The following is a 70,957-nucleotide window of genomic DNA, read 5'->3' as shown; positions in this document are numbered from 1 at the left end:
GGGATGAAGCATGAATATCGGGGTGGGTCTGCCCTTCTCCGCTAAATTTTTGGGAAACTTTCTCCCTGACAAAACTAGGTATGTTGCTTAGAAAACTCTAACTGTAATCAAGTTGACAATGAAGGTTAATCATCACACAGTTTTAAGTCATTCTTGGATTGTCATGTCCTCCCTTTGATTTTGCTGTCTTGGGAGCCCACTGGCTGTTATGAACTGAATGTGTCACCTTGACCTGTAGGGTCCCACCCTGACATTCAGACATCTAGGCACTGATATGTGATAGGCAGGACAGAGGCTGATTACCTCTGGTCATCACCTTCTCCTTACTGTTCAGGAGGCCAGAGCTGATGGCTTCTGGTAATTAACTCGTGCTGATAGAGGTAGTGGATTAGGAAAAGGAAGTTTAATCACTTGGGCTCTTTACTCTTTAATTCAGGGGGCTCTCACTGGCTTAGCAGAGGATCAGAGCTCATTAAGTCTTTGTGAGTGAGAGAGAAAGAAAAGGATAAAGAGTAAGTCATTCATACACACATATACACACTCCATCGGCCCAATCATCAGATTCATCAATTTCACAAATGCACATCCATACTTATGTACATACACATATATCTACATATATATCTATGTATATATATATATATATATATATATATATATATATATATATGCCTCAGGCTGGCTCAGTCTGAGTCCCTCAACCTGCAGGAGAAATCTGGGTCCCGATATTCAGGTGGGCAAGGAGTCGGTGAGTGACAACAGACAGGAACACAAGAGACAGTGTAGGATCTGAATGTAATTTCTCAAAGCGAGCATCAGATTTATATTACAGAAGAAAACAACGAAGTTAGGTGATACCTTAAGGTAAACAGATGCATAACGGCTCTTTAGACAAAACAGAGAAATGCATACATAAAAGTTAGCAGGAACCAGGCAGTGTAACATCTGAGACAAAGTCAGCCCTATCTAAGGTCAGCTTATTCTTAGAAGCCAGGTGTGAAGTCTTTATGCCCCAGGGCAAAGGCTTTCATACCCAAGCCATAGTTCCATTCTGATTTATTGTTTAACCGACCACCGACCAGCTCTTAGTAAATACCTAACTATGCTATTGCTCTGGGCTAGTGAAAATATGTGCTAGGGAGTTCTGCTCTTGCTAACCTTTTCATGAATTGTGCAATACTCTAGTGCTTCCTTAAACCACATCCCAGTATTCTTCCTAAACCATTGTAAATTCCTATATATGGGAGTGACTCAGCTTTATTCTAAATTGTTTGTGGGGGACCTCCATTACCAGAGGAGCCCACCAAACCTTCATCTATTAGGTAATGTAGTCTGCCATACATGACTATAATAAGAATTCTAAACTTACTTTGCTAAGCTTGCTCTGAAATGTCTAACTCTATATAAGAGATAGTAATGCTTTGTTGCGGCCCGCCCGCGGTCCACAAAAGGGAGGCCACAATGCTTGATTTCTTTCACTATATCTCTTTCAATACTGGAGGCAACTCGTCTGAATAAGTAACATTCTTACTAAATTCCAAGCCCAGGATCAGTTCAAGGACTGCCTAGGACATCGGGACATCGGGACATCGGGACATCGGGACATAGGTGAAAGGCCAGGAAACAAAGTTCAATCTAACTAGCTGTTTGTTAAATCATTCCTTGGGGGTACCTATAATAAAACAATACTGAAGGAAAGCACTCAAAACTCTCAGGGACAAATCTGAAACACATCTGAGTTATGGGATACCAAAGACTTCCAGGAGACCCATTTCCATGAAACTTTTTGCCTAAGGACTATGGCTAAGCTTTTAAGATTGTCACGCAAACTCCACTGGAGTAGGTATGTCGTATATACATAGTGACATACATACATACATATACATATATATATACACACACATATATACATATGTATATATGTATATATGTATGTGTGTGTGTATATATATATATAATATATATATATAGGTATGTGTGTGTATATATATATATATATACATATATACACACAAATACACAAACATGCAAGCATTGATGCATATTTGCATATTTGGTAGATGGAGCAGAGTCCCAACAGCCACAATTTATTTTTTTCTCAGCCTTCTTTTATTTTTTTTTAAGATTTGTTTTTTTTTGTTATGTAAATACAGTGTCCTTTTTGTTTGTTTGTTTGTTTGTTTGTTTGTTTTGGTTCCCGTTGTTTTGTTTTGTTTTGAGACAGGGTTTCTCTGTGTAGCCCTGGCTGTCCTGGAACTCACTTTGTAGACCAGACTGGCCTAGAACTCAGAAATCCACCTGCCTGTGCCTCCCAAGTGCTGGTATTAAAGGCATGCACTGCCACCACCACCTGGCCTTTTCTCAGCCTTCTTATATCTTCTTAGACAAAAGGTCTTAATAAAGTTACCTCACAGATAAAATGTTACACAAGAGGGATTTACAGAAAGATGTTGATCGTAAGTTTAGAGCAGTGTTACATACTTTAACCTCATTATACGTTCAAAGCCACAGTTTCACGTGGCCTTGCTTTATCATAGTGCAGCTCTGTGGCCTCATCCTTGGACCTGACCTACAGGAAATATTTTTCCTTGATCATAATTCTGTCCCAAGTCTATTTATTTTCTTAGTGCAATTTATGAAAGCTCATTATATTTCTTAGTATGCAGCCTTTACTTACTAGTCTATGAGGTGGGGGCACATTCTAGACTGATTCTACTTTTATTATATCTATGGGAAAACATCTCAAATCATCTCCTATATGCTTCCTAAAATCATTTTAAATAAATCAGAAATTTTATAAAATCATTAATTCATCTAAATAGCATTATAATATGAAAGTATGTCTTCATAGTGATCTACAGGAAATTTGCCCAATAGGGTGGGCTGATGATACCCAGGAATCATTAGGCCAGGAAATAGTGGCAGAAAAGGCTTATCAGCAGCAAGAAGCAATCCTGGAAGAAGTCTCTGGGGTCCATTCCTCACAGAGCACATTCATCACAGTTCTGTAAAATGGTGGGCCATCCTCTGAAAACTCACTTGCTTGCCATAACCTTTCCTACATGGCTGTGTCATTCACCCACCATGTTTATATATTGAAGCCTCAGTGCGGAAATGGGTCCACTGTGGAAGTGAGCAAGGTTCAACCAAGCCAGAGAGTAAAACATCACATGGACCAGTGTTCATATCAGATGGCATGTTGAGCCTGTTGCTTCCTATGTCCCTATGTGCAAAGGTTCATGGGAGCCCACAGTGACTGACAGTCAAGTCAAGTGGTCTTTGAATGACCCTTGCTTTGCTTGAGTCTTGGTCTTGGACTCCCTGTGTGAGAACTGTGGGAATTTCTGTTAAGCCTCGCTGTCTATGGTATCTACCTACTGTACCACAAGAACAATAGAATTAGAGTACTATGATTATTCTTCTAAAAAAATGCCCCCTGACACCTTTCTATGTCAACTAAGATGCAGGAGTAGCTCAGTGATAGAAGGCATGTTAGCATGTGCTAGCCCCTATTTAGCCTCTAGAACTAAAAAATAAAAACTCTGAAGGTTTTCATTTATTAAATGCATTTATTTATGTGTAGGGGGGGTGGAGGGATTATGTGTATATGTGTGTGAGTTTCCTTCAAGATATGGTCTAGAATTTCCTTCAGTGTGTTCCAGATTGTTGGTTAGTATTAAGGGACTATTTAAGATTTGCCTGTTAAGAAAAATCAGGCTACATAAAAATGGTCTGCAATAGTGTTGAAAACTTCTTGTAGGTAAAAACAAACAAACAAAAAAACAAAACACCCATGGAAGGAGTTAAAGAGACAAAATTTGGAAGTGTGACGAAAGGATGGACCATCTAATGATTGCAACCTCCAGAGATCCATCCCATGATCAGCTTCCAAACGCTGACACCATTGCATACAGTAGCAAGATTTTGCTGAAAGGACCCAGATATAGCTGTCTCTTGTGAGAATATGCCGGGGCCTAGCAAACACAGAAGTGGATGCTCACAGTCAGCTATTACAGTCAGCTATTACACAGTCAGGATCACAGGGCCCCCAATGGAGGAGCTAGAGAAAGCACCCAAGGAACTAAAGGGAACTGCAACCCTATAGGTGGAACAACAATATGAACTAACCAGTACCCCGGAGCTCTTATCTCTAGCTGCATATGTATCAAAAGATGACATAATAGGCCATCACTTGAAAGAGAGGCCTATTGGACTTGCAAACTTTATATGCCCCAGTACAGGGGAACGCCAGGGCCAAAAAGGGGGAGTGTGTGGGTAGGGGAGTGGGGATGGGTGGGTATGGGGGACTTTTGGTATAGCATTGGAAATGTAAATGAGCTAAATACCTAATAAAAAATGGAAAAAAAACCCAAAACACTACCTTCATTGCATCTGGGGAAAGATGATTATTCTACATATAAGCCTCATTTGGCTACCTTGTAGTAATAAGCCTTAGAGTAGATAGGTTGCTAACTCTCAGTAAAATCACACTGTGATGTTTGGACAGTGGCCTGCTGCCTCAGTATCATCCTGACAATGAGAAGAACCAGATCACTTAGCTAAAATGACCATCATAGGGCTTATGGAGGATGCCAATGATAGCCACAAGGAACAGAGTTCTGAGTATCCTGTCATGAGTCTTCATGAGCGGTAGGTACCATGCAGGTGGCTACTCAGGGCACACATACAAGATGCATGATGGAAATGGAATGCTGAGGACTTAGCCTGGAACATTCTGGGCAGTGCCCTTCCTCAGGATTTCCAGAGCCAATGTATGCTGCTCTACCTGGTGGTGCAGGGCTGGCTTGCCTCCATGGTCTCCTAGATGTTTGAACCCAAGCTTAAGGTCTATGTATGAATACTCCTCTATGCTGGCCCATTTGTGCAATAACATTCACGATTTCACTCTGGTAGCTTCTAGGAGGTCACTTGGTTTATCTTCTAACCTTCAGACCTGTATCACTCTCCAGTAAGGAGTACTCCCTGTGGTGATGTTATTCAAGGGCATCACAGGATTCTCCAGTCTGGCTCTGGATACTAAGATCTTGACCATATAAGATCAAGCACCACACCTTAATCTGTGCATAACTGGCATGCTGCCTATGGAGCTAGATGCTGCTGCTGCTACTGCAAAGATGCCCGATGTCCACAGAGATGTCTGATGACCTCAGTGGCTCAGCAGGTTCCCAACAAGTCTTTAGTGGCATGAATGAGCATGACCATCATGACCAACTCACTTTGGGTGTGACAATCACCCCCAAAGCTTGCCAGTCAATCACCCACTCCCTCTCCTCTCAAGGATCCTCCAGGATAATGCTGTTGTCTCCTCTGACCAATGCTTTCTAAGTTGAAGAGGTGATCCTTCTGGCATCTGAGACACAGCTCCTGCTGTTGAGTAGACAGACCTGGAGGATCTGGAATATCCATGTTTGCTTGTGTTTAAATTGTTTTTAGCCAACACATAAAATAGTGTACTGGTTACAGCTTCCCACACGATGCCATTGTACTGACAGTCACCTCCTCTTTTTCCTACCCTCTTCTTCTTCTCTTCTGATGGTTACCTTATTCATCCCACAGTCGCCCTCTGGTGTCCATGAATATGCGTGTATATACAGATCTGGATTCTGCAAATTAAAATATTTGTCATTGTTATAAAAGCACTCAAAACTCTCAGGGAAAAATCTGAAACACATCTGAGTTACGGGATACCAAAGAACTTCCAGGAGACCCATTTTTGGACTTTTTTTTTGCAGTTTGCTGACAGCTGTTTTCAGCACCAGGCTATGCATGTTGTGGCCAAGAGGAATCTGGCTCAAGTTAACTTTCTGAGTTGCAACACCTAAACCCCAGATTCAAGTTCAGACGTTCAGTCCATTATCATCAAGGGAGAAACATGGCAGCATTCAGGCAGCCATGGTGCAGGAGGAGCTAAGAGGTCCACATCTTCATCTGAAGGCTGCTAGCAGCATCTCATGTCCTCTCTTTAAAACCAGGGCCACCAATCAGTATTTAAGCATGGACAAGCTACCAGAAACCACATCTCAGGACAGAAATGACTACCCTCCTGCTGGATAGTTTTATGCCCAAGTGACACAAGTCAATGTCCTCTGGGAGAAAGAAACTCAATTAAGAACTTGTCTCCATATGATCAGGCTGTAGGCTCTCCTGTGAAACATTTTCTTAATGATTTGGGGAGAGGGCTCTGCTCCATTTTGAAGACCATCTCTGGACTGACGGTCCTGGTTTCCATTAGAAAACAGGCTGAGCAAACCATGGAGAACAAGCCAGGAAGCAATACAATTCAATGTCCTCTGCATCAGCTCCTGCTTCCAGGTTCCCATCCTGTTTGAGCTTCTTTCCTGGCTTCCTTTGATAATGACCAGTGATATGGAGGTGTAAGCCAAATAAACCCATTCCTCCCCAAGTTACTTTGGCCATGGGGTTTCATCAGAGCGATAGCAACCCTAACTAAGACACGGCCCTTCCTTCAGCCATCAGTTGCCAATAGTTTCTCTAGGATGGAGCCTCATCATTTCCTCTTCTTGTTAGTCTCTTGTATTTCACACTTTCTTCCTCTCTCTGTCTCTGTCTCTGTCTCTCTGTCTCTGTCTCTCTCTCTGTCTCTGTCTCTCTCTGTGTGTGTGTGTGTTTGTCATGCCAAGCACACATTTTACCACTATTTTCCAGTTCCATCTCTTAAATAATTTGTATCTTTGTCTCTACACACAATTTAACTTTATGTCTACCTTTGCCAATCTTGCTTCACACTCTTTTGTAAATGTTTCATTTCTCCTTGTTCAGCTTCACCATTTTCCAATGGAATCTGTAAGAAATTTGTCCAAGTCTTTCTGCTCTGGGTAGGGATGGAGCTTAGAGGTAGATGATTGACCAAGTATGTGTGAAATCTGGTGTCTCAGGTCTCTCACATATGAGCTGTAGATTGGCATGTATGTCATGAAGGTAGAAAAAGGGTAATTAGGGGAGGGGACAGATCTAAGGGAGTGTAACGGGGCACAATTCAATGTGTGAAAACTGCAAGAGCACTCCTTTATTTTTGGCATTAACTAAAAAGCATTAACAATAAAAGAAATATAAAATAAAGCCAGCCAGGCATGGTGGCACAGGCTTAGGGTGCCAACACTTGGGGGAGGGAATGTCCTTGGTGACACAGCCAATTCAAGCACAGCCATGGACACCTGAGACCCCATCTCACAACCAAAGAAACCAGTGGATAGAGTTTAGGGTTCACACAAACATTTTTTGCCCCATTGCACTGCAAGCGAGTTATTGTTTCTCTGACACAGTTTCTCAGTCTGAAGCCAGAGCTCGTGAACTTCACATCGACTGTAAAATGATGAACAGTGTCTAACAGGAAACAGCCATTGCTCGTGGAAGGGCAGAGACAGATGAGTTCGAAAAATTGTGCTTTCCTTCCCTAGGAAACGGAAACTCTCAAAGTTGGGGAAACATAAATGAAACTAAGGCTCCACCTTATTACTGGACTTGTGGTGCCACAAAAGCAGAGAATGGAGCTGAGTCTTTCTCAAGCCTTAGATCCTTTCAGTCAGAGTCTTGCTCCTGAATAAATTGGACCCTCTGGAGCAATCTCCTCTTTCAATACTCCAACGCTGTAGGATTGCTTTGTTAAATCCCTAGGCAAATTGTTTGCTCAAATTCCTTTGGCAAAGGGAAACAGATTCATATACAATTATGAATATTTTGGATGGCAGGAGTTGGTGAATGTATGTAACTCGGCCATAGCAGGCACTGGAGCATACACGTTTATTTTCTGACACGGCAGCCCCCTACCTGTAGCCTGACAATGAGATTCTCAGCTACACTTTCATTAACAGCCATGTGAGGAAAGGTGGGGTTTGGGTACTGCTCCCCAGATGAAATGCTTAACACCACAGAGAGCCCAGTGAGCTGGGCATTTCAGCCCCTGTCCATTCAAACCCATGGTCCCTGTGGGCAGTGGAAGTGAGAAAGAAGATAAAAAAAAAAATTAGTGTCAGAGAAACACTAAATCCCACAGAAGAGCCTCTGTCCACAGAGGAGCCTGATGAGAACTTTTGCCAAGTGGACACCAATGGTGAAAGTAAGCTACACCCCTAGACAGCAGGTATCAGTTTCAGAGATCCAATGACTCTATTTTCCTTTCACCATCAGCTTCCCCTCCCTCCCTTTTTTCTTTTCTTTATGATGAGAAAAAGGGAGGCAGGTTGGCATCAGGAACTGGCAGTTTACCTCTGAATCCAGTGATCCAGTGATGACAGTGAGGTCACTCATAGGTGATACACACACCCCCCTTCTGTTGACATGGCAACTGTCACACATTCCCAGAATCCATCTGGTTCATCTCCCACCTTTACCTGCTAGTCGTTGTGTCACAGCCCAAGTAAAAGGCAGACCCCTACTAACCTCTTCCCTTTTCACTCTCCATCTTCGTTTCCCCCTTTTGTCCTCCCCACCCACCCCCTAATAAACCTCTCCCATGGAAATGTACTGGTCTGGTGTGATCTGTCTGGACAAGCCTCGGTTCTAACACAACAGACCCAACCAGGGACAACACCATGTTCTATGGTTGTAATATGAACCACAAAAACCAACCCCTGGCTCTGCATAGCCTTGGATTCATTCATGGCCCCCAGCCACAGCTTTAACTGAGAATCTCACCATGACTCCAGGTGGCAGGGATAGCCCCTTCCAAAGGGCTACTACTCGCCACCCTCCTGTCTCGAGTACCATTTATCTTCTTTCTTTCTCATTGGACAATCACATACTTGAACCTTGTGGTGGCTCCTGTTGCAGGCTGGTCTCCTGGGTGGCAAGTTCTGGGTGACCTGCTCCATCCCTGTTGCCTGGCGTGGTAGAAAGTATGTGTTTATGTGTTTGTGCCGTGCAGCGGAGGGTAGGTCTGTGGGTGGCATGGGTATCTGTAGGTGTCTGTCTGTCTGTCTGTCTCCCTCCTCCTGGGCTGTACTGTCAGTTTTGATTTGATTTTAGTTTAGTTTAATGACTCCTAGGCATGTGATACCTTTAGCCACCAAGCTAGACATCAAGCTAAGATGAACAAAGCACTGCCATCTATCTGCTCTGCCCCAATTGAGATAAGAACACCAACAAGGCGTGAATGCCCATTTCCAGCTATGTGGAATGTGATACCAACTTCTGACCTCTCCAGACACCATACACACAACTGACACAGAGACATGTTGCAAGAAAAACACTCAAACACATGAAATAACAGAGATGAATCTAAATATATTTTAACCTTGTAGAACAAGACTTGATGATTCAATATCGCAGTAGGAGTACAATAGGTGTTAGTAAAATGAAGGGCTTACTAACTGTCCATGTAAGGTGCTCCAGTCAGCCTTAGCTACATCCAAGACCTTGACTTGTTTGTTTTTTTGTTTGTTATCAGAGAGTTTCTTTATTTACATTTCAAGTGTTATCCCCTTTCCTAGTTCCCACTCTGAAAATCCCCTCTCCCCTCTCCAACCCACCCACTCCTACTTCCTGGACCTGGCATTCCCCTATAATGGGGCATAGAACCTTCACAAGACTAAGGGCCTCTCTCCCATTGATGGCTGACTAGGCCATCCTCTCCTATGTATGCACCTAGAGCTCTGAGTCCCACTATGTGTTTTCTTTGGTTGGTGGTTTAGTTCCAGGGAGCTCTTGGGGTACTGGTTAGTTCATATTGTTGGTCCTCCTATAAGGCTACAAATCCCTTCAACTCCTTGGGTACTTTTTCTAGGGCTAATATCCAATATATATTTTATATATATATAAAGACGTTGGACTCCAGAAAACCAAATAATCCATTAAAAATGAGGTACAGAGATAAACAAAGAATTCTCAACTTAGGAATACCGAGTGGCTGAGAAGAACCTAAAAAATGTTCAATATCCTTAATCATCAGGGAAATGCAAATCACAACAACCCTGAGATTCCACCTCACACAAGTCAGAATGGCATAGATCAAAAACTCAGGTGACAGCAGAGGCTGGTGAGGATGTGGAGAAAGAGGAACACTCCTCCATTGCTGGTAGGATTGCAAGCTGGTACAACCACTCTGGAAATCAGTCTGGTGGTTCCTCAGAAAATTGGACATAGTACTACTGGAAGATCCAGCAATTCCTCTCCTGGGCATATAGCCAAAAGATGCTCCAACTTGTAATAAGGACACATGCTCCACAATGTTCATAGTAGCCTTTTAAAAATAATATCCAGAAGCTGGGAAGAACCCAGATGTCCCTCAACAGAGGAATGGATACAGAAAATGTGATACATTCACATGATGGAGTACTATGCAGCTATTAAAAACAATGAATTTATGAAATTCTTAGGCAAATGGATGGATCTGGGGGATACCATCCTGAGTGAGGTAATCCAATCACAAAGGAACACACATGATATTCACTCACTGATAAGTGGATATTAGTCCAGAAACTCAGAATATCCAAGATAGAATTTGCAAAATACATGAAACTCAAGAAGAAGGAAGACCCAAGTGTGGATATTTTGGTCCTTCTTAGAAGGTGGAACAAAATACCTATGGGAGGAGTTACAGAGACAAAGTTCAGATTAGAGACTGAAGAAATGACCATCCAGATACTGCCCCACCTGGGGATCCATCCCATAAACAACCACCAAACCCAGACACTATTGCAGAAGTCAAGAAGAGCTTTCTGATAGGAGCCTGATATAGCTGTCTCCTGAGAGGCTCTGACAGTGCCTTGCAAGTACAGAAGTGGATGCACACAGTTGTCCATTGGACAGAGCACAGGGTCCCCAATGAAGGAGCTAGAGAAAGTACCCAAGATCTTGTCTGAAACAAGTAAAGAAAATACAAAAGTGTTTGCTGAAGTTGTAACTTGGATTCCTATTCCTGAATCCAGTCCCACCAAAGACAATCAATGTCTATATAATCTGTTTATAGCTTAGTTCTACTTATTGCTCTCTGAGTTATTGCTGACCTTTCTGGTTACTATGACCCCTGACACTTTTCTATATCAACTAAGATGCAGGAGTAGCTCAGTGATAGAAGACATGTTAGCATGTGCTAGCCCCTATTTAGCCTCTAGAACTAAAAAATAAAACCTCTGAAGGCTTGTCCTTCCTGCTCACTCCCTTCATTTTCTCTCCTCTCAACTCTACAGCCTTGTCTTTCTCCTCAGCCTTGTTTTTGGATCTTAAATGCACTGAGCCAGGGAATCCTATGTTACCAAAATTATAAAAAGAGAGGGCACAAAGAAAGGGCGGGTGAGTCTTGTCTGCTTGGATTGCCCTTGGAGCCTCCCATAGAAACCCATAGAAACCCATCTTCCCAAAGAGTTAGGAGATGCAGCTTGCACCTTGTGAGCCAGCATCCTACTCTGCCTCCCCTGGCTCAGCTTCTCTCTCCAATTATCTTCCTCCCTGGAGAGGCTTCAACAGGTCCTCTTGCCTGTGCCTAGTGTCACCTGCTCTTTCTGAGTGTCAAGACAGCAGCAGCCACAGCTTTGCCCTGGGGATTTGAGTGAAGGTGTAAAGGTTAAGTTCAAAAGTCTAGAAGCCTTGTTCTTCAGTTCTGACAGGTGGAGTGGCAATCACAGAGGGGATAAAAGAGCTGAAGGAGATGTCTCATACTTCCTGGAGTGACATCAACCAATGAAACTGGGGTTCTCCAAAACTGAAATCGGGAACTAGAGGGGATGAAACAGTCCAATCCACCAAGGTCTGTCAAGACAAAAGCCGAGAGCAACCACAGGCACTGTAGCTCATTCCCCTCTAATCCAAGTGCTGAGAAGGACTTCTGGAGACAGCCACCACTCCACTGCTGTGGGTGTCTCAAGCTTTTGCCTTACTTCCTCTGGCCTGCAAGTGTCCACAGCACAGCTACCTCATCGTTGGCTTCAAGCAGCTGAGGGAACTTTTTCAGTAGAGCAGCTTAGGTAAGTGAGCCATCCTCCATGGCCGCCGCCTCTGTCTTAACATCTTTAAACCTCTCTGTCCCAGTGCCTACCAAGAATGCTATCTGCGGGCTGTGGGATGATGTGGGGCTGCCAGTACAACCCAGAGCTCTAAAGACAACCCTGGCTGCTTTGGTGCTTCTCTAGGAACTCGGGCTCCTTGGGACCTTCATAGCCTTCATCAGTGGCTGAGGAGGACTTAGATACTAGGGGAGTGTGGGATGAGAGAAAAATCCCTCCCTCGGTCTGCGTAGATTGGGCTACTTACAGATCCAGATAGAAGGATCTGAAATAATCCAAGAGGGTATATGCAGTAGGACTTACCGAGGCAAGGGATTTAGCAGGTCTCCAAGCCCCCCTGAAGCTGCTCCATCTTCTTGAAGACATGACCCCATGGAAAGGTAGGGGGAAATTGCCCTTAAACAATGAAGAACTCCACGCTGGAACTAAGTAGATCTAAGAACCTCAGACCCTGGAGGTTTTTCCCTAGAAAACAAGAGCATTGCTCTCCCAAGCACGAGGTAAAGCAGCATCCTAGCTGGAAATGCTCTACAGCTGTTTCTCAAGAGCTTTTCCCACTCTTGTGTCCTCATTCCGTGCCTTCCTACCAACTGGCATTGCTTGCAGAAGTAGGGTTGCCTGCCTGATTGTCATCTGTTTTCCACCAGTGATAAACACAGCAACAATTTTTATTTCAGTGCTCCGAATTTTCTCTCTATAAAGAATTTTGAAAGAATCTACTAATATTTAAAACCAACTCATTGCTTCTGGGATATCAGGGATTTTCATGTAGGTATTAAAATTTGGTGAGCCTCAGAGTCCATCTTAGTTATTAAAGACCATTATCTTGATAGATGCCCCCCGGGAGCATTTGAATCATAGAAATGTTTTTTTGTAGTTACGGGTGTTTTATTGAGAAAGACCAGTCCCCAGGCTATCCCAAGGACTCTCTATAAATGATTCCATTGAAGTTCTCCTGAGTTCCACATTTGCCAGTGAATATGCATCCTCCTTCAGCACATAATGTGAGTTGTGGATACTGTTCTCTTCCCATGTTGGGGAGTGAACCTGGGGTGCTGTCTTGGGACAGGACCTGATTAAGGTAGCGCTGGATGAGAAGGGCCAGGAGGGATTAAGTAGCAGAGACTGCTTTCAGTGCACAGAAGAGGGTGGGGCGGCACGTTTCATCTGGGCAGAAATGGAAGTGCTATTCATGTAACCTTACTTGAGTTTCAGTTTTGTTTTTGTCTGGCTTTCATGTCTCCTCCCTACTTATCTCCCCTACCTCCATACCTACCCAGCAAGGAGACTATAGCAGAAAGATCTTGCCCAGAATATCTTCCAGGTTGTTTTCTAACTCAACTCTGCAAGAGCTGAGATGACAGGTTTGCACCACCTCCTTGGCTCCCTGCTTGCTTTTGCAGTGATGGTGAACATGTCTCCAGGCAGTCCATCAGCAAAAATGGTCTCAACTCTGGAGCAGCCCTCCCATGGAAGAAGGAGGAGCCAAGCAACACTAACTAGCTATAATAAGGAAAAGAAATATAGGCAAGACATACATAGATCACTCTGTCTCTCTTTTGTCTCTCTATGTGTTTTGTGTCTCTGTCTGCCTGTGTCTCTTTGTCTCTGTCCTTCTCTGTCTCTGTCTCTGTCTCTGTCTCTGTCTCTGTCTCTGTCACTGTCTCTGTCTGTTTCTCTTTCTCTGTCTGTCTCTGTCCTTCTCTGTCTCTCTGTCTTTGTCTCTGTCTCACTGTCTCTCTGTCTCTCTGCTCTCCCCACCCACACCCTGCTTTCTTTGCACCAAGACTACAGAACTGTAAAGTTATGCACAAGTGCAAGTGATTGTCTTGGGCTAGCCTCACTGGAGTTCCCCTGCCCAAATCAAGTCTTCTGCCTCAGCCTCACTTCTCAATGTCTTGTGATCAGGTTCAAATGCTTTCTCCCTGGGTCCTCTTTGAATGAAGATCTCTCAAGAACGCAGCTTTGTCCTTGCTCTGCTCTCAGTTTCTAGGTAGCCCTGAGGGATGCTGGGTCTACTGCTGTTTGTTCCTGGGTTGCAGTCACGGTGTCCTCTCCTTATGGCACTAGACAGAAGCCTGTAGGCTTGCCCATGATACATCTGGTAGGGAAGAGTCTGATGTCATCCTCCAGAGAAGAATTTGCTTGTTCATTTCCAAATTCTTAGGTGTTTCATCTCCTCTGTATGACCGAGTAATTCTGATTTGAGAAGCTCGCTCTCCAAGCATAGAGCTGTTTATGCTTAGATGGTTTTAGCTATTTTACATACTACAGGCAGAAGGTCAGTACAACCTTCTGTTTTAGCCTAACTCTTCATTTCCAGAAATTCCAACCCTTTCATCCCATGGTTTTGCTCCTTTGGGGGTTCCATTTCATATTTTGTGGAGTCTGGCTCCATTCTGTCTACCTGTCATGGCCTCCCATATTCCTTTACTTCCCCTCATTCCTGCAGATCTTTATAGATGCCTGAAACATACTGTGTCTGAGACTAGGGACTCCATGAGGGACCTCTTGGGCTTACTGAAAATCTGATGTGATTAGCGTACTCAAGCCCCAGTCATTCTGAGGCATGTTAGTAGGACAGTTACAGTAAACATTTGAAAGTTGCATGGGTGACTCTCTCTTTAACACAGTAATACTACCTACAGGATTACACATCAGGTAAAAGTCTTTTTTTAAGCACACCGTTGTTTTAATAGAAACTGATTGTGAATGATGAGTGATCCCAGGGAAAAGCAAGACCAGGGATCTGTTTCCAGCACCCACCTGCAGGCTGATATCCAGTCCCAGGGAATCTGATGCTCTCTTCTGGCCTCTGTGAGCACCATGCTCACATGGTGACAGACATGCATGTAGGCAAAACACCCATATGCCTAAAATAAAATAAGAAAGATACTAAGCAAACAAAAACAAGTATAAGTAGTTGGCAAATATCAAATCATTTCAGGTCGCAGTCTGTAGTGAAATGTACTCTGATATTTCTTAAAAGGATAGCACCAAGGTTGAGAGACACAGAGACTGTAGCTGTCTGCCTCATGACCTTTGGCCTGTTGTAACAAAGTGCCACAGTCTTGGTGGGTTATTAAGAACAGATATTTGTTTCTCTCAGTGTAGGTATAGAGGTGCAAATCAAGATGGTTTGGAATCTAGGGACAATCCTCTTCTCTTTGAAGACCACTAACATCTCCCTGGGCTGGGATGCAGCACAGGATGAGCTTAGCTGTCTGGAGGTCCTTTGTCCAGACCCTGGGGCCAGTTAGATGACATTGTCTTAGTGACTTATAAACCTCGTAGCGTCCTCATCACCACCAGAGTAAAGAACTATATGACCTTTGAATAGAAACAGGCATTGGTTCGCATTCTTCCAATTTTAGATGAATATCTAAAATTATTAAAATTTTAGATATTATTAAAAGAAAAATAAAAGAAAAGAAAAATAAAAAGTAATAAATAAAATAATAATATTTTTTCTTCCAAACAAACAAAACCCAAAAACATAGGCAAGTGGATCATGTGCTTTCTTGTAATAAAAGCAATGGAATCTGAGTTCCATAACATTGACTATTAGGAAGAAGGTAAATCACTCACTGATCCAATGATGCTGAAATGCAGAACAATCAAAACGAATATAGCAAAACAGTGAGAGAAGTCACTACATATACAAGATACCGCAGTCTAAATGTCCATTCCTGGTTAGCCATTTCCTTGGCCTTCACACTCACCAGTCCCAGGGAACACACCCAGCCAGCACATTTTGCTGTTAGCTTCTCAGTACAGAATTTGTCCTCTCCTCTTCAGCCCAACTCTAATGTCTCTGTCTAATTTTAGGTGCGGATTTCAGCTCGGGAGCAGCAGGACTGCTGGAAAATGAACATCACCGTTGAAAGGACCCCTGTGCTGACTCTAAATGTAGGAGAGATCACACTTGGGATAGAAAGTAGGAAAAACATGGAGAATCACGACAGGGTAGAAGAGAACAGGAACATTTCAAAAGCTCTGTGTGCTCTGTTGAATTCTGGAGAGGGAACGGTCAAGGCTCACATTAAAAATCCAGACTACATTTTCAGGGAACATGGAATAGGTGAGGATTTGGAAACCTCTTTCAAGAACATTTTGCCATATTGGTCCCCAGACGCTGAGCAAGATCAATCCTACTTTTTCATCTGTGTAAAACCATCACAGTGTCCAGATCTCTCTGTTGGGAAGCCTGCCACCATTGCAACCAATTTGTACATGAGAAATGGGGCATCTTCAGTTGAAATGAACTTGGATGCTGCTCAGGAGTTCTTAGAAAAACTCAAGGTTGCAGGAGGAAGGTCACCTTCAGCAAGGCCTTCAGAAAGGCCAGGTGATGATACGCAAGAGGAAGTCCACGTGCAGGAGTTGGCTGCTGCTTTTTTTAAACAGTCAAAACTTACAAAGATGGAAAAATTCTTATTTAGTGAATCCAAAAATGTTGAATATAAATCCTTTGAAACAAAAAAGTTGCTACAGCGAGTTAAAGAGGTTCTCCCTCGAACTGTTTCTGCCTTTGCCAACACTGACGGGGGATATTTGTTTATTGGTTTAGATGAAAAAACCCAGCAAATAGTTGGTTTTGAAGCAAAGAATTGCCAGCCTAAGTGCTTAGAGAGTGAAATAGAAAAGTGCATCCAACAGCTGCCTGTCACTCACTTCTGTGAGGAGAAGGAGAAGATCAAGTACAAGTGCAAATTCATCGAAGTCCACCATTCCGGAGCTGTGTGTGCATATGTGTGTGCGCTCAGAGTGGAGAGATTCTGCTGTGCAGTGTTCACTGCAGAGCCCGAATCCTGGCACGTGAAAGATGATCGTGTTGAAAGGTTTACCATAGAGGAATGGATCAAGTCCCTCATGTCTTAGCTAGTCAGGTTCAGGAAGGGGAACTGGCAATTAGAACACATTTAGCTAGGGAAATTGGAAGGGTTTCTCTTTAGGATTTGAGACAAGATCGTTACTCCTGATTATTCAGCTGCTGATCTGGACTGCATCTGGAACCTACCTGGGAGCCCAGATTCCTCTCTCCCTGGTTTTACCTCAACTCCCTGTACTCACTTGTAAATAACCCCACCCCCAACCCCAACATCTCCCCAGTTCATCTCCGTTTCAGGAGCTGGCATGTCTTCTAGGAATTCTCTATTCAGTATTACTCCTACCCCTTCCCCATGTTCCTTTCTCCCTAACCTTCTCTCCTCTCAGTCACCTTATTAGATAATGCGCACCCCTATGGTTTATGATGTGGAAAGTGCTGCACTGCTATCTCAGGCTTTGCAAGAAGGTCTGAGATGAGGCCAGACCAGCACCCCCACACGGAGTCTGCAGAGTTCCCAGCAGCTGCTTCCGTCGCCCCCCAAGCTCACTGCTGCTTCATGAGCCCCCTCCAACCTCTTGCTTTTCATAACATTTTCAATAAATAGATTGATAAGCAAATAAAAGCCTCAAAAATGTGTACACTGTATACAGTCTTCTGTGTAGGAATCTGTCGATAGATTGGGAGCCGGTTTAGACTTGAGAAAGCTTTGACTTTGAAAGACAAACATCATATGGAAAACCATGGAACTGCTAACTTCCAACACCAGGTGCTAATGCCAACTCGGCCAGATTCCAAGGTCCATGTCAGGCTCTGCACCTCTCTAAGCCCCTGGCCATCAGAATGAGTGACACGTGCCTAGGGTGACAGAAGTTTTTGATGTATGTTGAGTTGAAGTAAATACATTTATTGTATTTTATATCAACCAAATTGATTACCCTTCGATGCTAAAATGTTTTCTCTAAAATCCAATGTTCGCTCAAATGACTTCCATGGCAGGAAATGTTCACAGGAATTCATTCTCTGCACTAAGAGATTTAAAAACATAATTGTCACTGAACGTTCTGTAGGATAGCAACTACAGAAAGAAGTTTTTTTTTTTTAAATAGAAAGCCACAGAAGAAAGTCCATTCTTGTTCCAACCTGCTCCATCAAGACAAACCCCAGGTTTTTTAAACTGTATTTGCCTTCCTATCTGGGTATATTTTGACTAAGTAGTAACCATAGATAGACTCTATTTGGTGCTTATCTGGATGGTGGTTCACAGCCCCCTCCTACTCAGCAGTCTCTCAGTAGCTGGCAAGCATCTTCAGGTCACAACTTTGGCAGAGCTGGTCCTCCAGTGCCTTTGAGCAGGGAGGGAGCAGGCAGTGATGTGTATCCTCTGTGTCTGGCTGGCTTCCTGCAAGTGGATCTCAGGCCTGTGGTAGAGGGAGAAGGTGAGGGGTGAAGAGTTCACACAGGCCTTAAAACCCAGGAGAAATGGGCCAGGGTCTCCAACCCTCCAGGGGACTTAGTCCCAGAGCAACACAAGAGAGGCATCCTTCTTCCATTTTCCAACAGGTCACTGTGAGAAGATGGCACTGATGGCAGTTGTGCATGCTCTCCCCCCTCCAAGGAGTGCCAGTCCAGTCGCCAGATACAGAAACCAGGAGGTCTGGAAGCAGATTACTAGTGGGCAGCAGAATATGCCACCCAGTGTATGCCACTCTGGCATTATTTGAGTTAAACACTACTGAAAAGCTTCAGATGCAACAGAGACCATATAACTCTTTGTCTTCCTAGAAAGATGAGGGGAAACCTCCCACATGCTACATGCCCTCCCTACAAGAAGGAATCATGCTTCCCAGGGAATCACAGCCAAGAGAGCTCTGTAGAAAAGGCCTTTCTCATTTAGATTTCCTCTTTCTGCCTCTTCTCCCTATGCCTATTCCTTCCTATTCTCCCTTCCCTGTCCTTTCTTCTCCTCCTCTTATTCTCTCTTTCTCTCCTGCTTTTCTTCTGTCCTGTTCTTCGTTCCCTATAAATCAGGATTCTGCATATGAAGTAAAATCATGCATGTTTCTCCTTCCAGGTCTGGCTTATTTGACTCAACACAATGGTCTCTGGTGGCAGCCACTCTGCTGCCAAAGAAATATTGTTTCATTTTCATTTCATCATGGTTATGCCAACCCACACTGTGAACATGTGTCACCACGTGCTTGCAGTTGTCATTTTGTCATATTAAAAATAATTTTGATGTATTCTTTGACATTTCATACATATACACAAACTATCCTGATCATATCAAACTCTAACTGCAATGTGCCATTCTCTACCTTCGTGTCATCTCTTTTCCCCACTACTGTCAAACAATTACTTTATATAAGAGAAATTCCCTTCAAATATGTTACATGGTAACATACATGTTACCATGTAATACTGTTAATCAAACCCATGTTTATTTGTTTAAATAAGATTAAATAAGTTGCCTGATTTTTTTTTTTTGAGACAGGGTTTCTCTGTGTAGCCCTGGCTATCCTGAAACTCTCACTCTGTAGACCAGGCTGGCCTCGAACTCAGAAATCCACCTGCCTCTGCCTCCCAAGTGCTGGGATCAGAGGTGTCCACCACCACTGCCTGGATGCCTAGATCTTTTAAATCAAACCTAACTATGGTATAATGAATCCTTGGTTTCCTTGGACAACACGAAGCTCAGTTTTCAGCATGTGTTCACGTCTCTAGATCAAGGAGACCTTTATTAAGTCATAAGCACTTGTGTGATGGTGCAGAGGTCTAAGTTGAAAACTAACTCATTCAGAAGATCTGCTGTTCAAATAGTATTTTTTTTCAAAACCCAATGCAGGAGTATGATAAAAATCACTGAACTGGCAATCCAGAATTGCACTGTTATGAACATATACAACTGGATACAGTTTCTCATATACCTGATGCAGGACAATGCATGTTTTCCCCATTCAAATATACATTTACTTCTACATGGTCATATGTTATACCTGCTACATCTCCCTCCTGAGGAAGGCTGTTTGCCGGGAGCTGTTTTTCTCTTCGTTGTTGCTTCATCATTTCTCATCACCAGGCTATGCATGTTGTGGCCAAGAGGAAACTGGTTCATGTTAACTTTCTGAGTTGCAACACCTAAACCCCAGATTCAAGTTCAGAGGTTCAGTCCATTATCATCAAGGCAGAAACATGGCAACATCCAGGCAGGCATGGTGCAGGAGGAGCTAAGAGGTCCACATCTTCATCTGAAGGCTGCTAGCAGAATCTCATGTCCTCTCTTTAAAACCAGGGCCTCAAATACGTATCTAAGCATGGACAAGCTACCAGGAACCAAGTCTCAGGACAGAAACGACTACCCTCCTGCTGGATAGTTTTATGCCCAACTGACACAAGTCAAAGCCCTCTGGGAGAAGGAACCTCAATTAAAATGTTGTCTCCATATGATCAGGCTCGAGGCTGTTCTGTGAAACATTTTCTTAATGATTTGGGGAGAGGGCTCTGCCCCATTTTGGAGACCATCACTGGATTGATGGTCCTGGTTTCCATTAGAAAACAGGCTGAGCAAACCATGGAGAGCAAGCCATGAAGCCAGATTGCTTCAATGGCCTCTGCATCAGCTCCTGCCTCCAGGTTCCCATCCTGTTTGAGCTTCTTTCCTGGCTTCCTTTGATAATGAACAGTGATATGGAGGTATAAGCCAAATAAACCCATTCCTCCCCAAATTGCTTTGGCCATGGGGTTTCATCAGAGCGATAGCAACCCTAACTAAGACACTGCCCTTCCTTCAGCCATCAGTTGCCAATAGTTTCTCTAGGATGGAGCCTCATCATTTCCTCTTCCTGTTAGTCTCTGGTATTTCTCACTTTCTTCCTCTTTCTCACTCTGTGTGTGCGTATGTGTGCGAGTGTGTGTGTCATGATATTACACATTTTACCACTATTTTCCAGCTCCACCTCTCAAATAATTTGTATCTTTGTCTCTACACAGTTTAAATTTATGTCTACCTTTGCCATTCTTGCTTCACACTTTTTTGTAAATGTTTCATTTCCTCCTTGTTCAGCTTCACCATTTTCCAATGGAATCTGTAAGAAATTGGTTCAAGTCTTTCTGCTCTGGGTTGGGATAGAGCTTAGAGGTAGATGATTTACCAAGTGTGTGTGAAATCTGGTGTCTAAGGTCTCCCACATATGAGCTGTAGATTGGCATGTATGTCATGAAGGTAGAAAGAAGGTAATTACGGGAGAGGACAGATCTAAGGGAGCATAACGGGGCACAATTCAACGTGTGAAAACTGCAAGAGCACTCCTTTATTTTTGACATTAACTAAAAAGCATTAACAAACAATCAAAAAGTAAAATAAAGTCATCCAGGCATGGTGGCACAGGCTTAGGGTGCCAACACTTGGGGGTGGGCGTGTCCTTGTTGGTGACACAGCCAATTCAAGCACAGCCATGGACACCTGAGACCCAGTCTCAAAACCAAAGAAACCAGTGAATAGAGTTTAGGGTTCACACAAACATTTTATGCCCCATTTCTCTGCAAGGGAGTTAGTGTTTCTCTGACACAGTGTCTCAGTCTGAAGCCAGAGCTCATGAATTTCACATCGACTGTAAATTGATGATTATTTTCTAACAGGAAATAGCCCTTGCTTGTGGAAGTGCAAAGACAGGAAATGGGAGAGTTGTGCTTTCCTTCCCCAGGAAACAGAAACTCTCAAAGGTGGGGAAACATAAATGAAACTAAGGCTCCACCTTATTCCTGGACTTGTGGTACCACAAAAACACAGAATGAAGCTGAGTCTTTCTCAAGCCTTAGACTCTTTTCAGTCAGAGTCTTGCTCCTGAATAAATCAGACCCTCTGGAGCAATCTCCTCTTTCAATACTCCAACGCTGTAGGATTGCTTTGTTAAATCCCTAAGCGAATTGTTTGCTCAAATTCTTTTGGCAAAGGGAAACAGATTCATATAGAATTATGAATATTTTGGATGGCAGGAGTTGGTGAATGTATGTAACTCGGCCATAGCAGTCACTGGAGCATACATGTTTATTTTCTGACATGGGCAGCCCCCTACCTGTGGCCTGACAATGAGATCCTCAGCTACACTTTCATTAACAGCCATGTGAGGCAGAGGTGGGGTTTGGGTACTGCTCCCCAGATGAAATGATTGACACCACAGAGACCCTAGAGAGCTGGGCATTTCAGCCCCTGTCCATTCAAACCCATGGTCCCTGTGGGCAGTTGAAGTGAGAGAGTTTAAAGGAATGAGTGTGACCACAGCATTCCATTTGCACTTAAGGACATTGTCAAAAGAAACCCAGAATTTGTGAAACATGTATGTACTAAAGCATGCCCCACCATGCAACAAACAAACAATAAACTAAAAACAAAGAAACAAAACAGCTTGTGTGTTCTTGAGATTGCTCATGAGGTAAAGAGATACAGAAACATGCAGTGCCATAATTAGTATAAAACAGACCCAAAGAAAGCAAAGGAATGGGAGTGTGTGTGTGTGTGTGCATGAAAGTTCATGAGTGGGTGTGATTGTGTCTGACTCTGTATGTGACTGTGTGTTCATGTGTGTTTGTGTGTGTGTTCCCGAGTGTGAGTGTCTGTATAAGTGTGTGTTTCTGTGTTCCTGTGTGTCTTTGTGTGTGTGTGTTCATGTGTGTGTGTGTTCATGTGTGTGTTTGTGTGTGTTCGTGTGAGTGAATATTTGCCTGTGTCCTCTCTGCCTGTGCTAGTGCAACAGTCGCCCATGATGCCCCTTTCTTCTCCCAGGACATTCCGGGCTCTCCTCCTCACATCCCTCCCAGTGCCTGCTCTTGGAAGCCCTGGAGCCCGGCTGCTCTGGGAAGCCTGGTAAAGATAGAGAGACTGGGTCTCCTTCAAGGAGACAGGAAACTTCATTTTTGATTAAATTTAAAATTTTCCATACAAGGATTTATTATAAATGAGCAAATTTCCCTGACCTTCTCCCCTTCCCCACCTGCTCCTTCCACCTGTGCTCTGTGATTTCTAGGTAGTTTCACTTTTATTTGTTTCTTTAAAATATTTTTAATTAGTTGTCCTAAATAAATAGATAAATAAAATGAAAATTAAAAAAATTCGTTGTTCTCGTTGTCAATTCCAGTCACAAGGGCATAAAGCATCTAAACTTCCCGTTATACTTCCTGGAGTGACGAAATGCTCAAAGTCTCAGAGAGATGACTCAATTTAACTTATAAAACTAGCAAAGAAAGGCGAGGCGTATGCCATTTTACCCCAGCAAGCATTCATACAGCGGCTGTATCTTGGTTCCACAAAATCAGTTGCTGTCCCTCCGCGGTTGAGCTCTGATCACCTTTCCTGCCTCTCTGGGCAAGGGAAAGGCCTGCAAGCTTATTGGTGCTCTGAGCTTCGGGGAACACAGCTTCCAGGACACAGAGTAAGTGAGCCAGTTCCACTGTGACAAACTCAACCCTGCTGTCGTTCTCTTTCTGTGCCCACCCAGTGTCAGGGTCCTGTCTACTTACTGGCTCTGGGTGGATGTGGGGTAGCAGTTGCCAGCATCGCCCTTCCCTCTCAAGTTAACTCTGGCTGTTTTCCATCTAGGAATCTTGGCTCCTTGGCATCTTTGCAGCTATTCTTTCAAAACACCGGCTGCTGAGGACTGGGAGACTCTGAAGGCAGGGGTGAGAGAAAATGGCTTCCCACTTTGAGATGGAGGAGGGAGGGCTTATAGTTGCTGGGGGAGAGAGCCCATGATGCTTGTTCTGAGGCTGACTAGTGAGGTAGGAAGAGGCAGGTTTGGCGTGGTATGTTTGGCAGGCTTGTGTGAATCTCTAGAGTCCCTTGCGGGTTCCCTATCCTCTTAAGAGACCTGACCCTGTTGAACACTGAGAAAACATGGCTCCGGAAAGGGAGCCATGTTGTACTCTAGAGCCGGAAAGATGCTTCTGTGTAAGTTTACAATCCAGAAGGCGAGAACTTCCCTTTCTCAAGAGAAGTGCAAAACACTGACCCAGGAAAGACCAATCTAGGGTTGGGTTGGTTTTTTTTTTTTTTTCATTTTGATTTGTTCCCCCAAGAAACAGGTCCTTCTACTTGGCTCCCTCTGTCTGTGCTGGCTTATCGACCTGCGTTCGGGGCAGAGTAAGGACCTCTGAACATCATCTCCTTTTCTGCCTGATACAGCTGACAGGCAGCCTGCATTTCCTTCAGAGAGATTTTCCCCGAGAGTCAATGCTACAATTTGAGAAGAAGGAACTACCTAGTTAAGTAGACCCAAGGACCCTGGAGGTCTCTGAACCTCACTTCAGTCTTGGAATTCGATGAGTTCTGCTCCCTCCCTTGCATTTAAGGACTGTGTCCATACTGAGTGCCTGAAGGTACTGGGTATGAACAGTTTCCATAGTTGAGGTCTTGACCTGAGATGGCCAGTGTCCCAGGCTAGCCCACAGCTCCTGTAAAGGGGACTCCAATGTAACATCATTGACTTTAAAGTTTCCCAGCAACCTGAGCATTGTCCTTTTGCACTTTGGTGTGAGATGTGATTTCTGTCCTCTTTCCATGTGCTGTGTGAACCTGGCATGCTGGCTTAGGACATGGCTTGATTCAGGGGGTGCTGAATGGGTGGGGCTGAAAGGGAAAGAATAATAGAGACCACATAGCAGTGTATGGAACAGGGTGGGGCTGCAGCATCTAACTCTCTCTCTCTTCTTTGCCTGCTTGCCTTGTGGGACTGAGCAACTGCTAGATCCTTAGATTTCCATTCACAGCTGCTGCTGACCACTGTTGGGAGTTGGACTACAGATTGTAAGTCATCAACATATTCCCTTACTATATAGAGACTACCCATAAGTTCTGTGACTCTAGAGAACCCTGACTAATACAGAAGTTGGTATATATACAGAAATGAAACTGCTCCTTTCCCAGCAATACAGGCTGCTTTAGATCCAGGTAAATCTAGTTGTGGTTTTGTGTTAGTATTTTAGAGGGGAGGGAGGCAGACAGAGTCTGGGTATGTACCCCAGGCTGGTCTTCAATTCACTGTGCATGGTTTGCAGGCCTGAAGCTCACAATGCAGACATCAGCCTTCCAAGGCCAACACCAGCCTTGGCTCCTTGATGCCTTCTGGGTGTACATGGAGACCTCTGGCAGGGCCTTAAGGAATGCAGGCTCATGTCCAGGCAGCGCTCCTATGCAGAAGCCGATAGTACCTGGCACTAAAGCACAGCGATTGGCTCTAGCATGATGCAGAATTATCATGAAGGGGGGAGCACACATCTTCCTGAGTGTTTCATACAGTTACACCGTATGAAGACCAGTGCTAAGATTTCAGTGTAAATTGAGTGATCCTGCTGATCTGGCTCCATTGCTGTTCATCTCCTGGGAGTCAAGACCTCGTCCTTTAGCTGACGTTGTCTGGAACTGTCAGCAGTGTGTTCAAATGCTTTCCTTCGGCTGGGGCCTATCTGAACGCATGGCTGCTCTGAACTTATCTTAGGACTGTGTCATTCTCCATGCTCAGATCTGAGTGTGTGGGCAACCTGGAGGGAAAGGGTTAGTTTGTAATAGACATGGAGCTCTAGGCCTGCCTTCTGAGGGGTGCCCAGTGTGCTTTCAGAGACCGGACCAAGATAAAGTTGCCGGGGGGGAAAAACCCTAATGGTGAATACTTCATATATAAATAGTTTATCACTTGACTTAGTAATTCAGCTTCTGGAAACTTCTCTAGCATGCCTATGATTTCCTGGTCTTAGATAATATTACCTCCCTATACAATGGGTCATGAATTCTTGTACATTCTCATGGTTTAGTCTGAATTAAATTGCTAGAGTTAAACCCCTCCCTAACACACAAACACGAGATTTTTCTTCTTTAGGGTTCTATTTCTTTCTTTCTTTTTTCAAGACAGGGTTTCTCTGTGTAGCCCTGGCTGTCCTGGAACTCACTTTGTAGACCATGCTGGCCCTGAACTCAGAAATCCTTCTGCCTCTGCCTCCCAAGTGCAATTTAATTCTTTTTTGGATATTTTCTCAGGATTCACATTTCCCATTCTAATAGCTTTTAAAAATATTCCTTAACCACATATATGTGTAGTTTGGAGGGGCTATATGAGAGAACCCTTAGGATTAATGAAAATCACCAGCTCTAGTCAGAAGGGGTGGTACATGCCCTTAATTACTACACATGGACCTCTGTATGGTAGAGGCCAGCCTGCTCTACATAGCAGGTTTGACATAGCAAGAGCATGTATCAGAAACCATAAAGAAAAATAATAAAACAAGAAAATTTAAACAAATTTTAAAAAATCAGTAGATTTCCCAAGCATCAGTTAGGATGAGCCCTGATCGGCAAATATATTACAGTATCCATCCTGGTGCCTTCTCTAATCCCAGAAACTGTGACCTTACTAATCTGTTAGACCAATACTCAATATGAAATTAAGCAGCAGTTTACAGGAACTGTAGGGATGGTGCAGAGGTTCAGAGCACTTGTTGCTCTCGCAGAGGACCTGGATTTGGTTCCCAGTACCCACGTAGTAGGTCACAAGCATCTCTATCTTCAGTTCCAGGGAATTCTCTTCAGAAATCCACCAAACTGAGGAGGCACATGTGTGGTGGACAGACATACATAAGGCAAAACACTCATTTAAAAAAAAAATTGTAGCTCACATGGGTTTACCAAAGCTGCTGCTCATTACTCTATAAACAAATTGTAAATGAGAGGATGTGGTGGCCTGGCGAAACAAGATGCCAAACGTTCTACTAGGGTTTCTGCCAACATGGCAGACCATGATGAACTCTGCCCGTGGGGGAAAGGGAGATCTTCATGTCAGTGAAACGCTAAGTCCTTCCGTTGCAGTTTAATGTGTGTGCTGCACCATGGTTCACTTCAGAAAGGTCCACAGCTCAGGGCAGAGCTTGTGTCTGAGCTGAAGCCAGCCCTTCCCACCCATCTCAGGAAGCTGCCGTGAACTCGACACCAGCATCTTTCAGCAAAGATATTTGGAAGAGCATCCTATACACAGAGTCCTAAGTCAAATATTAATAGAGTGAATTCTGTCCTGGACGCGATACCAGAGTGACGGCATGTGCCTATAATCACAGGTGCTTGGGATGCTGAAGGGGCAACATGGTTGCAGGCCAGAGTTCAGTTAATGCTGGGCAGAGAGAGAAGGGAAAGGAAGGGATGTAAACACTTTATTCCCTCTACAGAAACATTAATAACAACAAAACACACAGGCAGGAAAAAAAAAACCCAACCTACAACCAGAACTCATAAGGTTAACAATTTATCAAGGAGGAACCACAATCAGTTCTGAAGGAAACCTCGTCCTTGCAGGGCTCTTACTCTTGAGAAGGACACACAACCCGACGTTCCCTCTTTGAAACACCATGGACTCCAAGCAACTCAGATTCCAGGACAAGGTAAAGTGAGCCAGGTTTTTACCAGCATCCTGTAACCCCACTTTCTTTCTATCCCCACTTCAACAGCACGTCCAGCCTATTGTTCTGGGATGAATAGGAGATTGATGGCTCAGCCCACTGTCTAGTGTAAAGCCTGAGATACCTTCTGCCCCTTCTAATATCTTTGTCTCTTTGGCATTTCTGTAGCCACTTTTACCAATGCACAGGCTGCTGAGGTTTTGCATGCTGCAGAGGTTAGAGCAAGAACAAATGCTTTCCTCTGATTATGGGATGGAGGAGAGCCGAAGGGTGCTTACTTATGCTTGGACAATAACAGAGTTCCTCAGACCTAGGTTTAACTCTTAGCTCCACAAAGATGAATTCTAATTATGGTAGTTTGGGCACTTCAAAATTATGCATGGTCTAAGCCTAACTAGTGAGGCAGGGGAAGCAGAGGTTTGTGTAGATCTCCAGAGCCCTGTAAGGATGCCCCATCCTCTTAGAAATGTGACCCTATAAGCAGAAACTGAAGAGAAATTTCTATATGGAGAAGAATGAAATTAGATCGCACTACAGACACAATTCAACTACAGATGGACTAAAGGGATTTATTTTCAGATCCTACAGTTGGGGTACTGATAGAGCAGAAGCCCCATTTCCTGATCTGTTGAAAAACCCACAGCTGGATAGAGTCCAGTGGGACCCTTCAACTAGATTTACAAAGGACCAAGAGGCATTTGAGAAAAATTTAATGTCACTAACCATTGAGAAAATACAAGAAGCACAGTTAAATACGACTCACTCTTGTCACAATGATTGATTTACTTAACATTTTAATTATTATTTCATTAGTGTGGATGTTTTTTCTGCATGTGTGCATGTACACTGTATATGTACTTGGTGCTCACAGAGATAGATAAGAGGGTGACAGATCACCTGGGACTAGAGTTACAGATCCTGTGAGCTATCGTGTGGGTGCTGGGAATTGGATATGCATCCCCTGGACAGACAGACAGTGCTCATTACTACTGAGCTATTTCTTCAATATCATGACTGTCTTTTTAAGACAATTTTAGTTCATGTGCATGAATGTAGCTTGAGTCTTTTGCAAGAGTAGCAGGTGTTCTTAACCATGGAGCTGTCTCTCCAGCTCCTGCAGTCTGTTATCAAAAAGATGAAAGATGCCTGATGTCCCAGATGTGGAGTAACAGGATCCCTGCACAAAAGGGGTGGACGAGTATGAATTTCAGTGGATATTTTGGAAACCATAGTGGCTCCTCAATAAATGAGAAGCACTACTAGATATGTCCAAGGGAAATGATGTCACTATTCCAGAGAGACAGCTTCTCATCCCTGGCTGTTGCTGCATATTGGGAAAAGTCAAAGAACCTGATTTGATACAAGTAGAAGTTAGGACAGCAGTGACTAGGAAGTGGGCTTGCTTGTTGGGAGCTGTTACTGAACGGCTGTAAGATGTGTGCCATGTAGGGGGAGCCTTTGCAGAACAGGGTGCCTACAGTAAACAGCAGTGCATTCTCCTTTTCAAAGCTACCAAGTTTGTATTCTGGGAGTTGTACCTAGAGCTGTGAACATGCAGGCACGGGCTCTGCTTGTGAACTCTGTATCCAGTCCTCTGGTTACTTGGTAATTGGAGAAAGAAATCTGCTAACTTGCAAAGGCTGGCCTTGAACTCGCTCTGCATTCCAGATTGGCTTTGAACTTGTGATCTTTTTGCCTCAGGTAATTCCTGGATAGCTGGGATTACAGGATGTACTACCAGATCTAGTTGTAGAAGTTGGTGTTTTGTGTTCTTCACACAAATATACCAACTTGTATCATTTTTGTATAAAATAATGCATATATCAATTAACTTAATTTTTTGAGATTTTTTTATTAGATGTTTTCTTCATTTACATTTCAAATGCTATCCCCTTTCCTAGTTTCCTCTCTGGAAATCCCCTATACCCCCCCTCCCCCTGCTCCCCAACCCACTCACTCCCACATCCTGGCCCTGGCATTCCCCTATACTAGGGCATAGAATCTTTGCAGAACAAGGGCCTCTCCTCCTACTGATGGCTGACTAGGCCATCCTCTGCTACATATGCAACTAGAGACACGAGCTCTGGGGGTACTGGTTAGTTCATATTGTTGTTTCTCCTATAGGGCTGCAGATCCCTTCAGCTCCTTGGGTACTTTCTCTAGCTCCTTCATTGGGGACCCTGTGTTCCATCCATTAGATGACTGTGAACATCCACTTTTGTATTTGCCAGGCACTGGCATAGCCTCACAAGAGATAGCTATATCAGGGTCCTGTCAGCAAAATCTTGTTGGTATATGCAATAGTGTCTGGGTTTGGTGGTTGTTTATGAGATGGATCCCTGGGTGGGGCAGTCTCTGGATGGTCTTTCCTTCTGTCTCAGCTCTGAACTTTGTCTCTGTAACTCCTTCCATGGGTATTTTGTTCCCCCTTCTAAGAAGGATCGAAGTATCCACACTTTCGTCTTCCTTCTTCTTGAGTTTCATGAGTTTTGCAAATTATATCTTGGGTATTCTAAGTTTCTGGGCTAATATCCACCAATTAACTTAATTTAACCATCCCATAATATGTACATATTTCATAGGTGTATTCTTCACTCTGAATATACAGCATTTCTGTTAGTAAAAAGAGAAAGAGAGAGGGGGGATAGAGAGGAGAGGAGATGAAAGAAGAGAAGAGAAGAGAAGAGAAGAGAAGAGAAGAAAAGACAGACAGACAGACAGACAGACAGACAGACAGAGGCTGCATAGATGAGTCAGTAATTCAGAACACTGGCTGATCTTTCATGTGACCTGGATGGATTCTATTTCTAGCACCCAAAGAGCAGCTCACAACCATTTCCAACTCCAAATCAGATATCTTAATGTCATCTTCTGGACTCCAAAGGCACCAGGCATACACCTGGTATATGTTTCGTGTATGCTCACAAACATACACGAAAGATAAACACTCATACAAGTAAAACATTTTTAAGAACAATAATTCAACACAGCACCCTTAAACATGTTCATAGAATTAAAATTTACAGTGCATAAGAGTCCTGAGTGTTCCTGGGTAGCACTGACAGTCACAGTGACTCATGCAAACTCAGTTCCAGGAAACAAATTAGTTTAATGAAGGTTACCGCACAGCAGTGGACAGATGTTGCATTTATTTGATATTGGCCAAGTCAATGAAGTTCTCTCACATCTCTCCAGCCTCTGTTTTCTATGGCTGTCTTTGCTGTCATCTTGTGTGAGTGCCTTCTAGAGTCAAAATAGCAAAGGAAACTGCAGGTTAAAAACACCACAAACAGAAACGCCATAGACTGTAAGAAAGATGACTTGTTGTTGGTAGTGATGTTTTTCCATTCACATGAGCCTCTTTCTTATTAACTGAGACTAATTTTATAGAATAAAGTTTTCGCTATGACATTATCAGAAGCAAGATGTCTTTTGATCCTAGGAATCCTCTTTACTCTCTCTTCTGGCCCCTCCCACTCCTGCTCCTCTTCCCACATACCTTAATACCTTAAACACATTGTTCATTGATAATTTTAATGATTCATCTTTCTGAATCATTTCACATACTGTAATCCTCAGCTCCGTCCTCTTTCCTGCAGTGATGGATTCCATTCTTCCTTATGGCTGAGTAAACCCTGAGTTCAGACTAAGCATGTAGGGAGTTTAATTGTGCACATGCTATGTTTTCCTCATCCACTCCCCCACTGATAGGACCCTTTGCTCGTTCACAAACTCAGTTGTTGTGAACAGGAAGACAACTCACCTGAGTGTACAGGTGTGTGTCCTGTAGGGTTGCCTAGATGCTTAAGGGCAAATGCCTAGGAGTATAACTTCAGTTGTTTTTTTTTTTTAATCATAATAGAATATTTTTTGTTTATTCTTGGAAAATTTCATCTTTGTAACAATGTATCCTGGTCTCATGCACTTCCATTCCCTTCAGCCACTCCCTAAATGCACTTCTAGCCCCTGCCCATTGCTCTCTCCAGTTATTTAATTGATTAATTATGACCCACTGAATCCAGTTAATGCTGCCTGTTGGAATGGTGAGTGACCCTTTTGGCTGAGCATGGGCAGGTAATGCCACTACAGGAAGCCATGAGTGCAGTGGCCACATCATGCCCAGAAGACAGCATGTCTCAGTATTTATTGCTGTCCTCCAGCTTTTACAGCCTTCCTTTAAAAGGATATTAATCTAATTTATATTCTATATGTACATGTGTTTTGTCTGTGTGCATGTATATGTACAAGGGGTGTGTACAGTGCCTACAGAGGCTCTCTGGTTCCTGGAAATGGAGTTGCAGATGGTGGTGAGCTGTCAGGTCAGTGCAGTGAAGCAAACTTCGGTTCTCGGGAAGAATAGTGCGTTTTCTTAACCATGTGTCCATTTCCCCAGCCCCCAGCTCTCAGCTCTGACATTCTTTCCTGTGTTCTCTGTGACAGTGTTCCCCGAGCCTGAGAGGTCAGGTTGTGTTGATGGTCCATTTAAGGAGGGGTACTCAGTCCTCAATTATTCTCAACACTCTGAGCAGTGCTGAGTCTCTGTACTGCTGCTGGCCACTGCAGAGATAAGCTGCCAGGGGTTCAGTTGAGGGAAGCCATAATCCAAATATATAGGTATCATGGGAAATTTGTGTTTAACATAATATTTTAAATTTACTTATGTATTTTGTGTGTATCATGTTGTCTTAGGACCACATATCTGAGTTACAAAAGGTTGTGAGTCATCATACGCACGCTGGGAATTGTACTGGAGTCTCTGGAAGAGAGGGATGTGCTCTTCGATGCAAAGACATCTCTCAGGACAAGAGAAAATTATTTTTCTTAACATTGAAAATTATTTTTCTTAACATTGAAAATTATTTTTCTCTGGTCCTTTATTAGGATTCTGCAGATGTCACCACACACCGTCCAAGTGTGGGAAGCAGGGCTTCTATTCGTGTCAAAGAGGGAAGGAGAATCCTTACTACAAGATGGAGTATCCCTGCCTGGGATTCTGAGGGCTAGTCTAACTATAGATGGAAACCAAGATAGTCAATTTTGAGAATAAATGAAGTTATTCAATATCACAGAAAGGAACCAAACAGGACGTATAAGACCTCACTAACTGAATTTAAAAGAAATACTTAGTAAGGTTCAATACCAGACTCGCTAGGCAGAAAAATGAATCTGTAAACATAAAGACCAATGAAACGCTGAAGCCTAAGGAGCATAAATAGGAACTGAAGGAAACACACAGAATCCAACACTGTGTGGAGAACTGTTATGAAGACTAGCACACTAATTGTTTCTGTCCCCAGAATCTGAAGTCAGAAAGAGTTGAGAAGTTATCTGAAGGAGAGATGGCTGGAAACACCCCACAGCTGGAGAAAGATGTGAATCCACAGACATCCACAGAGCCCTCTGTTCAGCTCAAGTGTCCAGGGGATATTCTTCAGGGAGGACGGCATGCCAAGCCAGGAAGATGGATGGCGTCGTGGTATGTAAACGGTTTGTTTTTGTCGTAGTGGAAAGAACTGGAAAGCAACATCAGGACAGGCAGAAGAAATGGAGAAAGTGAGAGGACTTCTACGGAGTGTTCCTGAGCAGTGCTCAGATATGACTTCATGCTATTAGGGGAAAGGTCCTGAGAGAAGGAAAAGAGGAGATCAGGATTCCAGAACAGAGAAGCCACACCAGGAGGGAGCTGGAGAATGGAGAACAGCCATGTTAAAGCAGGAGAGAGGCTGTGATTCCTGGAGAATATGTTGCTGACAAATTTAAAGCCATGACTGTCACCCCAACTTCCACAAAAGAAGAAGGGGGAGGGGATGGTACCATAGGGCAGAATCAGATGAAGTGAACCAAGCCAGTCTCAGAATGACAAATCTCACACATTTCTTCTCAGATGTGGTTCCGAGAGTGTATATATTAAACATCTGAGAAATCGTGTGTGTGTGTGTGTGTGTGTGTGTGTGTGTGTGTGTGTGTGTGTGTGTGTGTATGTACCTGAATTTACCGAAGGGAGCATAGGGGACAGATGGGATGGTGACAGTAAAGAAGTTAGACAGGAGAACACACTCAGTGTACAGAATGCACTTAAGTTAAATGTCTTTTTGTAGGGCTGCAGTATTGGCTCACAGTGTAAGGTATCTTGTCGCTCTTACAGAGGACCAGGGTCCAATTGCCAGCACTAACACTGGGCTCATAAGCACCCATATCTCCATCCTCGAAGGATGCAAGACCTCTTCTGACCTCCAGTGGCACCAGACATCTCAGTGATACACATACATATATACAGACAAAACACTCATACACATAAAAATATAAAATATATTAGGCTAAAAATATTTTAAAGTACCTTATACAACACAGTGCCATGTAGGATGTGCATGCCCAATGAAGTTTCTTAATTCAAAATAGAAGAGGATCATATACAATCAGGAACTCAAATTTTAAAATTTATTGAGTGTCCATTATTGTGGTCAGATCAAAATTGTCCCAACAGTCCCTAAAAAGAATCGCATCTGACCTTCTCACTTGCTCCTCCATAGCAGCTCAAATGGTTGTGTGGTCTGGTAACGCTGGCTCTGACTGTATTGCAGGAAAGGATTTCATCTGGGAAGCAGAGACAGTGACTGCAAAATGAGCATCACTGTCGATCAGGACACGGACTATGCTGAACTAGTTCTGTCTGTAGGAGAAATCACACTTGGAGAGAAGACTAGGGATTCAATGAAAGATAGCCAACTGAGGAGTAAAGAAGCCAAAAGTTTATTACAGGCTGTGTGTACCCTGCTGAATTCTGGAGGGGGCGTGGTCAAGGCTCACATTAAAAATCAAAACTACATCTTCACCAGAGATGGAATGGGACTGGATTTGGTATATTCCTTACCCAGTATCGTGCACCTTCCTCATGACTATCTAGACTTCATGCAGCACAAAGACTACTTTTTCATTTTTGTGAAACCATGGAAGCCGAATCAGAGAGGTCCGGGGATCGCCACCTGGAAAACGAACTTGTACATAAGAATCTTCTCATTCTCAGTTGAACTGAAAGCAGTGGTTGCATTGCAGTTCCTCAAATCCAGAACAAGTTCTGGAAAAATCATCTGTAATGAAACACTTAAAGAATGTCTTACCTTATTTAACAGAGACTGGCTTGCCTATGGGGAGACATTCTGTTTCACTAAATCCACACATGCTGAAGTAAAATTGACTCCTAAGGAAAAGATTTCTCCTAAGGAAAAGATTTTAGAGTTCCTCCCTCAAACTGTTTCTGCATTTGCAAACACTGAAGGGGGATATTTGTTCATTGGCTTGGATGGCAAAACCCAGCAAATTATTGGTTTTGAAGCAGAGAAGAGCGATCTCCTGCTTCTAGAGAGTGAAATAGAAAAGTGCATCCAACAGCTGCCTGTCACTCACTTCTGTGGGGAGAAGGAGAAGATAAAATACACATGCAAATTCATCGAAGTACACAAATCCGGAGCTGTGTGTGCATATGTGTGTGCGCTCAGAGTGGAGAGATTCTGCTGTGCAGTGTTCGCTGCGGAGCCTGAATCCTGGCACGTGGAAGGTGGCTGTGTGAAGAGGTTTACCACAGAGGAATGGGTGAAGCACCAGATGGATGCCACAGCAGGTAGAGGAACAGAGATTACTAATCAGTTTACATTGGGCTGAGGGAGTTGGAAGATTGCTTTCTGGGCTTGGGCAACCTGAAAACTCCTAAAATATCAACAGCTAGTTTATTGATCTCTGGTTCCCTATGGAAAATATATTCACTGCTTTCAATAAAGCTGTGAGCTTTTCCCTTCACAATGGCCAAATCGGATACAGCGTGCTTGTCCAGTAGCTGGAACTAGAGCAAGAACATGGAGGAACCAGGCCTCATAATTCCCTTCAAGGGTCTTGTCACCTGCCACAGCAGGTTAAGCTGATATCACTGCCAAGTCTCAGGCCAGGGGAAACAGCAGCCCTAGTGTTTGCAGCAGAACAGTGAGAGTGTTGGCCTGGCCTGGCCTCATGGCAGGCCTGTTTCCAACAGAGCTTAGCAGCACAGCCTTGCACGGACACTGAACTTCCTGTACACTGATCATCACACATACACACACACACACAAGACAGCACCTGGAAACATGTGACATTCTCAGATAGGGAGACAAACAAAAGAAATTTCCTCTGTGACTCTAACCTGTCAGTAGAAGGTTCCTTCAAATTCCTTTACTGGGTACAAGGCTTTGAAGAACTGTATGCTACCTTATGGCTGGGACTGCCAGTCTGTACTCACCAGAAAAACCTAGCCGCCCTTGTGGTCCTCTCTGAGGAGTCCTCTCCCCAACTCTGGAGCTCTGGCAATGCACTCTGCTCCCCTCTTTGCTCTGTGGACCCTCCCCATTTCTCCATGCTTTTCTCCTGTTTCATCACCTGACTAGGTTCTGTCCTCAACATTAGTCTGTCATTTGCTCCCCTGATTCTTCTCATCCATGGAGTTCCCCAGAGCAAGCCTCTGAGACTGTGAGTATTCAGCTGCTTCCATGACTCCCTCTTTGGCCATTTGAGTGTCCAAGTCCCCCTTACATCTACCTCCTTCCAGTTCTTGAATCAGTGTTTGGTATCTTGTGTTCACCTTCTCGGTTGGGCTGCAAAGTGTGGGATTTACAAACTGCTTGGTGATGTGTCACACACGACATTCTGGGCATTTTTACTTTTATAATTTGTTATGTTTCTTTTCTTGTCTAGAGATGCCTGGAAAGTTGATACGCTCTCCAGAAGCCCTCTGCATGAAACCATTCTCACTACATGAAGGCTATGAGCACTTAGTCCGGACAGAGTTGGGCTCACTGCGTAAAGGAACACTGGTTATCTCTAAGAGCTGGGCTTTGAATCTGGGTTTGCAAGAGAAGCAGGAAGTTATCTGGGATGTGCTTCATATTTCCCAGGGCGGTCTCCTAACCCTGTATGTCTTTGTCCAGGGAGATGAGAACCTGGAAGGCAACAGCAGTCTTCTGGGGGAACTAGGCGCTGAGTTAAAGGGCTATTATAAACAAATTGCCCTAACATTAAAGCAGACGTTGTTAAACCATTGTGGTTACACTGCGAAAATAGGTATTATAGTAAAGATAACATACTTGGGTCATAAGACAATGAGTCTTTATGACTCAAGCGCGAAAATACGTTACCCCCAAAAATATTATCTGACGACCAAGGCAGTAAAGGACTTAGAAATAGCTCTCGCTGAAATCTTAGGAAGTTGTGAGTCTTTCTACAGTTTACCCAGGAGAAACTGGGATTCTTTTATGTCTGCGTTTTTAAATGTGGGCAGTTATATAGTTTCCGTTTTGAGAAATGTCTTAACTCATATTCGAATCTGACGAGACATGAAAAAAAATGGAGGATGGCACAATGATGTTTCACAGTATGTAGGTGATAATGCTCTCCAAATCTTTCTACAGTTTACCCAGGTAAAACTGTAGTGATCATTTTATGTCTGCATTTTTAAAGGCATGCAACTATATAGTTTACTTTTCGAGAAATATCTTAACTCTTTTTCGAGTCTGTCTTGACACATTCTGTCTTAAAGGAAAACATTGTATCTCTTGTATGTAAGACAGTCTACAGGCAGGTCTTAGGCCATGCTGGCAGTTTCTATGGGGCTACAACATGGCATCTACTTTTTCTATTTGTATGACCATTTCTGATAAAGTATTGATAACAGGATATTCAGATGTTTATATTGTTCGTTTAGGATTTGACATGTATTTTTATATGTTCATATCATCATGTTGTTTGTGCTGTAGATAATACCTATAAAGTTATTTACAGCATTGAGTTTACATGTAAGTATTACGCATTAATTGAAATATTGGTATTTCCTTTGTAAAGGAAGAAATGTCGTTATTGTAAATCTATGTTTGTGAAGGATAAAATTTCTCGACATTTAGCCCTTAGCAGCTATTGTATATACAGTGGTAACCTGTAGTGACCTTTGATGGAGTTCATCAAAAGACTGGTTGCCCGTCACGACAGTTCTGATGATGGGGGCTAGGAGTTGGGTGTTCACAGACCCATCATACTTAGCCATGTTCTGTTCTGATCTATTTCTTTATCAATACAATTTATCTTTCAATTATACTTCATTTTTTTCATGTACTCTGTTCTCAGATCTGTTTTTTTATGAGTACAGTTCTTCTGCTTGTATCGTTCTTCATTATTAACTGGGAAGTTATACATAAAAAATTTGGATAGCAAAGGTTCTGCCATTTTAATATTTCTAAAATAAATGATCTTAACAAAACATCATCAAATTCTCTTAAAGAATTCTTATTGTTTTCCCAGGATAATTTTTTTCTGGCTTTGGGGTTTTAGTTGTTTTGAATAATTGCGATTGTGGTTTTCAGAGTTGTGGCCTAGACCTTGGAAGACCAAGGAAGTGAGAAGACACATTATCATAGCTGCATGAGCACCTCGTGACACCTGTCACAGTAGCTGGACTAGAGATGACCCTGCCATTCTGCCTCCACACAACAGCCACTGGGGCTGAGACACAGAAGAAACATTTGTTGGTGGAGGTGACATCAGTGTGAAGTCATGAGAGTAGTGGGGCTCATCATGTATGACCTAGGAAGTTGTTGCACTCTCAAGGCTGCTGGAACTCATGGGAGGATCATTGGCAGAGAGTTTCAACAAAAGCAGCAGCTGCCTGCCTAATGTCAGCCTCTTTGGGTGTCAGGACAGGAACTGGATTAACATAGGAAAGTCAGAAGGAGGAAGCCAAGTAAAGGATGACTGTAACAGTGTGGGGCAAGGACCTGGCTAGGGACATGGACTGGGAAAGAGCAATGGAGTCCAAGTGATAATATGCTTGGCGGAGAGTCAGGTTTTCAGGTCAACAGGACAAACCTTGGGGAAAGACTTAAGAGTGGGAGCCGGTGAAGTGATGGCTCAGTGGATGGAGGCAGCTGCCACCTTGCCTGAGGAGCTATAGCCCCAGGGATCTCTGTGCAGGAGAGAGAGAAAATTGACTCAAGCCAGTTGTCTTCTGACCTCCTCATGGTGGTGTAGCTGTGAACACACAGCCCCACAACTGCATACAGATACATTTAAGCACTGCTAATTTTTTATAATGCTACATTTTAGGGACTGAAACAAGTGTCCCACAGAGGTTTACCCAGTCTGACTAGGAGAATATAATGGACAGGAGTCTGTTTCAGAGGCATCCTTACATAATCCCTAAAGTGCCAGGCATCCTGGGGAATTCTCAGCTTAGCTGTGCAGCTAGACATTGGAACACTGATGACTGTGCAAGGTCCTTAGACACTCTGATTTCTGCCTCCCACCCACACAGGAGCTGGGCAGGAAGTTGAAGACAGAACTTCCTGGGGAGGGACTCTGGAAAAAGAAAGTAAAAGCGCCAAAAATGCCTGGGGACTCGGAGATGAAAGACGGACCTGAACGTGAGCAGAGATGCAGAGCTGGCCACACATGGAAGGTAATGCCAGGACTAATCGGGATGAACTAGAAAGTTGGTTGGGAATCTGCCCAGCTATAGGCTTAAGCTTTAAAATACCCAAATGCCTTTGTGTCATCATTTGTACTGCTTCTGGGTCAGAAAGTCCTGCTATACAACTGAAATCACACAGGAGCCTCTTTAGAAGAAACTGACCAGTGCGGGAGAAACAATATCCTCAGATCATGGAGAGCAAGAGAAGGAAACACAGAAAATAACCATGAGGCCTGAGCGATGTTTAGAATGTATGTGAGCTTTGACACATGCTTCCTGCAACTGCTCCTGAAGCACTTAGTCACTCTCCCTGAATGCTATCTGGAAAGGACAAGGCGACCAGCATGTGGTTTTAGTTTCTGCCACAATGCTCACATGAGTCCCTTCTGTATCGCCAGGCTGACCCTCCCTTCCTCCACATCCACGCTAACTTTAAAATCCAACCTGAAGGTTTTAAAAATCCAATTATAAGTTAGCCTATATATGAAATGGGGGGGTGGGGGGATGGGGAGGAAGGAAACTTCATATTAAAAGTCCTGTATAAAATGCACTCTTTAGTGCATTGAGTTTGGTCAAGAGTTTTCGTGGCTGCCCCCAAGTGGTTCTCCTTGGTAAGTAAAGATGCCCACAGTCAATGGCTGGGCAGAGCAGAGAGAGGGGGGACTTTTAGGATTTTCCTGCCAAGAAGAAAGAGGGAAGGAGCAGAGTTCAGCCATGCCAGAAGAGGTGGAGGAGATCTGCCATGCCAGAAGAGGTGGAGGACAGGAACCATGCCAGAAGAGGTGGAGGAGAGGAGCCACGATGCCTGATCAGGTATGGGACAGACAGCATAGCTGCTATTTAGGAATCAATTGGTTTGAGATTAATCCTTTCTTTCAAAACTGTCTGTTCCATCTTTTCTCTGATCTTGTGTCCTGTGCAGACACCCACCAAGCTCCTCATCCCTCACTGCAAGCGCACAACACTGGAGAGGACCACAATCTGCTTCCATGACAGTTTCATTCCACCTTTCCTCTTGGGGAAAACTCCCATTTTCTTCCTCTGTCACTACATCTGAGACGTTTTGTTTTTCCTTCTCTGGTATCCTTGTCTCCCATGGACTTCTACCTCCACCCATAATCTTTCTCACCTTACAACCATTCTCCACACTTCTTATGAAATGGAATACAGGGAGAAGAAAAACAAACACACAAACACTAAAACAGAAAGCTCCCTCTGGCAGCAAAGTGGGGGATATCCAAGCAAAAGAAGCCACAATAAATCTGCTGGCATCTTGAAAAATAATATCCATCCCTTTGTCCCTTGCCATTTCCTATCCAGCCTCTAAAATAAAATTTCCCATTCTGCCCCACCTCACATTGTGCACAAGTTGTAGTAAGACTTTTAGCTACTTTGTGTGGGTTCTTCTTTCTTCCACTCTTCACCCCCTTTCTTCAAACCCTTTTACCCCCTAATACTATCTAAGAGAGAGAAAAAAGGAGAGAGGGGAAAGGAGATGATATTATTGTTAGACTACTTCCTGGTGAATAGTGGCATTGAGTTCCTTGGTGCAAGTTTGATTTTTGCTTTCAGGATATCTAATTTCCTGTTGCTGTTGTTGTTGTTGTTGTCACCATTATTGTTGTTGTTGTTTCTTCTTTGGGCAAGATTACTTCATAAACCACAGCCAACAGAAACTACCAACAATGATCAACACCAACCAACAGTGGTCTTGCCTCTCACAGTCCTAGCATTTATACATCCTCTGAAGAGTTCCAAGGTCCCAAATGTCATAAGACCACAGAAATAGCTGCAACTGACAAGCCATGCTTCTGATACAGCACAAAATTAATCATACTCAGCTCATATGGACAATCTGATGTAGCGCCTTCTCATACCTGGGATTAAAATGAGACTATATTCTTACAATGTTCCTGTGTTTTTTCAGCCACCAAACCCAGACACTATTGCATATACCAGCAAGATTTTGCTGAAAGGACCCTGTGTTTTTTTAAAGAAACCAAAATTCTCCCTTCAGCCAGGTCATACAGCGAACCAAACCTGAGTCCTCTGGAAGGACAGAAAGTTCTCTTAACCACAGATCCATTTCTCAAGCTTCTAGCTGTCAGCTCTGACATTCTTCATGCACTCCCTTCTAAAATGTTCCTCAGACTTTACAGGGTACGTTATTTTGATATTCCTTTTAAGGAAAGCACTTTGAGCAATGATAATTCCCTTTATTGCTATTGTCCACTGTCTTAGTTAGGGATTCATTGCTGTGAAGAGACAACATGACCAAGGCAACTCCTGTAAAGGACAACATTTAACTGGAGTGGCTAACTGTTTCAGAGGTTCAGTCCTTCTCCTAATGGTGGGAGCATGGCAACATCCATGCAGACATGGTACTGGAAGAACTGAGAGTTCTAGACTCTTCATTCAAAGGCAGCCAGAAGGAGACTCTCTTCCACATTGTATGTGGCCTGAGCACAGTTGGAGACCTCAAAGCCCAACCCCACAGTGACACACTTCCTCCATCAAGGACATACCTCTTAATAGTGCCACTCCAAATGCCCAAGCCTTCGAACATATGAATCAATAGGGAGCAAACCCTGTTCAAACCACTACATCACAGCATAGGGAAGCTTTTGTTGCTGTAATTTGAAATAATACTTTAGTTGTTTATTTATTTTGTATGTATCAGTTTTTCCTGCATAAATTTCTATGCATCAACATGAGTCACCATTTGGGAAATGAACTTGGGTTCTCTGGAAGAACAGTCAATGCTCTTAACTACTAAGACATCTCTCCAACCCCATGAAAATTGTTTTTCTTGGCAGTCCTTCCATGCCTTTATAAGGATTCTTCAGATATCATCACTCACTGTCCAAGTGTGGGAAGCAGAGCTCCTCTTTCTGTAGTCTGTCATGTCAAACAGGGAAGGAGAAGTCTTACTGCAAGATGGAGTATCCCTGCCTGAGATTCTGAGGGCTAGTCTAACTATAAATAGACATCAATATAGTCATTTTTAAGATTAAGTGAATTCATTAACTATCACAGAAGGAATCAACAACATATATAAGACTGCACTAATTAAATTTAAAATAAGTATTTGGAACAGTCCAATGCCAAACTTGCTAGGCAGAAAAACAAATCAGTTAAATTGAAGAAAATACCAATGAAACCCTGAAGCTCACAGAGCATTAAAAACATCCAACTGTGTGGACCATTGTCATGAAGACTAACACACCAATTGTTTCTGTCCACAGAATCTGAAGTTAGAAAGAGTTGAGAAGGTATTTGAAGAAAAGATGGTTAGAAACACCCCAGAGTTGGTGGAAGATGTAAATCCACAGATATACACAGAGCCCTGTGTTCAACTCAAGTTTCCAGGAATTATTCTTCAGGATGGACAGCATGACAAGCCAGGAAGTTTGGAATATTCCCAGTATGTAAATTGATTGGGGTTTTTTTGGGGGTCATAATTAGAAGAACATGTTCAAATATGGCTTAATAAGATCAGGAAAAATTGTCCTGAGAGAATGAAAAGAGAAAATCAGAGTTCCAGAACATAGAAGGGACACCAGGAGAGAGATTTACAATGGAGAGCACCTACATTAAAGAGGGAGAAGGGCTGTGTTTTACTTCCTGGAGAATGCTTTCCTGCAAATGGAAAGCTGTAACTTTGTGTTTCTCTACCGGTACATCCTCTCTGTTCACAGAAATAATAATTCTGAGACTTCTTACTTATGATGTTTCTTAATTCAAAACAATCACATCAGGATTCTATACAGTCATTACAATAAATTTGAATATTAACAAAGTACACAATTTACTGTCTTCATTCAAAATTGTTCAAACAGTCCCTGTCTTAGATGGGTTTTACTACTGTGAAGAGACTCCATGGCCAAGGCATCTCTTATAAAAGCAAACATTTAATTGGGGCTGGCTTCCAATTTCAGAGGTTCAGTCCACTGTCATCATGGTGGGAAGAAAGGCAAGCATGGTGCTGGAGGAGCTTAGAATTCTACACCTTAATCCAAAGGCAGCCAAGAGAGGACTTTCTTGTGAACTGGGTGGAGCTTAAGCACTAAGAGTACTCAAAGCCCACCTACACAGTGACACACTTCCTCCAACAAGGACACGTCTATTCAAACAAAGACGCACCTCCTAATAGTGCCACTTCCCTTAGGCCAAGCATATTCAAACCACTTCATTCCACTCCCTGGCCTCCATAGCATTTTTAAACGCATAAGGTTTGGAGACCATAACTAGCCATAGCATAATGCAAAATATGTTTTGTGCAACTTTAAAAGTCTCCACAGTCTATCACACTCTCAACAATGTTTAATAGTCCAAAGTTCAAAGTCTCTTCTGAGATTCATGGAATCTCTTAACTGTAATCACCTATAAAAATCAAAAGACAGGTCACATACATGCAACATCACAGAATATACATTATTATTCCAAAAGATAATAGTAAAGAAATGTTGGACCAAATGAAGACAAAAAATTAACCACCTGGGCAAATTGCAACCTCTGCATTTCTGTCTGATGTCCAACTCCTTTCAACTTTATTGATTTCAAGAAACTTCTTTCTCTAGGGCTGGTTCCATTCCATAGTAGCACCTGGAGCAAGCAGTTCCCAATTAAGAACTCAAATTATTCCCTGCAGTTGGTGTGTGTTCCTCACTACCCACCCCATGTTCTGGGTTCCTGAATGAAAGAAACACACATTTAGCCTTTATATTTGATAAGCCTTAAACAACTCAATGGCTGGACCGCTTCCTAGCCTCCACATGGCTCATCCACCTCCCTCTGATATTCTTGACTTACTACTCACTAAATCCTATATTCCATCTTTGACCCAGTGGGGCAGCACTCTTGGGGCTGCTCTTCCCTGCTCGACATGGTGGCTATGTCCTCTGTCCTCCATCTTCTCAAGAGTGGCCTTTCCTCTCCCTCACCTTTTCTAGGCATAGTAGATCTCCTTCCTTCCTCCTTCCTCAGTCATTTGCCTAGGAATCCTAAAATTCCTGCCTCTGTCTGCCCCGCACAGCCACTGACTGCCAGCAACTTTATTTACTAATCAAAACCAACTGGGCACATTGTCCTTCAGTATCTTGCATACAAATGTGCAGAGTCTCCTGCAATATTGGGAACCCAAATTTACATAATGCCAGCAGCATTACATCAAACCCACTACATTTCTGCCTTTTTGTCCAGTTTAAAAGGTGTGGCCTCCCTTCCCCCAGCCTGGAACCTGCCTGCTCAAGGGTGGAGCTACCGGCTCATTCGTCCTGCCACGCCCACTGCTGGAACCTGCCTCTGCTGCCTGGAGTCACACACATGTTCGTCCTGCTACTGGACCCTGAGTTACTTGGCGGGAAATTGGGTTCCCTCCCCCTTCCTTTATAAACTGAGTGTCTGGAAATATTAAATTGAGTCTTGATCAGAGTCTTGTCTTGACTCCATTGTTTCTTCCGCCCCGTCTAGATTCCTCTCTTTGCAGGGAACTGCCATTCTCAGTGAACCGTTCGTGTTGTGGACCGCGGGCGGGCCGCAACAGTTGGCGCCAGAACTGGGACCTGAAGAATGGCAGAGGGATGTTAAGAGAAACGAATGCTGTGTGGAGCTCCACAAGAAAGGAAAGAATCTTCGTATCGGAGGAGCATCGGAGCAACGGACAGGTACACATGCTAGCGCTAGCCTAAAAAATTTCAGTTTTGTAAAGTGTTGCTGAGGATGCGGTAGGATACGAATCAAGTTTGAACCAGTGCTGACCCAACACTGGTTCTGCTTGGGGTCAGCAGTTCGTAAATCGGAACTAGATACGGAGACAGGCGGTGTGCCGCAGTTTTTTAGAAAACTGCTTAGGTGGAAGAAGGAAGGGTTCAAAGTCAGAAATCTTTTAGATAAGATAGATAGCTGTTGTCCATGGTTCAAAGAAGAAGAAACGATAGATTGTGGAACCTGGGAGAAAGTTGGTGAGGCCCTGAAGCGAGTTAAAGTTTGAAATTAAGCTTCAGAGGCTGAGTCTCTTAAGATATTTCTAGTTTAGATAATGATTAATGTGGTTCCTATCCTAAATAGTAAAATTTAAGATAAGATATAAAGCAATGCCTCGTTATTAAAGCGTTAAAGCTTGCTTTAATAGGTATTCATAGGTATTAATTGATATCCAAACTTCGTAATATGATAGTAATGCTTCTAATATTGATTTTAACAGTGATAAATTGTTTTAAACATAGGTTTTGCTTTCCCAAAGTTGTATTATCCTAACCTTGCACAAAAACTTAAAAATTATGGTTAAAACTGCCATTGTTCCATTGACTGCAGCTTGCAGTTTGATTGCAAATTTAAGATTGATGCTCAGATTAAAAAGTATTTTACCTTTGAGTCAATACAGGGCTCTGGGCAGTCCCAGAGCGGCTTGTGGCCTTTTCTTTTGTTTTGCAAACAATGCCTAAAAAAGTTTTTCCCTGTGTTCAAGAAAATTTCTTTTTAACAGTGTTACAGATCTATTCAGATGTTTAAAATAATGCTTAAATTCAAAGATTTTTGCTTCTAGTAAACTGGTAATCACTAGAAAATTTTGCCTCTACGTATGGCTAATATAGCTTTACATTATGTAAGAAAAATGTTTATTGTTTCTGCTTCTTTACAAGAAGCCAAAAGTTTTAATCTTTCAGTATATATTGTTTCCTAAGTGAAAAGTATTTTATTAACTAATGCTTCTCAAGGGAAGTTTACCTTAAATCCTTGCTCTCACCCAAAAGATTCAGAGACAGTATCCTTTTATTATTTAGTGTTTTAGCTTACTACAAAAGGTTTTACAAAAAATAAAGAATGCTTTTATAATTGTTGTTAATTGGTAATTAAAAATTAGTTGTGCCCAAGACAATTCTTTGGCCAGAAAAAACATTATTGTAAAGTCATTTTTCTCATCCTCCCAGCCGATCGTTGGCCACGTGGGCCCAACTAGCTGCTGTGGAGCAGAGTCTTAAGACACACAGTTGCCCCTATTCCAGCACAAATAATCTGGTTGTGTGCTGTAGACGGTGTTTTAAAATGCTGAACAATCAAACCTTAATTTATATATTGATAGTCAATGCTATATCTCTGAGCTCATAATTACTTAAAATTGTTCGTCCCTCAGATACTATTAATTCTCAAATTTACAATTGCTTATACATATTTCTAGTTAATAGATAAATAAATTATGCACGTGTGACTCTTAATAACTTTTCTAGCCTTCTAGTTACAACCGTGCCTTAAGAAAAATAATTGAAAGTGCAATTAGTCACTGCCCCTTTACAGCCAAATATTTAAAATGTTTTGTCCAAAAAGTTATTAATTCAAAAGGTTAGATATTGTAAAATTTTAAACTTTAACCTCTTAAAAGACAAAAGAGAGAAATTGTATCCCCATATATACTATTTAGTGCATTTCCATGCACACTATTTAAATCATACCTTTATTTTCAAAATTTGAGATTAAAATGTCAAATTTAATAAATGCTTTTTAGTATCTTAAAAGGATCTACTTATTGGCTTATAGATTGATCCTAAAACAGCTACCTTATTAGGAAAGGGAAAAACAGGTTCTCTCCACAGAACTCTACAGAAGCATATTGGTAATTCGTGTGCTGAGCTGACAGGTAAGTTAACTCAGTGTCCTGATTAAAAGGACTAAAAGATTAAATTCATGTTTTAGATCCATCCTTGCTTGTCATTTTTCCAGTTTAGACTAGCTTCTAGCCTTTTAACTTTATGGCAATAGTACATCAGAGACTGTATATTCAAACTTAGTAAAATTAGTCATTTAATAGAGTCATAATGATTTTTCACTCTTCTTCAGTGTGACCAGCCATTCTAACTCAATCTTATACTGGTCTAATATTCAGTTCAATTATTAGAGATTCCTATATTCTAAATTACCTAGCAAAGTTAATTCAGAACATATCCCCCAAGGTCACCAAAGGCTCATCTTGCCTTTACCTTATTTGTCCTAAACTTTTTGCAAACTGACATTAAAGGTCAGTCTGCAGCGGAACGCCACTGGCACCCAGTTACTTCTAATTCTTATGCATTGGTAAAATGGAAGGACGCCCTAACTAATAAATGGAAGGGTCCAGATCCAGTTCTAATCTGGGGAAGAGGCTCGGTTTGTGTTTTTTCACGAGATGAAGATGAAGCATGGTGGCTACCAGAGAGATTAATTCGTCAGGTAGACACAGATTCTGTCTCTCCTCGTAAGTATCATTCTAAAGACTAAAATTCCTCTTGAGCTGGGAGTGGAAGCTCTCAAAAAACACTGTTTCCTCTGAGCCAATTCCCCTACAAGAAGCCGGAGATTAACTTTAGCTTTACAATTTGCATCTAAATAAAGTACCTTGACTTCTCCAAACAGAAAATTTACATTGCTACACTCTCATTGTTTAGAATTCTTCCTTCTCTCAAGCAGGTCGATCTCCATTCTCCGGTTCTCCGCCCCGCCCCTACGAGCAAACAGGTGGTTCTGCTAATCTCCCTTCCAGGGACATCCCAGCATGTGGCTTTTCAGTCTAAGATAAGATTTAGATTTACCAGGAGAGCTAGGGAAGTAGAAATTTCATATATATTTACAAAGATTAGTTCTTATTTTGATAGATATAGGCTTAGTCCCTTAGCTGGCCTCTGGCTTTTCACCCTTGCTGTTACTGCAAGGTGTCCTTAGTTCCTCAGGCTACTGGGAATAACAGAGATGAAGAGGAAAGACTTTCAGCTCCTAGTTTAACCAAAATTAATGGTGTTAATACTGACATAATTCTTGTCTAGGCCTTGCTAAATCTGAGGTTGACAAGTCTCATATAGAGACGTCGCAATAACTCAGAATTGCGCTACTGATTCATAATCATATGAATACGGTATGGGTACCGCTTGGCGCAGGAGATTACTGCGGAGGGAAGGTCCAGTTTGACCGTTTCTGAGTTCCCTGTGCGACACACCTGATTTGAAGGAGGTTGGTATCCGATTCCAGCTAAAAACCAAAAATACTTAAGGCTCTGCCTCCCCTCCCCAAAAGATACCAAGAGCCACAGATGTGAGTCGTTACAATGCTCACGGGAGGAATCAGGCTAATGTCCACCCAAGTCAAGGTTAAAGGCCCACTCATCTACGGATGAGAAAATCATTTGATCACCTCTGTTAAGCATTGCCTATTTAAACTTAATTAATAGGGGGGAGAGAGGTTGGAGACCTTGCTGTCATAAGAGAGAGGTTGGAGACCTTGCTGTTGTAAGAGCAAGCCCTTCACTGCCTCCCACCCAAAAAAAATAAAAAAGCCAATTGGCCTTGTACTAAAGAGCTGGTCTTAACCCCTTCTCCCTGTTCCCCAAAATTGCAGAGGATTATCAGTTCAGTGTTATTCTAAAATTGTTTAGTTAAACTCAGCCAGGGTTCCAACGCCCTACTTAAAAGGCAAACAGGTAGCTACCTATTCAGCACTAATTAGCATTATAAAGTCAGAGCCTACAGCCCAGTGCTGCTATTCAGTCAGTGCTTTTAAGACAGTCTCAGCCAGATACAGTTTACCATTAGAATAGTTAGGGAATCCCACAGAAATAGGTTTTTTTTCTTTAGCCCTAGGAACTCAGGCAGAACTATTGAACATAGATAATTTTTCTGCCACAGGCCACCCCCTTTTTTATTTTTTGTTTTGTTATCTAATGGGGGGAAATGTGGCCTCCCTTCCCCCAGCCTGGAACCTGCCTGCTCAAGGGTGGAGCTACCGGCTCATTCGTCCTGCCACGCCCACTGCTGGAACCTGCCTCTGCTGCCTGGAGTCACACACGTGTTCGTCCTGCTACTGGACCCTGAGTTACTTGGCGGGAAATTGGGTTCCCTCCCCCTTCCTTTATAAACTGAGTGTCTGGAAATATTAAATTGAGTCTTGATCAGAGTCTTGTCTTGACTCCATTGTTTCTTCCGCCCCGTCTAGATTCCTCTCTTTGCAGGGAACTGCCATTCTCAGTGAACCGTTTGTGTTGTGGACCGCGGGCGGGCCGCAACAAAAAGGCTCTTTTCTCTCAGATATAAATTGAACACAATTATAAAAATTATGCAGATTAGAAGGTCTGATATGCATCTATAATGTCCAGTTTATCATATTTGGCAATTTAGATACATTTCTCTATCATCTATCCTAACTTAAAACGTTTACAATTCTATACCTGAATTATGTTTTTTTTAAATTAGGTATTTATTTCATTTACATTCCCAATGCTATCCCAAAAGTCCCCCACACCCTCCCCCACCCACTCCCACTTCTTGGCCCTGGCGTTCCCCTTTACTGAGGCATATAAAGTTTGCACAACCAATGGTCCTCTCTTTCCAGTGATGGCCAACTAGGCCATCTTCTGATACATGTGCAGCTAGAGACACGAGCTCTGGGGGGTACTGGTTAGTTCATATTGTTGTTCCACCTATACAGTTGCAGATCTCCCCAGCTCCTTGGGTACTTTCTCTAGCTCCTCCACTGGGGGCCCAGTGATCAATCCAATAGCTGACTCTGAGCATCCACTTCTGTATTTGCTAGGCCCCAGCATATTCTCACAAGGGACAGCTATATCAGGGTCCATTCAGCAAAATCTTGCTAGTGTATGCAATGGTGTCTGCTTTGGCGGCTGATTATGGGATGGATCCCCAGATATGGCAGTCTCTAGATGGTCCATTCTTTTGTCTCAGCTCCAAACTTTGTCTCTGTAACTCCTTCCATGGGTGTTTTGTTCCCAATTCTAAGAAGGGGCAAAGTGTCCACACTTTGGTCTTCATTCTTCTTGAGTTTCATGTGCTTTGTATCTTATATCTTGGGTATTCTAAGTTTCTGGGCTAAAATCCACTTATCAGTGAATACATACCATGTGAGTTCTTTTGTGATTGGGTTACCTCACTCAGGATGATGCGCTCCAGGTCCATCCATTTGCCTAGGAATTTCATAAATTCATTGTTTTTAATAGATAAGTAGTACTCCAGTGTATAAATGTACCACATTTTCTGTATCCATTCCTCCGTTGAGCGGCATCTGGGTTCTTTCCAGCTTCTGGCTATTATAAATAAGGCTGCTATGAACATAGTGGAGCATGTGACCTTCTTACCGGTTGGAACATCTTCTGGATATATGCCCAGGAGTTATATTGTGGGATCCTTCGGTAGTACTATGTCCAATTTTCTGAGGAACTGCCAATTTTCTGATTTCCAGAGTGGTTGTACAAGCTTGCAATCCCACCAGCAATGGAGGAGTGTTGCTCTTTCTCCACATCCTTGCCAGCATCTGCTGTCACCTGAATTTTTGATCTTAGACATTCTGACTGGTATGAGGTGGAATCTCAGGGTTGTTTTGATTTGCATTTCCCTGATGATTAAGGATGCTGAACATTTTTTCAGGTGCTTCTCAGCCATGTGGTATTCCTCAGGTGAGAATTCTTTGTTTAGCTCTGAGCCCCATTTTTAATGGGGTTATCTGATTTTCTGGAGTCCATCTTCTTGAGTTCTTTATATATATTAGATATTAGTCCCCTATCTGATTTAGGATAGGTAAAGATTCTTTCCCAGTCTGTTGGTGGCCTTTTTGTCTTTTTCACAGTGTCCTTTGCCTTACAGAAGCTTGTGGAGAGCCGCAATAACATTTACCATCATAAAACAGCGCTGGCTTCTGCAGTGCCTTATGCCACCTAAACAAAGATCAAGCTGTGTGCACATGTGCAAGAGTAAAAGCGAGCCAAAGTCACAAGCCCACCCCCGGGGCGAATGAGATCATGGGTGATGCAACCAGTCAGGTGTGGAAACTCCACACCAGGGGGTATTTAAGCAGCACCTTTCTGAGGCTTCTTTGTCTTCCTCATCAATATGTAATAAAGATTGGCTGCAGAAGGATTCTTGTGTCCCGTGTGCTTTCTTGCCAGTGAGAACAATAGCATGGGACATATGGCGCCGAGAACCCGGGAAAGTCATAACATCACCGAAGCAAGGGAGACCAGAATCCAGAACTGCAGCACGAAGGTAAGCTCTGAGAGACATGTACAACATGTCAGAAACAGAGCGGGGTAGAAGATTATGAGCTCAGAGAAAATAATTAAGAAATAAGCCCTTCCAAAGACCTTGGATCCGAGGAAGCGAGAGAGAGAGAGAGAGAGAGAGAGAGAGAGAGAGAGAGAGAGAGAGAGAGAGAGAGAGAGAGAGAGAGAGAGAGAGAGAGAGAGAGAGGAAAGGACGCCCCAGGGAGAGGAAAAGGAAAAGAAGGAGAAAGCCCCCAAAAAGACAAGAGTACTGGAGACAAAAGTCAGCTGGCTGTGCTGTCTCCCGGCCCTTGACCTCTGGGTCCTAGTGCACCTCCTCCCTATGCGGAGAGGTACCATTCAGAGCCCCATGGGCAAGCCGCTGCTCCTGGGGACGTGGGGGAGAAGTGCTGGGGGTTGTGGGGACAAAAGAAGAAATAGCTGTAATGTGGGGGGAGGGAGCGGTGAAAGCTTCAAACATCCTTTATTACATTTTACCCTAATGGCGAGTGCGGGCGGGAGGGACCCATAACCGTAACCGCAGAGGCTGCAGCCCAAAGGGAAATGCCCGCCTGGCTTCCTAGAGCAGCCACAATGCCTGCCACAGCGCCTCATTTGGCTCCTCTCAGAGTCTGCGCACAGGTGCTTGCCTGCACTTCCCTTGTGCTCGCCAGTTTGCTGCTCCCAGGAGTCTGCATTGCAGGTTTCCTGGCTGCTTCTCATTCCCCTGCCCCTTGCATCCCGTCTGTTATTAACTGCTTTCACTTTAAGAGTTTCCTCTTCTCAGATGGCCCCGCCCTGAGCTGCTAAGCATCCGCCCATTTATGGCTTCTGACCAAAGGTAAGGAGCACCAGGGAAGTAAAAAAGAAGGCGCGCACAAACAAACAAACAAAAAACAACAACAAAAAAAAAACCGTGAAACCGCCAATCCGTGCAGTCCACCTGGAGGTCAACCCGGCAGCGCGCCCTCCACCCTCGTGTAGTTCCCCCCTGCCTCCAGGTACAGTGCAAGGGCGGGGCGTGCGGTGGAGGCGCATGGGCAGGGCCGGCGGGGGACCGCCCCCCAGCCGGTAGCACAGCCTAGGCGCACTTTCACCATGGCAATTTCAGAGCTCTCCTACAGACAGAAGGAAAACGGGAGACTTCCTCTCTGGCTCCTATTCTGAGCTCTGGTTAAGACATCTGTGTCCCTTTGAGATGCCAAGTTATATTCTCTGTCTGTCTATTGTTTTTGGTGCACCAAATTGTCCATAAGTCTGTCAATTCATGTTTGTCTTTGTTTTGTTGTATGAATGATTGTTGTTCTGTGTTTCATGTTGAAAAATAAAACTTTATCTGCTGGCTGTCCATCTTTTAACTTGTTTAAAAAGCAGCCTCAATTTACACAGCAGGAAGCACTGTGGCTGGGAGTCAGCTACAGCTGAAATAGCCCTGCTGAGGGCAGATTGCAAATAGAGCTCTTAAAGGGACAGGCATCCTTTTGCTTGTAACAGAAACTTAGCTTAAAATTGGGAACTCAGGGTTGGAATCATTCTAAACAACAAGAAAACAGGTCGTGTGCACAAGCAGTGTACAAAGGATAGAAAGAATAGGTTTAAAAAAGAAATTACCAGGCATTTGCTCAAAATGTGGAAAAGGAAGACATTGGGTAAATGAATGCAGATCAACCAGAGTTGTAACAAGAAGGCCAATACCTCAGTTTAAAGTGCAACAGCCAAAAAAACCAAATGTATGGGGCATTTCAGACCACAGTGTCCATGAGGCCACCCAAAGACCGAGGAGAGCCACTCCGGGTTCAACAGGATTGGACATCTGTGCCAACTCCAGAGTAATTCTTACACCACAAATAGGGTGCACTCAGATTTTAGAGGTCCTTTACCAAAGGATAAAGGATTGGTAATACATCCCAGAGTTATAGACTCAGATTATGAGGAACAAGTTAAGATTATGTGTTCTGCACCCCGAGGTATTGTGGCCATTTCTCCTGGAGATCACATTGCTCAGTTGTTGATTCTTCCTAGTTTGCATAACATGTTCTCTAGTAGCCAGAATCCCAGAGGGGATAAGGGACTTGGTTCTACAGGAACTAATGTGGCCTACATATCTTTAGATTTGGAGAATCGTCCCACTTTACAATTACAAATAGAAAGAAAAAACCTTTCAAGGTATAATGGATACAAGAGCTAATAAAAGCATTATATCCAGTAACTGGTGGCCTGCTTCTTGGCCTGTTAATCAATCATCATATAGTTTACAAGGATTAGGATATGAGGCTACCCCAACTATAAATGTAATATCCTTACAATGAAAAGATAAAGAAGAAAGGACAGGACTTTTTCAACTTTATACTGACTAATAATTACTCTCAGAAAAGCAAAAAATGATGAAAGGAATGAGATATATACCTGGACTAGGTCTTGGAAACAACTTACAAGGTAGAGTTTCTCCAGTTAAAAAAGCAGCTAAAGAATTAGTACTAGAACAATTAGACCTGGGACATGTGGAACCCACACAATCACCCTGGAATACCCTTATTTTTGTTGTAAAAAAGAAGTCAGGTAAATGGAGATTGTTACATGACCTAAGAGCCATTAATACACAAATGCAAGTTATGGGTCCTGTACAAAGAGGACTCCCCCCTACTCTCAGCTCTACCTAAGGATTGGAGAATTATAGTGGTGGATATTGAGGATTGTTTCTTTTCCATTCCATTAAGTGGGAAAGATGAACCTAGATTTGCATTTACCTTGCCTTCTATTAATCATGCGGAGCCTGAAGAAGGATATCAATGGTGGGTATTTCCCCAAGGAATGGCAGGTGGCCCTGCCATATGTCAGTTATATGTGGGAAAGGCTTTGCAACCAGTTAGAGATGGTTTCCCCTCTTTGAAGGTATGTCACTATATGAATGATATTGTAATTTGTGGACCTAAAGAAGAAAATACACAGCAAGCTTATGGCTTGCTTAATGAAAGTTTAAAAAAATAATAGCTTGATTATTGCACCAGAAAAGTACAGCAGTCTAATGTTAGTCATTTTTTAGGAGCCACCATTACTTTATGGTATGTCACCCCACAAAAGATTAGTATAAGAAAAGATCATTTAAAGACATTAAATGATTTTCAAAATTATTAGGAGATATAAATTGGATTAGACCTTATTTAAGGATCCCTACTTCGGAATTAAAACCTTTATTTCAAATTTTAGAAGGAGAATCACATATTACCTCATTGAGACAATTAACACCTGAGGCTTCTGATGTTCTTAGGAAGGTAGAAAAAGCGATCCAAACAGCACAGTTACATTGTATAAATGAGCAAGAACCTTTGTGCCTATGCATATTACGCACCATCAACTTGCCAACTGCTGTGTTATGGCAAGATGGTCCTTTAGTATGGATACATTCACATATATCCCCTAATAAGACTATAGAGCATTATCCCACCATGGTAGCAAATATGGCTCACAAAGGTATAAAAACTTCAATTACTCACTTTGGAAAAATGCCAGATAGCATAATTGTTCCTTATACGGTCACACAAATGCAAATATTGTGTGCTACTGTAGATTAATGGGCCATTCTTAGATGCAGTTATTCTGGTTTAATTGATAATCATTATCCTAAACATCCGTTATTACATTTTATGTTATTACATCCAGTAATATTTCCAAAGGTAACGGCTAATACCCCTATAAAGGGAGCCATTGATATTTCTACAGATGGATCCAAAACAGGAATAGGAAGTTATGTAATCAATGAAAAGGCTGTAAGGTTGCAATTTACACCAGGAGCCCCTCAATTGGTAAAATGTTTGATGGTTTTAAACGTTTTTAAAAGGTTCCTTATGCCCATAAATATTATCTCTGATTCTGTTTATGTAGTTAATGCTGTATTAACATTAGAGACTGCCAAAAATTTTAAGCAGTCTAGTTCAATATCTAAAATTTTAATGAAAACACAAGATTGTATTTTAATGCGTGAGCATCCCTTTTATATTCAACATATTAGAGCACATACATCTTTACCTAAACCTATAGTTAAGAGAAATGCAATTGCTGATTCAGCCACCAGAGATATGGTTTTCCTATCACAAAGTTCTATAGAAGGTGCTAAGAATTTTCATCAACTTTATCATGTCCATGCTTCTACACTGCGACAGAAGTTTAAGCTCACACGAACAGAAGCTCGAGATATTGTCCTACAGTGTGGTAAATGTGTAGAATTTATTGATGCACCTTCCGTGGGTGTTAATCCTCGCAGATTGTGACCCCTACATGTTTAGCAGATGGATGTGACACATAACCCAGCTTTTGGTAAATTACAGTATGTACATGTGTCCATCGATACCGGCTCTGGTGTCCTATATGCCTATCCCTTGACAGGGGAAAAAGCAGTTCATGTCATATCTCTCTGCTTAGAGGCTTGGGCTGCATGGGGCAAGCCCCTAGTGCTGAAGACAGACAATGGTCCTACATATACTTCTTCTAAATTTAGCCAATTTTGCAAACAAATGCAAGTGAAACATATTACTGGATTGCCCTATAATCCACAGGGCCAAGGCATCACTGAAAGAGCTCATTGTACTTTGAAACAATATTTGCAAAAACAAAGAGGGGGAATAGAGGCTATGACACCAAAGATGGCTCTATCCCTTGCAATATTTACTTTTAATTTCTTAAAATGGGAGGATGCTGGGAGATCACCAGCTGAAAGGCACGTACAATGGCCTCAATTGCCCAATGAAATGGCCAAATGGAAAAATGTCCTTGATAATAAATGGTATGGCCCGGATCCTTTCTTAATCAGATCCCAGGGAGCTATTTGTGTTTTTCCACAGGGTGAAGAAAATCCACTTTGGGTCCCGACGCGACTGACAAGGACCGTGAAAGAGCAAGATGAATCTCAAGATGATCCTCTTATTCCTGATGATTGAGACTGGGATAAGTATACCCTTGTGGGCCATAGTAATATCATGGCCAGTACCTTTACCGGTACATTCCAATTCTTCTACCTAGCCTTTGTTTTTTGCAAAGGAATGTTTTTTGGATGTGCCTTATGCACGACAAACTCCTCAAGAGCCACGGGTGTGTAAGAGTACTAGTTTTCATTTAAATTATACACTATGCTTTGTGCATAAGGTGGATAAACCTTTTACACCCTGCATATTTTTAAAGAAAAAAGATTATCGCTAATTGGGCAGATCCCATTATCCAAAATAAAGTGAGCTCTGGAGTATTATTTAATACTTTAATGCAAATTGCTAAAGGAGCACAACCAAGATCAGGTGATGTTAAACATAATGTAACTTCATCTATAAACATCACCACTATCATGATAAAGGGAAATGTGACTATTCCCAAAAGATCACGATAGCCTGTTGGCAATGTTACCGCTATACACAGCATGCCTTAGTGCCATCCAGACCTCGCATTTCCTATAGTTTTTTCACCTTGTCAATCAAATGTTTTTCCTCAAAAAGAATTAGCAAAGGGTTTTGTTTTGTCACCACCATTAGATTATGCTGTAATGTATGGTAAAGGAGATGCTACAGGGAAAGAAAATATTTGGCCATATTACCAATGGATTTTAAGTAATGAGGCAGGTGCTAATACCAGTTTGTCAGCCTTTGCACTGCTGACAGGAACCTTTCATGAGATATTGAAAGTTTCTGCCACACTTTCCAATATCTCTACTCATTTGGATATTGTGACATCTAATAGAGTTATCAGAAATATGACTGCTTCTCCAGTAGAAGTCTGTGTCAATCCTCCATTTTTCTTTATATTGGCTGAATTTCAAAATAATACAGAATGGTTAGATTGTACAAATGTCACTTGTTTTTTTAACACAATGCTAGAATGAAACTAATTTCTTAGCCTTAGTGGTACATTTACCAACCTTTGTCCCTGTGCCTGTTGAGGCAGATCCAGAGAAATTCCCAATCATGAGTCTTGTCCGGTGGAAGAGAGATTTTGGAATCACAGCTGCCATTGTTACTGCCATTGCAGTGTCCGCAGCATCCCCGGTTACCGCAGAAATTGCTATGGCCTATCAAGTCAATACTGCTGATACCATAAGTCAGATAACAGAAAAAACGTCTGAGGCATTGCTTACCCTGCAAAGGGTGGATTCTCATATTGCCTCAGGACTAATGTTAGTGAATCAAAGAGTAGATATTTTACAACATAACGTGGAACAGATGATGGATGTCATACAAATGAGTTGTGTGGCATCAACTCTGCATATGTGCATTACTCCTGTTAGGTATATTAATAATTCTTTTATTAAAAGTACAGATCTATCGAATTATCTGAAGGGGAACTGGTTACAGGAGCTGGAAAGGTTGCAGATGAAGCTGCAGATACAGATCCTGAACCTTAATGGAACCAGAGTGGAACCAGTGACCCTTGGAGACTTCACCTCTTGGCTTGCCTCTGCATTTTTCTTACTTCAAAGAATGGGTGGGGGTGGCTCTGTTTGGTGCAGCCCTGTGTTGTGGATTAGTGTTCATGCTATGATTGGTTTACAAACTCAGATCTCAACATAAACTTGACAAGGTCAAGATCACTCAAGCACTTGTGGCCATTGAACAAGGGGCCTCCCCTGAAATTTGGTTATCTATTCTAATTCATTTTTTGGCTGGCCTCTTTTGTAGAGTTCACCCTAGGCCATTTAGCAGTTATTGTCACGTAGCACTGTGGTATCCAGAGATGGGCAACTTTCCTCGTGCACAGACCAACCTAAGACAATGGGGCTCCGTGGTGATAGGGTTACCCGATAACGGGTAAGGCTGTGACATTAGAGGAACGACCTAAAACAGGGGCCACAGCAGATGGACGTAACTGCAGAGGCCTAGACCAGCCTCGTTTTAATAAAATATAAAGAGGGAGATGTGGAGAGCCGCAATAACATTTACCATCATAAGATGGCGCTGGCTTCTGCAGTACCTTATGCCACCTAAACAAAGATCAAGCTGTGTGCACATGTGCAAGAGTAAAAGCGAGCCAAAGTCACAAGCCCACCCCCGGGGCGAATGAGATCATGGGTGATGCAACCAGTCAGGTGTGGAAACTCCACACCAGGGGGTATTTAAGCAGCACCTTTCTGAGGCTTCTTTGTCTTCCTCATCAATATGTAATGAAGATTGGCTGCAGAAGGATTCTTGTGTCCCGTGTGCTTTCTTGCCGGCGAGGACAATAGCATGGGACAGAAGCTTTGCAATTTTATGAGGTCCCAATTAGATCTGTGTTTTTATGAATACACTTCTTCTGCTTATATCTTTCTTCAACGAAGCTTCATTGTTCACCCTGGGAAGTTATACATAACAATATTTGGATACCAAACAAAGGTTATGCCATTTTAATATGTTTCTAAAATAAATGTTCCTTACAAATCATCATCAAAATCTCTTAAAGAATTCTTATTGGGTTTCCAGGATAACGTTTCCAGGTCCTAACACACAAAGATGGATCAGATATTGACTTAAGAGACCAAAAAATACATGATATCAAAGACAACTGTAACAAATGAATAGTGTCTCATGGAGGTTTCATCAGTCTGACTAGGAGAATGTAATGGACCGGAGTTTGTTTCAGAGGCATCCTTGCATAATCCCTGGAGTACCAGGCATCCTGGGGAATTCTCAGTTTAGCTGTGCATCTAGACATTGGAACACTGATGACTGTGCCAGGTCCTTGGCCACTCTGATTTCTGCCTCCCAGCATCGCCTGAGTGCATCTGCAGGGTTTCTTTATATTTATACTGGGTTTTGCTGGGGAAAAAAAATGAACGCAACCACATCAGGCCAAATTTAAAGCAAACATTTATTAAATATTAAATATGGACCAAGACTACTGAGAGGAGCTTACAGGCTTGCTATATGGAATCTTCTCAGGAGAGAGAAGACAAAAGGTCATGACTCTTGATTTCATCCACTGGCCAGCACTGAATAAAAACAGGACTAACGATCTGGCACCAAAGGTAAAAGGGAAATCCTTGTACTTGAGTGAGGGGTGCGTTATGTGAAAGTGGGTCTCTATATAGTCAATGTTGAGGGATTAACCAGCAGCAAACTAAACACTAGCCACACAGCTGAGTGCGAGCCGGATCTTGGTATTATTTCTGTGGCCTATCAGAGGTCCTATATTTTGTAAATATTAGACCTTCTTTACTTGCTTATTGGCTGTAATAAAGAGCTGAGAGCCAATAGCTGGGCAGAGAGTGGAGGGCAGAACTTCCTGGGGAGGGACTCTAGAAAAAGAAAGCAAAGGCGCCAAAGTCGCCTGGGGACTCAGAGGTGAAAGACGGACCTGAACAGGAGCAGAGAAGCAGAGCTGGCCACACATGGAAGGTAATGCCAGGACTAATCGGGATAAACTAGAAAGTTGGTTGGGAATCTGCCCAGCTATAGGCTTAAGCTTTAAAATACCCAAATGCCTTTGTGTCATCACTTGTACTGCTTCTGGGTCAGAAAGTCTTGCTATACAACTAAAATCACACGGGGGCCTCTTTAGAAGAAACTGACCATTGCGGAAGGAACAATATCTTCAGATCATGGAGAGCAAGATAAGGAAACACAGAAAATAACCATGAGGCCTGAGCAATGTTTTGAATGTATGTGAGGTTTGACACATGCTTCCTGCAACTGCTCCTGTAATTAGTCACCCTCCTGAAGGCTGTCAAGAAAGGACAAGGAGACCAGCATGTGGTTTTAGTTTCTGCCACAAGGCTCACATGAGTGCCTTCTGTATTGCCTGGCTGGCCCTCCCTTCCTCCGCATCCAGGCTAACTTTAAAATCCAACCTGAAGGTTTTAAAAATCCAATTATAAGTTAGCCTATATATTAGATGGGGGGGAAGGAAACTTCATATTAAAAGCCCTGTATAAAATGCACTCTTTACTGCATTGAGTTTTCGTGGCTGCCTGTTAGTTTGTGTGTCTAAACGGAACATCTGCATGGAAGTGACTTCTAGGAACCTGCCCCCCACTTGGTTCTGGTTGGTAAGTAAAGATGCCCACAGTCAATGGCTGGGCAGGACAGACAGAGGGGGAACTTTTAGGATTTTCCTGCCAAGAAGCGAGAGGAAAGGAGCAGAGTTCCACCATGCCAGAAGAGGTAGAGGACAGGAATCATGGCAGAAGAGGTGGAGGAGAGGAGCCATGATGCCTGAGCAGGTGTGGGACAGACAGCATAGCTGCCATTTAGGAACCAGAGAGAGCAGCCAAAGTGGGCTAACCGAATGTGTCCAGGACAGCCAAGATGGAATACAGGATTTAGTATGTAATGACTCAGAATTATGGAAGGGAGATGGATTACCTACGTGGAGTTTAGGAAGTGGCTCAGCCATTGAGCTGATTAAGGCATATCAAAATATAAAGGCTGGAGCCGGGCGTGGTGGCGCATGCCTTTAATCCCAGCACTCGGGAGGCAGAGGCAGGCGGATTTCTGAGTTCGAGGCCAGCCTAGTCTACAAAGTGAGTGCCAGGACAGCCAGGGCTACACAGAGAAACCCTGTCTCGAAAAACCAAAAAAAAAAAAAAAAAAAAATATATATATATATATATATATATATATATATATATATATATATATATATATATATATATATATAAAGGCTGTGTGTGTGTTTCATTTGGGAACCCAGAACATGTGTCTAGTAACCTCTGGGCAGACACAAATCTGCTTATATTGCACTTGGATTCCACATTTGACAACTGCTACTCCTCACTGATGACACAATTCCCTGAGACAAATAAATGATGAAAACTTGGTCTGTATACTTAATGGAACTGTTTTCAAATACACACACACACACACACACACACACACACACAGAGAGAGAGAGAGAGAGAGAGAGAGAGAGAGAGAGAGAGAGAGAGAGAAAGTTATGTTTTCAGTTTTAACTTTTGTGCCGAAGAGGCCCATGAGAGAAAACCGGCTTTAGTCTGTAAGCCGCTTGCCCGAGGACAGATACTTCTGAAGTGCTGAAGGTCAGTATTTGTGGGCGAAAATAAGGCACATGTTCTCACACTCCTAAACGATTGACCCAGCAGCACTGGCTGTGCTTGTCCACACGTAGGCGGGAGGTTCGTAGGCAGAAAATGGGTTGTGATGAATTCTTGCCCGGATTGAATTTAGGCAGGCAGTATAAAGACAGGAAGTAAGGGCAGGCGGTATACAGACAGGAAGTAAGTGAAGAAACATGCATGCCCCTGCCTGAATTAAGGGGGAGGGGGGGTACAAAAGCAGGAAGTACGTAAAGATATGTGTTTGCTTCTAATTGGACCTGATGGGAAAGCCAGTGGCTTTATGGGTATGGGTATGACTCTGCAAACTGTACCTCTGCCGCCATTTTCTGGGGACCCCGGAGTGGTTCTGGGCAAAATCCTTCATCCTGGCTGAATGGAAAAGAGAAAGAAAGAAAATATGACTGGTCCTGGTTTTTGGCACCATGTGTATGAGAAAAAGAAATAAAAAGAAAGGAAGAGGACTGGTCCCAGGTATAGTGGAAGAGAAAGTTTGTGGATAAAAGGGAGACAGAGCCATGGGGCAGAATCTTCTTGGAGCGTCCAGAATGAACATGTCCCTAGCTTTTTTAGGAGATGGAGGAGAGGGAGGGAGGAAAGAGAGGTACTGAAGAGTAAAAAATAAAATAATGACTGCCCTGAGAACATGGGCCCCGGCCCCCGGCCAGATGGCCTAATTCCCCGGAACTTTTGGGAAAAACAACCACAAAATGTTTCAATGTCCCGGGTGCCTTGAAGTAAATATCCGCCCCTAGACTTCCCCTATTTCCTCTCCAATCCTCCCCATAGGTTGTGTTTTTTTGCCTTTATAAGCCTGCTGGAAAATAGGGTCGTGGTCAGACTCCTCTACCCCTGCGTGGTGTATGGGTCTCGACCTCAGCATGCTAGTTTGTGTGCCATTAAAACCTCGTGTGTTTGCAGCAAGCTTGACTGTTGTGGCTTTCTGGGCTCGCGATCCCTGAGACTTGAGTGAGGGTCTCCCTTTGGGGGTCCTACAGTACCAGGTGCAGCAGCCCGGGTTGGCATTTTGTCTAGGCTCTGCCCACAGTATCTGGCAACAGCCAGGTATACCTGACTCACTATAAAAGGGACTGCTTGCCCCCTCCTCACTCTTGCTCTCTGCTCTTCTCCTCTTGCCCTTGCTCCCTTACTCACTTCCTCCCTCTCCTCATCCCCCCCCCCTACTCTCCACGTGCTCATGGCCAGCCTCTACTATCTCTGCCTTTCTCTGTCTTTACTCCCTCAACTCACATCCCCATGCCCTACATGCATTCTATTCTATATTATACCATCCCGTGGCTGGTACCTCAGGGGGAAGGGATGCCTCAGTATGGGCCAGCAAAGGGACCCTTTCCCCAACACCTCACTATGCCTCCACCAAACATATCCCTGCCTTCTTCTCTTTCTTTTTATAAAATACAACAGCCAGGAAGCCCAAAGGAGAGAGAGATGGGTCTGGTAATCAAAATGGTTGAATTGGAAGTGCAGTTGGGGAAAGGTGGCCCAACCCTGAGCTGGAGAGTTCAGGATAGGGAGCAGAATATGCCTTCCAGGAACGCCCTGTAACTGGCAGGGACTGAGGGATGCATGGAGAAACTAGCAGCTCATGTCTTGTTTAATATGATAACTAGGCACTTTATCCATTTGTCCCAGGCTAACACTGGCCAGCATTTAATTGAAGCTTGCTTCAATTTTGACTCAAGACTTGTGGAACTGACTCTCAGGTTGAACAGGGAGGATAATAGAACCTCTGTGATAGATGAATGAAAATGTATACCCAAATGTTTGGTTCCATGCAGGAGGAAAACCAAATAGCCTTAGAACTCATGGAATTCATCCCACCGGTTAGCACAACCACATCAAGAGGCAGAACTCCGACTGTCCTGAGGACTTCTTGCTGTTGTGGAGATTTGCTCTGCTCACTGTCTTCAAGATCACCACATCCCTCTTGGTCCGTGAGTTGCATGAAAACTCCAAAAAGGCTGCCAGCCCCTCACTGGACAGTATCATTGGTATCAAGAATAGTGATTGATCTTTTTCAAGTGTTGCAGCTGGAGCAGATTACTGGTTCAACCACCACCCTCAGAAAGGACTTAGAGCTGTAGATTGCTAGTAATGTCCAGCACTCTTAGAAAGAATTTGGAAATGTTGATTGTAGTAAAGTTAGGTTAAGATGCTGTTGCTAGTGGCTTTGAAGTAGAAAATCTTGGAGAACAATTGGAAATTCAGAAAGGCACACTCTTGATAGTTGAGTGAGACACTTTTTTATGTCAGGGACAAGAACACTGGCAACCCAGCTGGCTGAGGTGGATATGCCTGTTTGGCTGAACCTGGGCTGGTGATCAAGGTGATGACTAAGATCTTATACCCATCTTACCCACAGATTCCTGACAGGATTTAATAAAAAATTGTTAATAAGTAGATGTGCACCCTGAGGGTTTATAGGAATAATGATTTTTTATATGAAGGTTTAAATTTGTGATACCCTTAAGATTTTTTTATAAGATTGCATTTTAAGATGAGTAATAAAACAGTTGCTGTGTGTCAATAAGGGAAACTGACTGGGAGAATTATTTTGGTTGCTTACACTTTGGCAATATCACAAAGTTGGTTGGTTACGAATGTATAAGGGTTCTTGAGAATAATTTGTTTTTATTTTGCTTATCCATAATACATAAAACATTTTATCATGTGAGGGTATTGGGAAAGATGTTTTTTCTTATGTATAGTCATGGTAATCATCCACTTAAAGAAAAATAGATATAGCCACATTGTGATGGTTGTACTATTGGAAAGATTTTGCTGGGACATCCAATATGTGTGAGAAAAAATAAAGTTGTTGGATCTTGTCATTGGAGCCTTGCTCCTACCAAAGACATGTATGTATGTATGTATGTATGTATGTATGTATGTATGTGTATGAAAGTGTGAAGTTGGAACTTTGCTTGATCTACCGTGTTTGTGTGTGTATGTATGTATGTATGTATGTATGTATGTATGTATGTATTTGTTCCTTCATCCTTTTCAACAGCTCCAGAGAGATTCTTGATGACTCCAGAGTCTTTAGACTGGCCTCAGAGAGTTTTTCATGGGCTCCAGGGCATATTTTATGGTTCTAGAGTATCAAGCTTGGTTCTCGCAGAGAAAAATTTGGTGAGTGATCATTCACCCACTCTATGCCTCACCTCAGTTTACCCTGGATATCAGAGCTAGTCTTTGACGTTCAATGAAGAGCATAAGAGGCAGGGAGATGTGGAAGGAGTCATGAAATAAGGATATGTGTGTAGCAACAACTACACACATATCCTTTTAAGACTCCCTATCAGTCTTTTCTCTCTCTCTCTCTCTCTCTCTCTCTCTCTCTCTCTCTCTCTCTCTCTCTCTCTCTCATGTGTGTATGTTTGTGTGTGCGTGTGTGTGTGTATAAAATGTATAAAATTTCCTAATTATGCTATTATAATTTGCTAATTATGTATAAAAATTCCTAAGACCTGTTATTTTGTACGCTAATTTAGAATGATAAATTAATAAACCAAGACTGTTCTTACCAGACTGAACTATGAAATTCAAAGTAAACAATTCTTACACTTTAAATGCCAATTCCAATAAACCCTACAATCTGAATCTCCCATGGAGGTACAGGGCTCCAGTTAGTATAAGGAAAGAATTTTATCTCATAGCTTTCATCTGAGGGGCTGGGAAGCACAGCTTAGTTGACAAAGTTACTGCCTTGTACACAGCAGGACCTAAATTTACTACCCAGATCCACATGAAGTGCCATGATTGCAGTCCGAGTGCTGGGTAGGTGGAAAGAGCAGAACCCTGGGGCTCACTGGCCAACTAACTTGGCCTGAATGGTGAGCTGCAGGCCAGGGAAAGACCCCATCAAAGGATGACACCTGACATTGTCCTCTGGTCTCCAGAGGAACAGACACACAGGTATACAAGCACCTGCACATATATCTGCACCCTGGTCAACATACGTACACATAAACACCCAGTGTCACCTTAAACTGTAAAGATGTGCATTGAAGACTCCGATTAAATGTGCCAAAGGAGAAACTAGGTTTTTCAGATAACCACCAGACACGTGGAACCCACCTTTCCTGAGCTTACGAATTCAAGACTCTTTGAAAGACTAATTTTAACTTATGGGTATGAATGTGTGTCTTCCTGTATATGTACACGAGCACAGGGTTGGAGGGACATGTGGATGCTAAAGGAAGTTGCCACTGTCCTTGAAACAGCAGCTTGAAACAACAGTTGTAAACTGCACATCCTGGGTTCTGTCAGTGATGTCACGGACTTGGAGTAAAGGGATGTCTGAGTTTTGTGAGTAGAGTGTGAATGAGAGTGGATATCTTCAAAAATATGGTGCCACCTCAGCAAGTGAGACAAGATACCAATGAGTGAGCTGCATTCATTTAGGGTTGCAGCCTTTTTAATAAAGTCAAAATATGAAACCAGCTTTAGACTACACAGACAGAAGACAGAAACAAAAAGTAGTAAACACACACACGCACACACAAACATACACACATGAGAGAGAGAGAGCTCGAGAGAGAGAGAAGACTGATAGGGAGCCTTAAAAGGAAGTCATCTATGAACACGTATGTGGGTCTGCGTGTGTCCACCCCACCATTATGCACAGAGTCTTGGGGAATCTGAACACAGGGAGTTTGGCTGAGCTTATCCCAGGAGACGGCTGGGGAGAGTGCTGGGCTGTAAGAAAGCTCCTAGACACCACTCCAGTGGTGGGAAAGCACAGCCTGAGATGTGGGAAAACTGGAGTTGATTTCTGGCATCCCAAGCCTGGGACAAGGATGGGGCCATGGAGTTATCAGACTCTTGCATATCCAGGCACCACTGGGAGTCTCAGAAGAGCACAGAATGGAGTCATGGTTCACTGGCTGGGGACAGCATCTAGCCCAGGAGGAGGGGGTCCAGGAATCCAGGCTTGTCCCAGCAGTGATTGTCCTTATCTTGGCAGATGCCAGATTGGTGGCATTTGTGGCTGGGAGCACAGAGAGGACTTCTATGGAAGAATTAAGCTGTGGCTCTGTAGTTGGTTGAATGCCTTCTACACGACTCCCCATGGCAGACTTTGATGAAAGAGACAGTACAAGGTTCTAATCAGTTTATTGGCTGTTCATCATAGAAAATGGATCTATATTGTGCCATACCCACTTCTCAGGGTAGACCTGAGATTGAATACTTTTGCAGGGAGGAAGATCTTGGAAGGGAATCTTATTGGCTAAGCCCTCTGGCCCTTGGTTACTTCATTTGCATGGAGGACTCTGTTTTGGGCCTACATGACCATAGGACATGTTTCTTTTATGTGAGGACCATGCCACATGTTCTAGGCCAGGAATCTGGCAGAGAGTAGGGAGTCTCCTAATGCGGGGCAGTGGGTGCCTGTAGTGTGGGGAAATAAAGGAAATGGAAGAAAACCCGCATCCCACCAGAGTTCTGGTGCTCTGGGAAGGCCTACGATGTGGAAGACTGTCACATGCTTTCCACGTGGTCCCAGGTAGGTGTCTGGCTGTGGGGAGCTTTGGATCCAGCCAGCAGGGATGGACAAGGGGCAGTCCTAGGTAACAGGTTCTCAGCCTTGGGCATACCAGACACTGCTGGACACCTCAGAAGAGCTGAGAACAAATGGGGACCTTGGGGGTGGCTCAGTCATCCCAAGGGCCAAAGGCGGTGGGCGGGGGGAGCACTGGGTAATTCCCTCAGGCAAGAGTCCTTGGTCCGGTCCATGGCTGAAGCGCAGGAGCCTTCCAGAGAGAGGTTAGACACACAGCCCTTTAGGGGAAAGCCTATCCCACGATGGACCTTGATGAACAGAGACAGTCTATGGTTTTAGATCTTTATTGTAAAAAGGCAGGGAGAAAGAGAAAAGGTAGAAAGAGTGAGAAAGGCTGGCCATGTCCATATTGGGGGGGGGGGAGAGAAAAGGAAGGCTAGAGATGAGAGTAAGCAAGGTAAGAGCTTAAAGAGAGAGAGGAGGAGCCAAGCAGCCCCTGTTATAGTAGGCTGGGCTATCTTGTAGTTGCAGGGTAGCTGTGGGGAGGGGCATACCTGGCTATAGTCAGGTAACTGTGGGGATGGAGTCTAGTCAGAATGCCAAAAGCTTGGGGTTTTATCTGTGTGACTGATAGTAACACATCTCTCCTCCAGGGGCTGATTGGGCTGTAACTTCTTTAGGAACCAGTGGTGCGGGAGACATGATCAAATACCTTCTGACCCACGTAGGTGGAAATCACCATCTATAGTGTCCCTGGGGTTCCAGACCTTTGCTCAACTGGAGACCAGGCTGTCTATGCGCAGCCCACGCCCCACATCCTAAGTCTTAGGTGTATGCCCACAGAGTCTCAGGGTCTCAACCTGCCTAACCTTACCCAACTTCCTGGCATGGTTTTATGTCCCACACACATGACGGAAAAGAATGATAGGATGTTGTGTAAGTAAGACAGGCACAAAGACAGGCACACCCTGCATGAAGTCACTCACATAAGGAATCTAAAGAACCTGATTTGATACAAGTAGAAGTTAGGACAGCAGTGAGCAGGAAGTGGGCTTGCTTGTTGGGAGCTGTTTCTGAACGGCTGTAAGATGTGTGCCATGTAAGGGGAGCCTTTGCAGAACAGGGTACCTACAGCCAAAAACAGTGCATTCTCCTTCTCAAAGCTACCAAGTTAGACTCATGTTTGTATTCTGGGCATTGAACCTAGAGCTGTGAACATGCAGGGCACGGGCTCTGCTTCTGAGCTCTGTCTCCAGTCCTCTGATTGCTTGATATGTGGAGAACAAGTTTTGCTAAATTGCTCATGCTGACCTTGAACTCAATCTACATTCCAAGCTGGCTTAAAACTTGTGATCTTTTTTGCCTTAGGTAGTTTCTGGCTAGCTGGGATTATAGGATACTCCCCCAGACCTAGCTATAGAAGTAGATCTTTGGTTTTTCCCCACAAAAATGACATGAATCACTTTAGTATGAAGTAACATACATATCTATTCACTTAATTTAGCCATCCCATGATATATACATATTTCATATGTGTTTTCTGCAGTTTGAATGTATAGCACTTATCTTAGTAAACAAAAAAAGAAATAGAGAGGAAGATAAAAAAGGAATTAAATAAAGAAAGGAAGGAAAGGAGGAAGAGAGGGAGGAAGACAAACAGACAAGAGCTGGATATATGGGTTAGCAATTCAGAATACTGGTGCTCTTCTACAGGACCAGGAGACTATTCCTAACACCCAAAGGACAGTTCACATCCATTTGTAACTCAAAGTCAGTTACCCTAATGTCATCTACTGGCCTCCAAAGGCATCTTACATGCCTACAAAAAATTTAAGAACAACAACACACAGCCCCATAACACATCTTCAAAGAGTTATAAATATACAGTGCATAAAAGAGTCCTAAGTGCCCACATTGGGACAGCACTGAGAGCACTAGTGACTCAAGAAAACTCAGCCCCTGGAGACAAAGGAGTTCCCAAGGTCAGTGGCCCCATGAGGAAAGTTGCATTTATGTGCTATTGGCCAAGTTACTGTAATGCCCCACCTTAGTCTTCCAATCATACTCCCTACCCTGTGAGGTTGGTTCTGTAGTTGTCATTTTAGCTGTCAGTGCCCCCTAGAGTTCAAACAGCAAAGGCAACTACGGCTTCCAAACACCTCAAATAGAAACTCAGAAGGAAAATGGATGTGTTGTTGATGGTGATGTTTTTCCAGTCCCATGAGCCTCTTATTAATTGGTATTAATTGCATCAAATTGAGTGTTTCAATGTGATATTATCATCTGTGGAATGCCCTTTGGTTATGGGACTCCTCTTTACCCTCCCTTGTCCCTCCACCCATATGAGGGACATAAGTCTCTTCTTACATAAGTCTCCCTTGAGCTTTCATAGCCTTTAAAAGCTATATGATGGGGCTGAAGGGATGGCTCAGTGGTTAAGAACACTGGATGTTCTTTCAAAGGATCCAAGTTTACTTCCCAGCATGCACATGGCAACTCACAACAGTCTGTAACTCCTGTTCTAGAGGGTTCGACTCCCTCACACATACAGGCAAAAGACCAATGATTTCCATAGAATAAAATTTATATATATATTAAAGGTAGAGAATAAAGTTAAGTATGTTTGGGAGAAAAAAATTTTTTTTCTTAGGTGTACATGTGGAACCTTTAGGTCTTTGTGGTTGTTGGTAAGGAGAGTCCTTATTCCAGGGCATAGCAGAAGAATCCTACCATCTGGAATAGGTAGCAAGTGAGAACTTAGGCTATTGACTGGCAGGTGTACTTATCTGGAATTAGTCTATTTGGTCCACAAGAGGTAGATTTGAGTGGGTTTGATGTAGCTTGTAAGTTTACAAAGCAAATAGATTTGCTAGCAACATGAACAGTCTTTAAGATGAGGTTAGGAAAGACAAAACTCTTTTGTGGAGGAGAAAGAGAAAGAAGAGCTTTTTAGCTTTTTCCTTCTGTCTAGGAAACTAAATATATATAAATTTAGCAAAATGAGAAACAATTTTAAGTTTACATCTGAGAGACAAAGGAAATTTAAACCTTGACCTTGTGAACATAGTTGATCGTATAGTTTAGCATGAGATATACCTCAAGTCTATAGTTAAAAGGCAATCAAAGGAAATTTATTTAAGTTTACGATTATACAGTTGGATCATATGGTTTAGCAAGAGAAACACCTTAAGTCTATGACTGAAAGACAAGCAAAGGAAACTTGTATTTGTGCATGATAGATGATAATGTGGATTCAGCACCGAGAAACACTTTAAATTCAGCTAAAAGACATCAAAGAAAACATAAAATTTGAATCTGTGAGTATACAGTTGGATTGTACAGTGGAATGTTTTATTAGGGTTAGGCAAATTTATAAGAACTCAACAAAATAGTGTTAGGACAGTGGAACAGCGAGAAGAGGAAATATGAGGCATTTAGTCAATGGAAACTGAGTTTACATAAGAAAGGAACAGGTTACATCTGTGAAAGCTTACATCTGAACTTGTATATCATTTACCATGAAGTCTCTAAGAAATCTAGCTGTCTCAGCTAGTTAATGAATTTATTAATGAGAAAATACAGTGGTGGATTACCTTAGGGTAAGGTGCTATGTTTGTTTTCCAGATGTCAAACTACAGTTACCTTAGCTGTCAATGTAGTCAGATTGAGGAATAAATTATAATCTAGGATTCATGTACTAATTAAAATGACAAAGTTTCATCCATGGTCCACTACCTAAATAGTTCTCAGGTCTCTGTGGTCATCATGGCTACTTGGGCAGAGTCAGTCTGTCTTTCAAACCCAGAAGACAAAATCTATTTTCCTGTGGAGTTAGATACCTGGAAAATGGGAAATGACCCACCTTGACTTGGGCAATATGAGGAATTTGACTCTCAGAATATTCTGTTTTATCCACAGTATTGACCAAGCCCTGGCAGTGGGCAAGGCAATGTCTGTGTTTCTCAGGGATTATCATACCACAATCCAGGTAGACTCTTGTCTCAGAAAGACAACCTGAGAATAACCACCTTCAGCCCCCAAGCCCAGGGAACCAGAACAATGACTCTTCATAACCTCTTCCTGCTGAGTATGGGCACTGAGATATCTTGAGGGTGGGGTAGGGAAAATTAGGGAGTTGGTTGTCCTTAAGAAAGCCACACCAACTGTTGTTATAAACTCTGATGTCTGTGTCTTGACTGGATCTGACTGAACGTCCATGAGATTAGGAGTTCAAGCAGGTCAGTTCAGCATGTCTGCCAAAGAAACCCACCGAAGCTGTACATTCTGTAATATATAAATCTCAAAAAAAAATTTTAGTTTCATCAAGATATCTTTTTGTTTGATTCTCTGGAATCTAGTTCTTCAGGCAGAGGGTCTCTGTGCTGGCTAGTTTTGTGTCAACTTGACACAGCTGGAGTTATCACAGAAAGGAGCTTCAGTTGAGGAAATGCCTCTATGAGATCCAACAGTAAGGCATTTCCTCAATTAGTGGTCAACGGAGAAAGTCCCCTTGTGGGTGGGACCATCTCTGGGCTGGTAGTCTTGGGTTCTGTAAGAGAGCAGGCTGAGCAAGCCAAGAGAAGCAAGCCAGTAAAGAACATCCCTCCGTGGCCTCTGCATCAGCTCCTGCTTTCTGACCTGCTTGAGTTCCAGTCCTGACTTCCTTTG

The 70,957-nt window shown here is 43.0% G+C and overlaps 3 protein-coding genes and 2 long non-coding RNA genes across 13 annotated transcripts; all 5 read left to right on the top strand.

Annotated features, from left to right (window-relative positions):
- Window positions 1-11,743: 11,743 nt before the first annotated feature.
- LOC147001445 (schlafen family member 1-like) lies at window positions 11,744-17,055 on the top strand. Its single transcript, XM_085829260.1, has 2 exons — window positions 11,744-11,942; window positions 15,810-17,055. The coding sequence occupies exon 2, from the start codon at window positions 15,849-15,851 to the stop codon at window positions 16,860-16,862; it is 1,014 nt and encodes a 337-aa protein (XP_085685386.1). The 5' UTR covers window positions 11,744-11,942; window positions 15,810-15,848; the 3' UTR covers window positions 16,863-17,055.
- Window positions 17,056-23,085: 6,030 nt separating this feature from the next.
- LOC110305487 (schlafen family member 2-like) lies at window positions 23,086-37,474 on the top strand. 3 transcript variants are annotated; one of them, XM_085829746.1, is made up of 7 exons: window positions 23,086-23,237; window positions 23,405-23,484; window positions 23,887-24,607; window positions 27,140-27,225; window positions 32,541-32,719; window positions 33,825-34,861; window positions 35,962-37,474. In XM_085829746.1, exons 4-7 carry the CDS (start codon window positions 27,193-27,195, stop codon window positions 36,591-36,593), a joined length of 1,881 nt encoding a protein of 626 aa, XP_085685872.1. In that variant the 5' UTR covers window positions 23,086-23,237; window positions 23,405-23,484; window positions 23,887-24,607; window positions 27,140-27,192; the 3' UTR covers window positions 36,594-37,474. The 3 variants fall into 3 exon arrangements, with proteins under 3 accessions (XP_085685872.1, XP_085685871.1, XP_085685873.1); XM_085829745.1 differs by having other exon boundaries at window positions 23,881-24,607; XM_085829747.1 differs by lacking the exons at window positions 23,086-23,237; window positions 23,405-23,484; window positions 23,887-24,607 and adding an exon at window positions 26,184-26,904.
- A 937-nt stretch (window positions 37,475-38,411) lies between these two features.
- On the top strand, window positions 38,412-48,900 carry LOC147001444 (uncharacterized). 7 transcript variants are annotated; one of them, XM_085829744.1, is made up of 6 exons: window positions 38,412-38,710; window positions 38,831-38,973; window positions 39,393-39,535; window positions 41,968-42,146; window positions 44,211-44,388; window positions 47,165-48,900. In XM_085829744.1, exons 3-6 carry the CDS (start codon window positions 39,437-39,439, stop codon window positions 47,414-47,416), a joined length of 708 nt encoding a protein of 235 aa, XP_085685870.1. In that variant the 5' UTR covers window positions 38,412-38,710; window positions 38,831-38,973; window positions 39,393-39,436; the 3' UTR covers window positions 47,417-48,900. The 7 variants fall into 7 exon arrangements, 4 of the variants coding, with proteins under 4 accessions (XP_085685870.1, XP_085685868.1, XP_085685869.1 ...); XR_015045013.1 differs by lacking the exons at window positions 38,831-38,973; window positions 44,211-44,388; window positions 47,165-48,900 and adding an exon at window positions 43,925-44,183 and having other exon boundaries at window positions 38,415-38,710; window positions 41,968-41,994; window positions 42,085-42,146; XM_085829742.1 differs by lacking the exon at window positions 38,831-38,973 and having other exon boundaries at window positions 38,416-38,710.
- A 114-nt stretch (window positions 48,901-49,014) lies between these two features.
- LOC147001443 (uncharacterized) lies at window positions 49,015-58,329 on the top strand. The gene is made up of 3 exons (XR_015045011.1): window positions 49,015-50,739; window positions 51,523-51,576; window positions 55,574-58,329. It is a non-coding gene; the product is annotated as an uncharacterized LOC147001443 (long non-coding RNA).
- Window positions 58,330-61,065: 2,736 nt separating this feature from the next.
- LOC147001442 (uncharacterized) lies at window positions 61,066-63,614 on the top strand. The gene is made up of 2 exons (XR_015044857.1): window positions 61,066-61,236; window positions 62,562-63,614. It is a non-coding gene; the product is annotated as an uncharacterized LOC147001442 (long non-coding RNA).
- Window positions 63,615-70,957: the final 7,343 nt, after the last annotated feature.

This window comes from Mus caroli, unplaced genomic scaffold (assembly GCF_978045245.1).
Source record: "Mus caroli unplaced genomic scaffold, Mus_caroli_1 scaffold_13, whole genome shotgun sequence".
NCBI classification, from domain to species: domain Eukaryota; kingdom Metazoa; phylum Chordata; class Mammalia; order Rodentia; family Muridae; genus Mus; species Mus caroli.
Note: the sequence above shows the minus strand (reverse complement) of the source record. Positions and strands in the feature narration are given on the sequence as shown.

Coding starts and splice junctions, on each gene's coding strand:
- LOC147001445 (XM_085829260.1), top strand. CDS start 15,849: ATGAACATCACCGTTGAAAGGACCCCTGTGCTGACTCTAAATGTAGGA.
- LOC110305487 (XM_085829746.1), top strand. CDS start 27,193: ATGGACTCCAAGCAACTCAGATTCCAGGACAAG. Junction 27,226..32,540: donor AACTCAGATTCCAGGACAAG/GTAAAGTGAGCC, acceptor TTCTGTCCCCAG/AATCTGAAGTCAGAAAGAGT. Junction 32,720..33,824: donor GGAAGATGGATGGCGTCGTG/GTATGTAAACGG, acceptor ACTGTATTGCAG/GAAAGGATTTCATCTGGGAA.
- LOC147001444 (XM_085829741.1), top strand. CDS start 39,344: ATGCCCACAGTCAATGGCTGGGCAGAGCAGAGAGAGGGGGGACTTTTA. Junction 42,147..44,210: donor GGAAGTTTGGAATATTCCCA/GTATGTAAATTG, acceptor CTCTCTTTGCAG/GGAACTGCCATTCTCAGTGA. Junction 44,389..47,164: donor AGCATCGGAGCAACGGACAG/GTACACATGCTA, acceptor TCTCTCAAGCAG/GTCGATCTCCATTCTCCGGT.